Raw genomic sequence first — 72,089 nt, 5'->3', positions numbered from 1 at the left:
TTTAACCAAAGGACTCAGGCAATGAGTCAAATTTCCGGTTCACCGTAACTGTTCTAGGGTAACCAGGGCGTTACAGTTTTCTCTTTATCAAAGACCAACCCCTTTACAATGAGACTCTTAACCCTATTTGTAGAGGCTGGGGTCATTAATGTTAATCATCAGTAATTAATACACGTCAATGCATTGGGCTGCATTGAATAAAGACCACGACCCAAGCGGGATTTGTGGGGCCCATTGCAGAAAGGTAACCATTTTACGTGGAACATGCCCCTGGGACTGTCAGGGCATGCTGTATGTACTTCCGTGTCAGGCGGCGTAGTGGGAGTGCGAGTTGTCGAGTCGTACCATTGACAACACTGTAGGTAGATCGCCCAAAAAAAGTTGTTAGGTCTTCCTCTGTGGTAGCTAATCCGCATTGGCTGATACCTGGCCTATCCTTGAGATTCCGATAACTAGGTCCTCGGTCTGGAATATAATTGAATGCCAGTAAAAAATGTGTACTACCAAGCATCCCTGGGATGTAACCTTATGAAGACATTCATAGCTCTCGGGACATGGCCCAGGAGAGATGTCGACGCCCTCTCATTATCTGAGGAGGATGACCTCCAACTGCTGGACTTACCTCCCGATGACATACCCTTTTGGCATTGTCTCATAAAAAAGAGACATGTGTCTTACTCGGGAGATCACGTGTTCTTGGGTGAAAACACAGACAACATAAATAAATTCATAAAAATTTCATTTTGATTTTGATTAAAATCTAAATACAATTTAATTTCATGTTAATTAAAAATGAAAATTTTATGATTTTTATTAAGATTTTTCATTAAATAATGTTATTTTTTTAGTTTTAAAAATACATGTTTTAATTTTTTATGAATTTAAAATATGTTATTTTTTTTAGAAATAAGTTATTTATTATTTTTTCCTAAATTTTTTATCAATTTTGAAATATTTAAAAATTAAAAAAAATGAACAAACTAGACGTTGCCACGTATCCCATAGGGTTAGTTTTAATAATTGACTTAACGACAGGGAGTTAAGTGAAAGAAAGTCCACTACTTAAGTAGTTTTTCCTTGAATTGTTTTACATGAGTATTTAACTGCGAGAATTATAAATATTTACTTGAGTAGTTTTGTCGTCAATTTTTTTACATAAGTATTTAACTAGAAGAATCGTCACTACTTGAATAGTTTTGCAGCCATTATCTAAAATATTTAATTAAAATTTCAAATAAACAAAAAAACATAATGCCTCTATCACTGCTAGGAGGTCTATTTTAAATTATTAATATATATCTTATATATTAAGAGAAATTAGTGAAAATAGACCCCTTTTATAGTACATTTTGCACAATAAACCTACTTTCAAAACATTTTAGCTAAATGACTTCTTTTATTAATGAATTTTTTGTATTACCCATCTTACCCTTAAAATAAAATAATAATAAATTAAAATTAAAAACTCTAATAACTATCATCTTCCTCCTCTCACCCATCCACAACCACCTACTATCATCCCCCGCCGCCGCCACCACCGGCGACCACAGCCCCCTACCGCCGGCGAACACTGCTCATCACTGGCTGCCACCATTTCTCCACAAATCCGGCCACCACTCATTCAAAAGGTTGGTTTATAAAGCTTTTTTTTAATTTTTATAAAATATGAGATTTTTGATATTGTTTTTGTAGATTTAAAATGCAAAATGATTGTTTTAGTATGTTGAAAGTATAAGTAAGAATTTAGGTTTATTTCTGGAGTTTTATGGAGGTTAAAGCTTAAAAATCTGAAAAAATTAGTGGTGGTTTCGGTTATTTTCGTGATAGAGAAATCCGGAATTTTTTGATAGCTTGTCTAATTTTTCGACAAAGAGTCTAAATTTTAGACTAGTTGTCTAAATTTTAGACCAGTAGTCGTATTTTTTCAACCACCTGTCTAAATTTTAGAGCACATGTCTAAAATTTAGACAGGTAGTCTAATTTTTAGACGGGTTGTCGAATTATCAGACATGATATTTCATTTTCAGACAGGTCGTCGAATTTCTAGAATTTTCAACTTGATTTTAATTTTTTTATATAACTTTTTAATCAAAGTAATACCAATAATTTATATTTGTTTATTGTATTATTTTTTTCAGATGTCTTTCAAAAATATTGTATTATTATGTGATGAAATGTGGAAAAAGAATGAGGACTCGTGGAAATGGATTTCAAATGGCTCACGATCAAGATCACGTTTGGTACAAACTAACCTAACTTATGAGGAGTTAGTTGAACATATTTATGAAGTTATAGAAATCGATCGCAACCTCTTCGATATAGAATTAACTTACAAGATAACGACAATGGTGGAGATTGAACCAATTGCAATACAAAATATTAGAGACATTGTTAGTTTCTTTACATGGCAAGAGCATGATTTGGTTCCATTATGTGTGGGTTTGATCAAGATGATGGATAATATGCTCATTAAGGATAAACTTGTTACTAATATTGATTCTACTACAAATGTTAATTTAAGATCCAATAACCTACATGAGAAAGTGTTGTTCTTATACTATAAACATAATCATCATAATAGTACCTCAATAGATTATCTACCACTCAATCCTTGGTCATCATAGTAGTTTGATTGAAATATGTATCACTCAATCTGTAATCATCATAATCTCATAAAGATTAAGTTTTGTTATTTAACTTTATAAATTTTTAGACAAGTTGTCGAAACTCACGACTAATTGTCAAAAAGGTATAATTAATTAAGATTCAAATTCTACATGATAAAGTGTTGTTCTTATACTATAAACATAATCATCATAATAGTACCTCAATAGATTATCTACCACTCAATCTTTGATCATCATATTAGTTTGATTGAAATATGTACCACTCAATTTGTAATCATCATAATCTCATAAAGATTAAGTTTTATTTAACTTTATAAAATGTTAATTGAGATATATGTTCTTTTATTGTGTTATTGGAGCATTTTTAGACATTTCAAACATTTTAGACAACCTGTCGAAATTTGAGACTAGCTGTCGAAAGTTTTAGACAGTCAGTCAAAATTTTAGACTAGCTGTCAAAATTTTTAGACAAGCAGTCGAAATTTCAGACTAGCTGTCGAAATTTTTAGACAGGCAGACGAAATTTTAGACTAGCTGTCGAAAGTTTTAGACAGGCCGTCAAAATTTGAGACTAGCTGTCGAAATATTTAGACAAGCAGTCGAAATTTGAGACTAGCTGTCGAAAGTTTTAGACAGGCAGTCGAAATTTTAGACTAGCTGTCAAAAGTTTTAGACAGGCCGTCAAAATTTGAGACTAGCTGTCGAAAGTTTTAGACAGGCTGTCGAAATATAACACAAAGAGGTCTGAAACGGAAACATCCAACACAAGTAGTCTATAACAGTTTGTGGTATACCAGAACATTTTTATACATAAACAAAATACCATTCCATTGCCTTTGCTAATAAATATCAAATACAAGTCATACTATAAGAGTTTGATACATAAATAAAATACCATTCCATTGCCTTTGCTAATAAATATCCAATACAAGTCATACTATAAGAGTTTGATACATAAACATTGTCATATTACAAGGAGAAGATGGCTGTCGGGTAGAACAATTTTGAAAGTAGGTTATTGGATCTTAATTAACATTTGTAGTAGAATCAATATTAGTAACAAGTTTATCCTTAATGAGCACATTTTCCATCTTCTTGATCAAACTCTTACATAATGGAACCAAATCACGCTCTTGCCATGTAAAGAAACTAACAATGTCTCTACTATTTTTTTTTTATTGCAATTGGTTCAATCTCCACCATTGTCGTTATCTTGTAAGTTAATTCTATATCGAAGAGGTTGCGATCGATTTCTGTAACTTCATAAATATGTTCAACTAACTCCTCATAAGTTAGGTTAGTTTGTACTAAACTTGATCTTGATCGTGAGCCATTTGAAATCCATTTCCACGAGTCCTCATTCTTTTTCCACATTCCATCACATAATATTACAATATTTTTGAAAGACATCTGAAAAAAAATGAAAATCAAGTTGAAAAATCTAAAAATTCGACAACCTATCTGAAAATTAAATATCATGTTTGATAATTCGACAACCCGTCTAAAAATTAGACTACCTGTCTAAATTTTAGACAGGTGGTCGAAAAAATACGACTACTGGTCTAAAATTTAGACTCCTTGTCGAAAAATTAGACAAGCTGTCAAAAAATTCTGGATTTTTCGATCTCGAAAATAACTGAAACCACCATTAATTTTTTCAGATTTTCAAGCTTTAACCTCCATAAAATCCAGAAATAAACCTAAATTCTTACTTATACTTTCAACATACTAAAACAATCATTTTGCATTTTAAATCTACAAAAACAATATAAAAAATCTCATATTTTTTAAAAATAAAAAAAGCTTTATAAACCAACCTATTGAATGAGTGGTGGCCGGATTTGTGGAGAAATGGTGGTAGCCGGTGATGAGCAGTGTTCGCCGGCGGTAGGGGGCGGTGGTCGACGGTGGTGGCCGGTGGTGGTGGTGGTGCACTACAAAAAAAATGTTCTATACCGAGAACATGTTACCGAGTACAAGTTCTCGGTATAGATCATTTAGACAACCGCCTCCTTTACGCGGTTTTTTTATTTTAGTCTGTGTACCGAGGACCTTATACCGAGAACATATTCTCGGTATAGGGTCGTTACCGAGGTCTTTACCGAGAACGTGTACTCGGTATAGATAATTCAGACTCCCGCCTTTTTTACGCGGTTATTTCATTTTAGTTTGTGTACCGAGGACCCTATACCGAGAACATGTTCTCGGTATAGGGTCTTTATAATCTTCATCTTCCCCAAACAGAGAGCTCATTTCTCTGAAACGGAAAAAAACCCAAAACCGTTTTCTCCGCCTCCCATTTCTATTTTCCTGGATTTCGGCCCCCACAAACTTTGTTTTCGGTCAAAGTTTCCCTTCCAAAGGCTATTTAAGTGGCTATAAGGTTTATTGAGGTAATTATTTACAAATATTTCAGTTTTTTTTTTTGTATAAATGTTTAAATTTTTTTTCAGTTTTGGTTTTTTATAATGAGTTTTTTGTGGTATGATTTTCAGGTTTTGCATTGTATACCAGCGGTTTTAGAGGTATTTCACATTTTCTTTGTAATTTTTTGGTTTTATTTATATTTTTTGCATAAATATATTTAGGGTTTTATTTATAATTTGTTTAATATTGTTAATATATTGTTATTTGTTATATTATATATATAATTTCTGATTATGTAATTAAAATAGGTAAAAATAATAATTTGTGATGAAAATTTGTTAAAAATTTAGTGATATCCAATTTAGAGGAAATAATATATTGTGTAGTATTTTAGTAAAATACATATATAGTTTTAAGATTTAGTTAGTTTAATCATATGATAAATAATTAATTTATTAGTATGAAAATTTATTAATTTAATAATTTATTTTTTAGGTATATAATTTGACTTTTAGTTATAAATATATGTTTATATGAAAATTTAATATTTGATTGTTTGTTTTTTAGATTGGGTTAAATAATTTTAGTTTTAGATTATTAGATTTGGTTAATAAATTTTGATTATTAGAGTGAGTTTTGTTTATTTAATTTGAATTTTGTTGTTGTTGTTAATTTTTTTATTCTTAGTGTTGATGAATATTGATGCTTTGTTTTTGTTGTTAATTTTTAGTAGAATTATGATATTTTAAATAGAAAATTGAATAATTAATAAAATTTAGAGTAATAATTATAAATTATATAGTCATTTACAATGTATTTGTATTGCTTTGTGTATGTTCTGCGACTGGATATTTTTTTATGTGTTATTTGCAGGTTTTTAAATTTTGGGATATATGAAAATACAGTCGTTATGCTGCCCAATTTTTTTTAGAATTAAAAATACTCAATAAAATTTATAATTTAAGAAATAGTGAATTGATAAGTTGTATAATATATTTTTAATCATGATTAAATCAAATTAACAATAACATTATGCAACCAAATTGTATAATGATATTTTGTAATTTTTGTTTGAAGGTTGGGTATTCGGTTTTTGTTGGACTAAAGAGATTGCTAGTAAGATATTGAAGGCATTGGTAAGTTGTTTTTAATTTTTCTGTATTTTTTTAATTTTTTTTCAATTTTTGAATAATTTATGTTTTTTATATAAATAATATAATATTAATTTTAATAAAAATATGAAATTATTATATTAGATAGAATGTATTTATTTTTAGGTTTTCAAAATAAGTATTAGTAAAAATGATATTAGGAATTAGAAACTTGTTATATGATTAATTAGTATTTTTTTAAAAATAAATTCTACGTTGTTTTGGTGAATTTTATGTGTAGTAAACATATTAGTAAACATATTTAATATTTTTATAGAATTGTAAAATTTAGAGATATTGTCAATATTAGTAGAAGTACTTAATAAAATTTCTAATTTAATAAATAGTGAATTGATAAGTAAAATAATATATTTTAAAATTAACATTTAAAAAATTAACATTAACATTATGCAACTAAATTTTAATAAAAATAAACATTAATTAAATAATTTAAGTAATAATTAAATCCTAAAGTAAATAAATAAATTTTAAACAAATCTTAGAAATTTTGTTTAAATTAATCAAACTATTCAATAAAGCATAAGTAAAATATGTAATTTAATAAATACTAAATTAATATGTAAAAAAATAATATTTGTTAGTTGTTTTTAATTTTTCTGTATTTTTTTAATTTTTTTTCAATTTTTGAATAATTTATGTTTTTTTATATAAATAATATAATATTAATTTTAATAAAAATATGAAATTATTATATTAGATAGAATGTATTTATTTTTAGGTTTTCAAAATAAGTATTAGTAAAAATGATATATTTTAAAATTAAGATTAAAAAAAATTAACATTAACATTATGCAACTAAATTTTAATAACAGGCAACTGATACTGAGAGTTCCACACCAGTTTCGAGTGCGCCTGAAGATGAAGACATATCTTTGGTACAAAATGTCTTCGGAAAACGACGGGGCCACCAGAAAGGATATGGACGTATCCTTAACATAAGGGACCGAACTCCATTTGATTTTCGTCCTTCACAAACTAGAGATGAAGAGTTGTCTGAGATGAGAGAGCGTCTTCGACAATTAGAGGAGCATGTCCGGACTCATTGTATCACCCCGGGATCTCAATCTGCCCCACCACCACCCGATGATCCCGATGTTGGAGCACCGACTCAGTAGGACTTATGTATGAATTTTATTACAATTGACTATTACATTATCATGTTTAAGACAAGTCTTTATTTTGATTCAGCGAATATACTCTTATGTTTTTATTAATCTCTTTAATATAAGTGTTTTAATTTTATTCTATTTTTTATTATATTTAATTCAAAATAAATAAATAAATAAGGGAATAACAAATATAAATTTAATTTAATTTTTTTGTATATTTAATTCAAAATAAATAAATAAATAAGGGAATAACAAATATAAAAAAAAATTGGGGACAAGTCTATACTGAGGACATTGTCCTCGGTATATACCACCAAGATGTCGGTATACACCAGTACGATGACAAATTGGGGTTGGTTGTACCGAGGACATTAGTCACTTTCTACCGAGGACATTGTCCTCGGTAAAACTTATACCGAGAACATTTCTAATGTCGTCGGTAGAAGTTTTGTTTTACCGACACGGATGTACCGATAACTTTATACCGACGACATTGTCTCGGTATAAGTTGTACCGAAGACATTTGGGCTTATACCGAGGACATTTGTTCTCGGTATAGGCCCTGTTTTTTGTAGTGGTGGTGGTGGTGGTGGCAGCGGGGGATGATAGTGGGTAGTTGTGGATGGGTGTGGGTGGATGGGTGAGAGGAAGAAGATGATAGTTATTATTAGGATTTTTGTTTTAATTTATTATTATTTTATTTTAAGGGTAAAATGGGTAATATAAAAATTTCATTAATAAAAGAAGTCATTTAGTTAAAAACTATTAAAACTAGGCTATAGTGCAAATTGCACTATAAAAAAATACCATTTTGCCAAGGACCCCATATATTAACTATATACTATAGTTAAACAAAAATACCTTTTAAATAGTAGGATTTTAAATATATGAGTCTAAAGGATATAAAAATTACGATCTCTAGACCTCTTTTTCACTCGTTTGGTATTTACTAAACTTAGTAGTTAAATTATTTTATTTTAAAAGCTGCAATAAAAATAATATTTCGTTAAGATTGGAGGTTTAAAATATGATATTTTTAAACTTAATAGCGGGTGGAGTTATTTATTTATTTAGAACTCTAAATTTCTCACAATGGTAGATAGCTTGATTTTTAAATTAATTGTAGTAGTTTATTTATTTTTCAGTAATACTATTACTGAGACAAACATTTACTGATGTGTCTATAATATTACTCTTTTTTTTATTCCATTATTTTTTTTATATTTTATTAGGATTACAAAAATCAAAATAGTTACTCAAATATTCTATGTTGTCGGTTGATATTAAGATTTGAGAAGTACTATATTTGGGTTGTTATATTTTGGATATTGTTTTGGCTGTATATATTAAGACAAAAGTTATTTAGAGAATGTTATATTGGTTCAACAAATTCTCAATCTTATCCATGATTTAGTTTATTTTGAAGCTATCATTAAACCAAATACTTGCTATGCACGTTATTTTCTTATTGAATTTTTGCTGAAAAAGCACTTATATTGAATGAGCTAAAATGTGTTATTCTTTATAATATAGAGAAAAAATAGTTAAGTAGCCTTTCATTGGATGATGTAAAGTTATATTTTTTTACCTAAATGAATAGTATTTCTTTATATGTAATGAAATACTATTCATCAAGCTATAAATATTTTATTATTTTTTTATAAACTTTTGTATATATATATATGAGTGTGATACTATTATGTTTAATTATTTTATTTCTTAAAATGAATAAAATATTTTTTAAAATATAATATATAAATAATGTAAAGAAGCAGATGTATGGTATAATGTAAACGTTTTAAGATAAATTATAAAAATGTATGTTTTTGTGATATATTTTATAATACACTTTCTTTATAATATTTAGCTAAAACTCATAAAAACATCTTCCTTCAGTTCCTTTATACATATATTTATAATAGCTATGCACAAACTCCAATTAATCCATCTGTACATTTACATAACATTTACATATCCTTTATATAATATTTTAATATTATTATTTTTCTTTATAAGCTTTCTCTCTCCATTTAGTATATATTTATTATTTTTTTTTATTTTTCAATTATTTTATTTTACTTTAATTAATAAAATATGTTTAAAGATATAATATTTAAATGATGTAGAGAAATATATAGAGAAGCTGATGTATGATATAATGTAAAATTTACAGGTAAAATAGAAAAATGTGTGTTTTGATGAGGTATTTTAAAGGATAGAGTAGAACACCCAATGTGAGTGCTCTTAGTCTCTTCAAAGTTGGCTATGAGTCCATTCTTTCAAAAATCAAGATACAAGCAACAAAAATGAGAAAGATAAATGCTCCCCAATCACCAATATATAATTATAATTATAATTATTTTAAATCACTGATATATTTAATTATGTCAAATTATGTTGTAATTAATTTTCCTTAGACAAAATTAGCCTAATATATATAAATAATTTTAATTTTTCATTACAGTATCAACTTTTAAGAGTAGTTAATTAAAATTAGAAACTAAATATATTTAGTTAAATTTTACTTATTATTATAATGAGACTTTTCAAATTACCCTTATTTGAAGACATAGTTCTAAATGTTGTTGTATTGTGAATTATATGTATATCATATATATATATAATAGTTACAAAATAGTATATCATATATATTTATATTAGTTTTATATAAGTGTTGAAGAAACTTAGTGGGTTCTGATTTAGAAGGTATAATAGGTATATCATATGAAATACTGGGCATTTTAATAAAAGTTTAAAATTGTGGGTATAAAGGAAATCACTTAATTAAAAACGAGTACTGTATATAATTTTTCCGTAGTATTCTCATGTTGCTGTGGAGTAGTGAGTCATATTGGGCTTTGATTTTAGCAAGTTTTTAAGATGGGCCTAACGTGGCCTTATAAATGGACTAAGAAGCCACTCTTCGGGTCTGGACTTTAAGATTTATAAAAGCCCATATTATATGGGCCATATACACTTCAAGAGATCGGCATGGCAATTTCTTTTTTTGAAGAGAACTTTCATGTTCATAAACTTAAGATAAAGATGGGACCATAAGAGGGGTGCCCTCCAAATTGCAATAGTTGCTAGATCTCATAGCTTCCTTTGCTAGCCCATCTATTAGAGTATTGTCTATCATGTTACTGAATCTAACGTTATAGTAATTAAAAGTCTTTGAGATACTATAGATGAAATCTAGGATGCTACTACACTGCAAGTCTAGGCCATTTCCAGACCCATTTACTTGCTTAACAATGTTGAGGGCAATCAGTGAAGATTTCTCACCTCCCCCAATTCATGTCCTTTGCCCACCCTAGTGTTGATCTAACTACTACCATTTCCCCGTGCAGAACATTGATTACGACCTTGACTCTTCCCATTCTTGCATTCCATCTGTCCCTACCCTAAGTGATTGCCATAGTTGCTAGGCCTGCTTCCCCATCTTTGACTGCCGCATCAACTAAAATGACTCCATCTAATCTAGTCACAATTGATATGTCATTGCACACTTTGTTAAACCCCTATGTTTGTTTTCCTTTGCCATTTGAGTCCCCGATGAAGTCTTGGAACCGTCCCTGGATTTGTCTGAATACCACCTCCAGGCTAGGCTTTTATCCTCGTCTGCGAGCATCGTTCCTAGCTTTCCATATGGCCTCAAATATGCACGCAATCTGCACCAACGTTTTCCTTCTCGTTTCCTCTACTCCACCAATCCCTTTGAGTAACTCTCCAATTTTTCTCTTTGAGGGAGCTTCCTTCAATTTGGACAATGCGAATGTTATGAGAACATCCAAACCAAATTGCTTGTGCCATTGGACAATGACAGAACAAGTGTAGAATATTTTTCTCCCCTGTTTCGCATAATAGGCAATCATTTTTTTTTTTTTTAATGAAATGCATCTTATCCCTTATCCTATCCCAACCATGGTTGGTTTTGACTAGGATGAGTTAAGTTTGTAGTTTGGTTAAGTTTGTTTGCTGAAGGATGTGACTATATAAGGCCATCATCCCTCTTTGTGTAAATCAGAGAATTTCGAAGCAATAAAATACAAGAGTGTTTATTATAAAAAATGTTCTTCTAAATCCTTCCTTAAGAGATTTCCGAAGTAGAGATAGCATGCAATATGGATCATAAGCCAAAGTTCTCCACAAAATCATACTCAATCTTGGGTGGCTACCCAGTTTCCATATCTGTTTCCATGTCATCTCATTTTCTTGAAATCTTCCTTTTTGATCTTCAAAATAGGTCCATTTTACATTAAACCTTCCATCTCTGTTTTGGTAGAGACGATTAGATATATATATATATATATATATATATATATGAAATGTTTAGTTGAGACATTTGATACAAAATTGCCATGAGTTGACCTGATTGTTATTTAGATATGTTTATTAAAATAATATCATCGAATATTGAATGGCTATGATCATGATGTATATTTTAATCACTTTCATGCATGTACGTACATTGAAAAACATAACTTTGAACCAACTTGACATAATCCATACAGTTCCTAGGTTATTAACTGGACTTGTAAATATTACATTCATCCACTTTTTAAGTATTTGAAATTCTAATTCTTTTGACTTATTCTCTCACAAAAATACATGTAAAATAGAATAATAATTATTTTGATTGTTTACTATTATATTTATTCTTGTTGTGCTACGAATTAGTAATTACATTAAATTCCAAAACACACATTTTCCCTCATATTTATTTATTTTTGAGGAGATTTTACTTATATTTTCACTTGGCCAAAATCTTAAATAAAACAAATATTACTCATTTTCATTACGAATCTTTAATAATACAATTGGTTTTATAATAGAACCTAACACCTTATGATATCAGTGATAATGGAGAAGAGAAAGAGAGTAATTAAAGATATAAGAAAGAAATAAATTTTATTGATTTAATGGATTTACAAAATAACAGAGCCGCGGCACTGGTGTAACAAATTAATTAACGACCAGTGCTCAATATCATAATTAATTAACGAGCTGAGCTTAATTAATATTTGATTATTATCACAATCATTATACTAAACCACACAATAGTAAGATTAGTTTTCAATGTTAATCAACAAACAATATTAATCCCTATTATCGACCAATTTTCCTTTTTAATAACCATTCGATTCTTCGATATGAAACTTGAAAAATGTTCCACGTATCAGTTTTCACAACTGATTTGATAATATTAAAATGAGACTATCGATAAGGCTTTCCAACTGCTTGTTTTGAAATGTGAACCACCCATGAATAACTCCAATAATCCAATCCATATGAATAGAAACATATACAAAGCCAGCATAATAAGAAGTAACAAAAACCAAAAAATGCATTAAATTACAAGAATAATTCATTATCATCTGGGATTGGTAGACCCACATATAATATATATATATATATATATATATATAAATCTCGATAGAAGAGGAAGAGGAATAAGTTAAAGTCTCACACGCAAAACTCTCTCTCGTGAACCTTAGAATTATTATATATGTTCTGAGACAATATCCAGAAACTTGTCTTTTACCATTAGTTTTCGGCCTTTTAGATTTCACGGGCTGTGTAACTTATTTGGAACCAAGATCCAAAACCTTTTCACATCAAATATAAAAAAAAAAAAAAAAAAAACCATTCGAATAACAAATATATATATATATATATGTGTGTGTTTTTATCAATCGCTCTCTTAGTCCCTTTTTTGATTTTGCAACTTAATTAATTAATAATAATGCCAATGTGGATTGGTTTCATGGGTAAGTGGTTGAGAGTGGTTATGGGTAGTTCCCCACTTGGCCTTACATTGGTCAAAAAATTGGGCCATCGTTTTCTAATCTCCACGTGATCATCAATCACCACATGCATTTTCTCTATTTATAACTACATGTATTCATTGTATTACATTAAGGTATATAGTACTCTCATGCCAACATTGTATGGTTAGTTATGTTACGTTGAAATGAACAATTCACATTATTATTCTAGTATGCCTATAACTTAATTTTTTGTTTGTCTCTATAAGTATATGGCTAAACTTTTTAAGGTGAACTGATGTTATATTATTATCTATTACTTTGCTAAGTTTAAAACATCTTGCAATGAAAATTATGTATAGGACATCTAATTGTATGTACGATGTGTATTGTTTTGAATATCTAATCACTACTTGATGTGGTGTATCAGATCTTACATATTCTAATTTAAATTAAAATATGTAAAACTCGATATTAAATTGTATCGATAAATTACACTCAATTTTTAAGTAGGACTCATCACTTATTTAAAGTAATGAATTTAGTGATATGTACTTAAACAATACAAATAGAGATGTGATATTACTTTTTAGAATAGTGGTCTTACTTTAAAAAAATGTGATTTGGTTGAAAAAATTATAATGTTACTGTGTGTAATATTTTAGTACATACTTAAAGATAAATAATCTTTTAAATTATATCATAAAACATCACTGTTAAATTTTGTGTGTAATCATTACTCTTTATTTTTATTGACTTTTAATTTAATTATCTCATTATTTTTTTCCTAATCGTGTCTCCTCCTATATGTATGGAACTGATCAAAATTGATAGCACCTCCCTCCATTTATTAATTTCATTTTAATCCCAATCAAGTGACAAATCTCGATCTTAGAAGGTTTAATATAAAGAGTGGAATAAAATATAGGTTGTATATATATAGGAAAAGATTACGGTGCAACTACTATATTAGCTGCACTACTGTAGTCATTTTTTTTTTTTGTTATTTTCTATATTTCAATAATTTTTTTATGTGACGGTGTACATTAGGGTAATTTAAGACATTCTGCAAATTTTTAAGAAATTTTAAATAATTTTCAGTATCGAAAACAATATTCAAACAACTTATTGCACTTGTGCTTATTTTTTTGTATATGTGTAAAATTAAACTGTTTGAAACTTTTTTTAGACACTGTAAATTATTCAAAAAAATTTAAAAATTTGTAAGATATCTTTAATGTCTACAATGTCCACTCATACAAAACAAATTTGAAAAAAAAAATTGTCAAGGCATAGAAAGAACAAACAGGCTGCATCGGTGCATTAAAAAAAGTGGCATCACCGTAATCTTACCCTATATATATATATTTATATATTTATATATTCCAAGACAAATAAGTAAGCACCTAAACCTAATTAATATCGTCGTACAGAAAATATAACGAAAGAAAAGCTCCAAAACACCTTGCTGATACGTTTACAAAATATATATATTCAACACGTTGAGCTATATTTGTTATAATATAAGAATTTAGTAACATATTTAACATAGTACAGTATTAAAAAACATATAAATTAAACTAATGATCGGGACCAGCTTGCAATTGATTAGGTTTGAATATGTAGCTGAATTCTGGCATATTTTTCAGGATATATAGTTCCTTTTATTTATTTAATTAATTTTTGTCTATTTATCTATATAATATATCGTGACAAAAGAATACATATTTCAAAAAATAATGGATGGTAGTAGGTAGGTATGTATGGCGGCAAAAGTCCCTGCTGATCGTACTATACTATATGCATTTATCATTATTTTATTTATTATTTGTCGGAGATTTTTATTATATATATATTTTTTTGCATCGTAAATTTTGTTTATGTGCTTGAAAAAAAATAGCATTGTTTGATAATACTTAAGAAATAATTTTTTTATTTAATTAATTAAAAATTTGATAATTAAATATAAAATAGTATTTTGATAATTATATTTTTATTTATTATTTTTAAAAAATTTAATTAAAATTCATTAAATTTTGAAAATAGATTTTTTTTATTTTCAAAATTTTTTTAAACAATTTTTCGATTTTTTATTTCTTTTTTTTCTTCTATTCTTCAAATCAACACCTCATTTTATATTATTAAATAAAAAATAAAAGTTATCAAACATATTTATTATTTTTTATTTTTAAAAATAAAAAATAAATATAGTTACCAAATATATTTTTATTTTTAAAAAATAAAGAAACAAAAGAAAAATAATATTTTCATTCTTATGTTTAAAAAATTCAAAAACAATAATTTTACCAAACACAACCTATATATTTGAATTTAGTTTTTAGTATTGTAAATTATTTGAAATTTTTTTAAAATTTACAAAATGCTCTAAATAACCATAAAATACACACTTACAAAAAAATCGCGTCAAAAACTGTTTACAAGTCGCGATTACACAAGAGCTACCACCAATGAGACTTTTTTTGAAGCCCCTACAATAGAATTTTCCTATATAATTTAATGTTAGAAAGAATTATCTAAAAAAAATTATCTTATTGTTCGAAAAATATGTATACAAATTAAAAACAAATATTGTATTGGGACTGGTTGGTGATACAATTATTTAAATTATATTCTTTTTTGTCAAATAAACAGTTATTAATTATTGGGATATAAAAGCTTTTTCAAACCCAAAAAAAAAAACTCCCTCTATGTCCATATATATCCTGTTTTCTTTTCTAATTTTGTTTTTCCCCTCAGTAACGATTGATTTATCAAGAGAAAAAGGTTCAAGGGTACTAATATAATAATTAAAGAAAATGGGAAATCATCACATCATATAATTAAAGCCATAAATTAATTAATAAAAAAAATAATGGAGCGTCGATTGATTATATCTTATTATCAACTTCGTTGTTAGCGATGATGACAAACAATTGCATGAGTTTATTACCTATAAATCAATAAAGATTATAATTTTATAAAAAAAAAATAAAGAAATAAAGAAAGGCATATGACAGCAATAATTGTCCCTTTTTAATTATTTATTTAAAATTATTGTAAAAACATATGCATCTCAACAGCAATATATTATGCTTTTTGTCACATGGCATTATTATTATTATATAGCTAAAGGCTTGGGAGACAAATATAAGTGGAGAATTAAGATTACGTAGTTAAAATAATTTTAATTGATGACATTAATTTTACCATTATAGATTTCTTTATTCTAAACAAAACACACACTTTTGGAATTTTGGTTGTTAAAAATATTAAGCTAATATTGTCTACAATATCACTTTAGGCGATCAATTAATTTTTTTATATATAGTATGATCCTTTATGATATATTTATATACAAATTAATTTTCAAATTGGGGAATGGGCAGTTTTGTTTTATGTGGTCAGTTAGCATTATCAAATTAATGGTTTCTTTATTTATTTCTGAAGGAGTAGACTAGTTCTATACATACCCATGCTTACAAGTATTTTTTTTTAAATTGTTATTTTTTAATGTAATAATAAATAATAATAAGACAAAATCCAGTTCAACGAATATTTATATTTTAATTTGGACAACTCTTACTTCATTTTATAATGAAACTTGCCAAACTTGGTAGAGCATATGTGTAATGTATGTATGTTTTTATTACTACTTATTTTATTTTATGATTTTCTTGCTAGTATATCACTTTTTGTAATTTATTTAAACATAAATTATTTTTTATTGTTTTTGAGTATATATATATATATGTGTGTGGATTACTGGATTTACGAGTAAACTAATAAATAATACAAAAGTGGCATTTTTATTTTAACATTGTATTAAATTTCAATATATTAACAAACTAAATGGTAGTCACGAAATCATTTTGCTTTTCACTCATAGTTTCACCTTTTTATAAAACAAACAATATCATTTCTATGATAAAAATAAATAAAACAAAAATGCAATAAATTAATAAAATAGTACTACGCTAACAATAACTTTAGAACATGTATTACAAAAAGAATTAAAAGAAAAAAGTACCAGAAATACAATTATAACAGACATGATATATATATATATATGTATATAAATGTACTCTTTCATTGGAAACATCTTATATTGTATGCAAATACATGTTTATTTCACTCAAAACAAAACAAATAGCACAAACTTTTCCGTTATATTTCAATTTTCTGATTGAGAAATACGTTTATTATTTTAATAAAGGGATAGATATTAGCGGAAAAGGTTTGAGCTGTATAAATGAATAATACCAAGAATTGAAAAGAACTAATTTTTTATTTTATTGAAAGACTTTATGATTTTTGCTAACGTTATGATTGGACACCTTTGCCGGATTCATATTCATATAATTTTATATATATATATAGAGAATTTTTGTTAGTACTCCACTCTATCCGGGGGATTTTTTGTGTTTTCCATTCCTAAATAGTTTTCGGGGCGATTTTTGTTATGACCGTGTATATTATAGTTATTTAGAGCGTTTTGTAAATTTTTAGAAAATTCAGAATTGTTTACGATACTGAAAACTAAATTCAACATGTTGCTGCATGCGTGATTTTTTTTTTTTTTTCGTGGGTAAATCAACATGTTTGAACCTAATTTTTGATATTGTAAACTATTCAGAATTTTCTGAAAATTTTCAAGATGCTCTAAATAGCTACAACATATACGATCATAAAAATAATTACGCCAAAAACTGTTTATAAGAAGAGAAACACTGAAAATCATACCAATAATAATTATCATCTCTATCTATACACACACAACAATTTCACGGGCAAAAATTACATATAGAGACAGAAAAGAGAGAGACTAGGCCCACTTTCAACTCGGAACCAGTAATTCAGTATGGAATTGAGTCCACTCGGATTCATTACCGAAAAAGATAACTTCAACTTATTCAAACAAAGAAAAGCAAATTCAAAAGTAAAGGCCATTCAAAGCTTTTAATAATTTACAAAAAGAAACCTCTCACTCATAATTTTTGTTTTTTTAATCCAACATAGACAAATTACTCTGTCTGTCTTGTATAATAACACAACCACAAAAACTCGATAGATATCTTTCGCTATTTTCTCTTACATACATATTCATAAAAACGACAAGTTTATCTTACAAAACGACAGTTTTCTCTAAACCTCTACATATTATACCTGTCCAGTTAAGTTCGATCGATACTATCAAAGTTCGACGACGACGTCGTACGGCAGCAGTAAACTATCAGGGGACTGAATTCTCGGCGTAGCGGTTGACGAGAGCGAGGGCATTGCTGGTATGCTTCTTCACCTCCGTTACCCGGTCGATGACCTGGGACTTCACCGGGGAGTCGCTGACGTCTTCGAATCCGTCCGTACAAGTCTCTTGGTCCGTAAGCGCGGCACTCATCCACGTCTGAACGTTGCTCATCTGGAACCTGAACAACTCGCCGCCGCCGCCTCCGGCGTTGATGTGGCGCATCTGCTTGAGCGAGCCGCGGATCTCGTCGACGGCGTCGCCGAAGTTGGAGAAGCAGTCGTGAAGAGCGGCGGTGGCGCGGGGGTCGGCTGTGGCGCCGTAGTCAGCTAGGCGGGAGACGTTGGAAACGTAGGCGGCCATGTGCTTGGTCTTGGAAAGGCTGAGGGAGACGGCGGCGCGTGCGAGGTGAGCCGGGTCCTTTCCGACTGTGGATGCGTAGCGGGAGAGAGAGGAGAAGCAGAGGTCGGGATAGAGCGTAGTGCTGCAACTTTTACGGATGAAATCTGAGCCGTTAGTTCCGTTGGCGTAGTTGTATTCACCGACGGCTAAGATTAGTCGGAGACTGAAGAAGAAGAAGAGGAAGGCAAGAAGACTGTTAGAGCGCTGAGTTTCCATTTTTTGCTTAAGCGTTTTGTTGGTAGTTAGAGCTGATTTCGTTGAGGGACTTTTGAGTGTGGGGAGTTTAAGTAGGCGAGACTCGTGAGACTGAAATTACAGTTTTGACCTCGATTGTTTCTGAAAATTACAAGATCGGGTAGGCTGGTTCATATTTTTAATCGGGTTTTTATGGTGGGGACTCAAAGATACCTGAATGAAAGGAGTGTGAAATTGTACAGAGAAAAGATATGCGGTGGGACTTGGAAGGTAATTTGGATACTTTTTGTGCTCTTAGGGTAAATGTGAGCATGTTAATCAAGATCTGGTTAAATTAGTGTGCTCATTTTGTATCTAACCAACATAATTGTAATATTTTATATTTAATATTTTATTTATAAAAAAATTGTTACTGTTTTTTTATAATAAATTAAATTTTAATATGAGATTTCACAATTATATTAGTTTGACACGATATGATATAGAAAATCTTGATTCGAAGAATGTAAAGTTATAACTTGTTGTAGTAGGAAACTATGGCCCCCTACGTACCAAGTTGTACGTAAATTTAATATATCAAGGTAAGTATTGATTTAAGAAAACATAACCATTAAATATGTAAAATAAAAAAAATTAAAAAAAAACTACTATGCAATTTGAAGGATTAAAGCTTAGGAGAAGAAAAAAGGAATTTGTTCTCTTCACTTTGGGATGGGTACGGAAAGTTACATATTAAATATAACTACAGGGAATTATCAAATTAAAAGGTAATTTTAATTCTCGAGATACCGACAATTGATGTAATTATATTGTACTTATTTTGATAAGCATTTATAAAAGATTCACTTTATTTCAAATATCTTAAATATGTGAAGTTTTTATTTAAATATTTTTTTATTAAATACTATTAATTATAATATGATATTGTTTTATTATGTAATTACTAATTATTTTGCTAATCATAATAATAAAAATTATAATTTAATTACTACAGTACTTAAAACTAACTTAAACACTACATTTTAAAATGTCGATTGTGTAATTACTCATTGATATTCTAATACACACAATGTTATATTTTTTTTTTCAAAAATCAAGTATGTGTTCCTCTCAAAGACTCATTAATATGAGATTATTAAAGGGTATTTGTCACATATATTTTGATTTAATAAGTAATAACATAAAAAATCTTCGCTAATTATTTATAAAGTGCATCTTAAAATGTAATTATTACAGTACTTTAATCTCTTCTATATAATAAATGTGTAGATAACAGAAATTTTTTGTTTTAACGGTTTTTTATATTTTTAATGCTAACTTTAACAAAATATTCTTATATTTAATGGTAGTTTGTAAACACTCAAACTTAAATAAAATAAAATAAATAATTAAAAAATTAAAATAAGATATTTTTGAGATATTTTACAATAATAATTATTTTAAAATAATAAATAATTAAACAAATTAAAATATGATATTTTTGAGATATTTTACAATAATAATTATTTAAAAATAATAAAATCATACGTTTTATAACTTAAATAAAATTTAATTAAATTTAAACTCGCTTATTAGAATAATATTATATTAAACATATAATATAATGTACTGTAAATTAGCAACAATTGTTTTTTTTTAAATCTAGCAAGAAACTTAAATTTAAAATCCACTTATAATATTTAATATTACATTAAATATATAATATATAATATTTTGTTGTCACTCCCAAATTCAAAAATTAGAACAAATATAAACTTAAACAAAAATAAGTAAATTATTTAATTAAAATATGTTATTTATTTGAAAATTTATATGACATTAATATAAATTTAATAAAAATAATTAATAAATTAAATTAAAAAAACTAAACAAATATATTGCAGATTGCATATTACTTATATCTATTGCATAAATAAGTCTCACTCAGAGGAGATATTGGCCCCAAAATAAGTATCACGAGGACTGAAGTTTAGAGCATGAAGTTTTTGAAGCTTATTTAAAACATATATATTTTAATTAATATATATGTAAAATAATAATTTTTTAAATTTAAAAAAAAAAACTGTATTAAAAATATTAGTTTGTTTTTTATATTAAATTTGAGAAATTTTTATTGAGACATACGTCATATTAATTACCTGACACCACCGATCAGTGATGGTGTATATTCATGCAAGGATTCTTATATATATTGTGGATAACGTGAAAACATCTACTTTCTTATTTATAAAATATCTAATATGAATATAATATCTCATATGAAATAAAATCTTGAAGAATCCTATTATTATTACTTAGAATCTCCAAGATAATCAGAAACAACTATAGTGAATCAAAAGTCAACAATAGACATATAGAAAAGAATCGATCTATCTCGTAAACTAATGCTAGAAGATAAAAAAAAATGTCTTCCAATCAACTGAAAATAAGGAGAATAATAGTAAGCCTACAAGACCCTTCACATTAAGCAAGAAGTAAAAGAAAACTAGCCCAAATACATAAAGATCAAGATTTCTAAAAAGGGTTTATATTTTTTTAGACTTTATGTTTTGACAAATTATTTTTTGGACCTATGTGTTTGTAAAATGGTTAAAATAGAACCCTAAACTCAATTTTAATGAAGAAAAATTGAATATAACAATACAGTTTTTAAGCAGAATGATTTTATTTTTGTCCTGGATTGTTAGTTTGATAAATTATTTGTGATTTCAGTTGAGAAAACATTAATTAAAATCGGGTTTAAGGTTCTATTTTAACCATTTTATAAAACATAGGGTACAAAAAGTAATTTATCAAAATTCATGGTCCAAACAGATAATAAGATAAAATACATAATCTAAATATATATAAACACTTCTAGAAATAGGTTGTATAAGTTAAGTTAATAAGATTGGTATAAGTTGCAACTCAAAATAATGAATATTGCTACGAATCACTATATATGGCGCCTATAAAAACTCCAAAATAAAAACTCCAAAAGCTATCTGGTATGGTGTAATCATTTAATGGAAATGACAATCTTCAATACTCCCATGTTTGATAGGAGAGTTTTTTTTTTTTTTAAGTCGCTAAAAATTATTATTGATTCTTTCCAAAATGTACATTTTAAATATTCTCATCCATTATAATACAGTGTTTAAATTAATTTTTCAAAGTAATGTATAAAATTTCTATGTTTAACCAAATAATGTGGAATCTAACTTAATATAATTTCCGAACACAATTTACAAATTTACCAACAATATATCATATTCTCCTAATTAATATTATAGTTAATCAGATTATTTTGAACTCCTTGCACCACCAGATCCTTCCCAAAAGAATTCATGAACTACATCTGAAACTCTTATACGTGGCATGGGACAATTGAGAATGCATAAAAAGAATATTTTTTTTATCGTTTAGAAGAAAGAAAAACTATAAAGATCACATACATATATTTCAAATTCATTGGATTTGGCTTATAGACTTGTCACTCTCATAAACATGTGTTACCCTTATTCATATTGTTTTTTTGGTCCACACATGATCTTCCTATTTTGTCATTAGTTTAGAATTATGTTCTATATATCTATCTAAATATATATATATATATATATCAACATGTTAAAGAAATAACAACCAATGAATACAATTTGTTATATTACATTTCTGGTCATATGGGAAAGATAACGAAGTTGAACTAAATTCATAATAAAGAGTAAGAAGGTAGAATAGGAGCATCGACGTTAAAGGAAATTAGTTAAAGGAAACAGAAGCATGGCTTTCCTTATCATCAATCTCCTTTGAAATATTTCAATTGCGGCTAATGAGGATGCGTGAATGGAGAAATTTATAAACTAACAATTCAGATTTTGGCCACTCAGGCTTGGAGTGCTGTGCACGAATTGATTAGCTTAATTATACAAAGAAATATGGTATACATATATACAGTGCATCCACCTTTATAACACTGGTGGAGACAAACAACACTTTGTGTTTTCTATACTTCGATAATTTTTTTTCAATTTTTTTATATAATAGTGTATATTGTAATAATTTAAGACGCTTTATAAATTTTTAAGAAATTCTAACTAATTTACTGTGCCGAAAACAAGCTCAAACAGTTAACTTTTACATGTGTATATAAAAAAAATAAGCACGAATGCAATAAGCTGTTTAAACCTTATTTTCGGTACTTTAATTTATTTGGGATTTCTTGAAAATTTATTGTATGTTCTAGATAACTAAAATTTACACCGTCATATAATTTTTTTTAAAATTATATCTATCTAGGTGTCAAAAAGAGAAGAGAAATTCACCAATATTGTTCAAAAAATAGACGCATTGTAATCGCTCCTCATTTATATATTTAATTATCACATGCATAACCACTATACTTCGCACTCTAAATCACTATGAAGTTATTTGTCACCGGCCCACGTTGATGCAATTCACCTACTTTAACCAAAAAATGTTTTGCTTTAAATTTAAATTTGAAATTATAATTTATTTTTAGTTATAATTAATTTTATTATTATATATAAAGTTATTAGAAATTAGTGATGATTTGAAACTAATGTATACACTAATAATGGTTTTTAATAATCCAATATTTTCAAGAGAGATTTGGGGAAAACTAGTATTTGAAAAATTATCATAAAATTTTTATTTTGTAAAGGTCACGTTTGGAGAGTGTGATTTGATATATTTTTAGTAATGTAATTTTGTTAACACCTTAAAGAGATATGAAATACAATAATCCAACAATAACTTAAATAATCCCCTAGACAACTTAATCATATTGAAAAATTTGGGATGATTTTATCCTATTTAATCTACATTTTTATGCATTTATATGGTGTTATATACTTTGCATCCAATCTATTTTATTTTTTTTTACTTTATTGTTGACAAATGATCAATTCATTTATTTTTTCTAAATATATTTTTAATCAAATAATCCCATGCATATCCAATAAGAAAATAATTGTAAGGCAATAGTCATCTAATTAATTTGTTAGGCTAGAAGTCATCACGAACAACTAGTCGTGTGTTTGTTTAATTAAGCATGTTATTTAGACAAAATTAGTGCATTATAATTAGTGTTGGACAACAAAAACGACCGATGGTGGAGTGTTTCTTTTTTTAGCATTTTACTTTGAGTAATGGAAAAATGGCCGTAATGGGCCACCAATTGTTGCACTAGCTAGCGCCATAGTGTAGTCCCTCCCACACAAAGCTCAGCCGACCATGTCCTTTTCACTTAAGGCGGTTTGCTTTGGTTCGTTGGGGATTTTGGGAGGTTTGAATAATGAGCATATATATGACTTTTGTTATATATATATATATATATATGTATACTTGCCCACTATGGCCTAAGCGTGCACCTTTTGATGTAAACTTTAGTGCATGCATACCCGTTTTTCCTCCACAAAATTGATCATTACTTCATAAGCCTAATAAGTATAATTCCTCAGCCTTTGCAAAATTAATTGCTAATACTATTAGGACCTTACTTATATGTCAAGATAATTTATTGATGAAGTAATAATAGTTAGTGTGTTTAAATATCGATAGCAAAAATACTACATCGATTACTAATTATACTAGTTTTCAATGTTAAAGGTATAATTATATATACCTACCTACAGCAATATTAATTCTATTAATCTTAACACAAATTATGATTGAAAAATATCATCATCATAATTTTGTATGCTTTTTTTTGGGGGGGGGGGGGGCATTGCAACCAAATATAAAGATTGAGCCTAATGAATTAAGCAGAAGTGAGGGTAATGTGCTTGATGTAATAAATTTTCTAAATATAAAAAAAAAATCTCTTTTATATAAAAAATGTGTAAATAACGAATTTTTTTTGTTTTAATGGTTTGTTTTGATGTAATATAATTAATATAAATTGTTCTTGTACATAATTAGAATTGTTGTAACACACTTCTAACCCTCAAGCCTCAAAATTCTCAAGCTTTAATCTCCTAATTTTGCCTCAAACACCAGACTGAGAGAGGGAATGTGAGTAGTCGGGAGAGAAGGAGATAAAGTACCCTGTTTTTTTCTGCCTTAATTCCTTCTACAGCTTACCTTGGTTAAGTATATCTATAAGCCTAAATGACAAAAAAGCCCCTAGGGCCAACCTAATCCCTCAAAGCCACTCAATATTAATTTTATTAGTCTTCACACTTGAAAAATATTGGGGTATTAATGAACCAAATTTCAAGATTGCTGCTTATAGTGACGAAGACAGAAATTTTGCTTGGTCAGTGCTCCAACAAAAGAACAATACAATTTAATACTAAATTTATTTTCACAAATATTCATATGTGCTCAATTAAAAAAAATATATTATCATAAGAATAAACTAAAATTTAAATGTCCCAATATTCATGTTTTGTAATCATTGCATAATTACTTTATTGTGAAGATATAAAGAAATGTATATTTCATGTACACAAGCAAACAATCTATTGATCTTCCATTTGATTTTACAATTGATTATTCAAAATATTCATAAAAATATATTTATATATTATTAAGAGTAAAAAGGCAGTTAGTTAGTTGGTGTGTTAGTTTAGTAAGCTGTTAAGTTAGTCAGGAAGTTAATGAGCTGTTTATGAGCTGTCATAACTGATTGTTACTAATTTCAGTTACTGAACTATTATGAGCATAAGCTATATAAGGCTCACTCATTGTATTCTCTCTGATGATCAATACAATACATTCTTTTGATTCATTTTTCCTCTGTTTCTTGTTTTAGTTTTCTGTCTTGTGATATGGTATCAGAGCCCCGATTTCTATGTGCTCAATTGCGTTTTCTCTGATTGATGATCACGGTTGCTAATGCTCATGGCTCGTGGTGGAGCTCACACTCGAAGCACAACAAATCAAGGAGTTGGATCAGAAACTGCAAACATGTTCTCTGTTCTTGAACCTCATGATCGACCACCTGGTGATGATCCTAGAAGTCCTTACTACATTTCTAATGGAGATCAATCTGTTGTTAGCCTTGTTATAAAGATCTTGACTAGATGTGAAAACTACAGCTCCTGGCGGCGATCGATGGTAGTTGCTCTTGCTACAAGAAACAAGATTAAGTTCGTTGATGGTCGATTACCTGCACCTGAAGGTGATGATGAAGCTTATGATGTCTAGTTTAGATGCAACAGTTTGGTGATCTCATGGATTCTGCATGCCATTTCTAGTGAAATTGCAGACAGTGTGATGTATCTTGACAATGCAGCTAGGATTTGGTCTGAGCTTCAGGAAAGATATCATCAAAAGAATGAACCTAGGGTGTTCGAGGCTAAACGATCCATGCAAGCCTTGGTTCAGGGATCCAATTCTCTCACCACATACTTCACTCGACTGAAGTCTCTTTGGGATTTGATTCAAGAATTCAGACCACAACCTGTTTGTACTTGTGGTGCAATGAAGATTATTCAGGAATATCAGGATGAGGATCGGGTTCTTGAGTTTTTAATTGGTCCCAATGAGTCTTACAGTAATGCACGATCTCAGATCTTGATGCAAGATCTCTTTCCCAACATTAACAAGGCTTTTGCTTCAGTGGTTCAAGAGGAAAGACAGAGAGGAATTACCTCTAATCACATTGAAAATGACAAGCCTACTGCTCCACCATCATCTTTTAGCTCAGGTTAATTTGTAGGGAGTGTTCAGCCACACAAGCCAAAAACAGTGTGTAATCATTGTGGAATCACAGGTCATATCATGGCTAAGTGCTATAGGCTTCATGGTTATCCACCAGGACACAAGTTGCACGGAAAATTTCCCAATAGAAATGCTCCAGGACCTGCTAAACCTGCTGCAAACTTCTCTGGTGCACAAGAGGATGGGGGAACAAATGGAGATGGTCAGAATGTTGAGCAAGATCTCATAGCTACTTTTGCTCAGTGCCAAAGGCTCATGAATATGTTGTCTCAGAAAGGTGGTGACAAACTTAATTCTGTTCATATCAATCAGCCATCAGTATCACAATTCTCTGGTAAAACTCTTTCTAAAGCCTCATCTTCTTGGATTCTTGACACTGGTGCTACTCACCATGTGCGTCATAACTTGTCTTTATTTCAAAACAGTTATTCAGATTCCATAATTTCTTGTGTTAATTTACCTAATGGCAATTCAGTTAAAGTCTCTTGTCTTGGAACAGTTGTGCTCTCTTCAACTCTTATTCTCAAAAATGTATTATATGTTCCAGATTTTCATCTTAACCTCCTTTCTGTTACATCTTTACTTGAATCAAAAAATTGTGTATTCACTTTTCATTATGATCACTGTGTGATTCAGGACACTTTGAAGACCCAGCTGATTGGGATGGCTGAAAGGCCTAGAAAATTGTTTTACTTGAAATTGCCTGTTGAGAAAAATAGTCCTCATGTTTTCTCTTTGTTTTCTGATTCCAAAATAAATAGTGATATTGTATGGCATTATAGATTGGGGCATCCCTCTTGTATCAAACTTCATTCCTTGAATAAAGAATTGCAATTTCAAAATCAATCTTGTCCAAATTTCCATTGTTCTGTTTGTCATTATGCAAAACAAAGAAAATTGCCTTTTTTTTCAAATCATAGCATTGCTAAAGAATGTTTTGATCTTATTCACATTGATATATGGGGACCATTTAATACTCTTACCATTGGGGGTCATAAGTATTTTCTTACCATTGTTGATGATCACTCTAGATACACTTGGGTGCATTTTATCAAAAGCAAAGATGAAGCACAAACTGCCATTCCAAATTTTATTCAACTCATCAAAACACAGTACCAAAAGACCATTAAAGCTGTTAGGTCAGATAATGCCAAAGAATTGCAGCTTGTAGAGTTGTTTAGCTCTCTTGGGATTATTCATTATCACTCTTGCATCCATAGACCCCAACAAAATTATGTTGTTGAAAGGAAACATCAACATCTGTTAAATGTAGCTGGAGGCCTCTTATTCCAGTCTTACATTCCTTTAGTTTACTGGGCTGAATGTGTTGCTACTGCTGCCTACTTAATCAACAAAACACCAACACCAAATTTACAAAATGTTTCTCCCTTTCAGGTTCTCAAATTTAAGCCACCAAATTATACTCATCTAAGGGCTTTTGGATGTCTTGCATATGCCTCTACTTTGTCTACCAATAGATCAAAATTTTCTCCTAGAGCTGCACCATGCATCTTTCTAGGATACCCTCATGGCATGAAAGCATATAAGCTTCTAGATCTCAATTCCAACAGAATTTTTTGTTCCAGAGATGTCCATTTCCATGAAACTATTTTTCCATTTCATTCTAATGATTCTCTCTCAGATGAGTACCAAAATTTCTTTTCCAAATCTGTTCCTGATTTTTCAACATCTGAGTTTCAGCATAATGAACACTCTACACCTGTTTCTTCTTCACAAACCAGACCTGTTAGAGCATCTCATAAGCCTTCATATTTACAAGATTATCATTGTTATCTTGCCAAAACTAATTCCTCTGATGTGTCTCAGGTTCCCTCATCTGTTACGCCTTACTCTATTTCTCAAGTTCTTGATTACAGCAGGTTGTCACCTCATTTTCGAGCAGCTATTCTGGCCATCTCCAGTCACTATGAACCAGAGTTTTTCAGTCAAGCACACGGCATACCAGAGTGGGATAATGCCATGGATACTGAGATTGATGCTCTTGAGAAGAATCACACATGGAGAGTTGTTTCTTTGCCTGCTGACCAACATGCTATTGGCTGCCGATGGGTCTATAAGATCAAGTACAATGCAGATGGATCTGTAGAAAGGTTTAAAGCCAGACTTGTGGCTAAAGGCTATAATCAACAAGAAGGTATAGATTACACAGATAACTTTGCTCCGGTTACAAAACTAGTCACAGTAAAGCTTATTTTTGCACTTGCAGCTATTAATGGATGGCATCTTCATCAACTTGATGTTTGTGACAACACCAATCTAACTTGCTCTCAATGAAAGCACCAAACTGTTGACGCGGTTCTTCGCCAACAGGAAATTAAGAAAATAAGAGAAAGGGATTAGTGCTTATGTTGAACCGAAATAGATGAATGATCTTTTTGGAAATGGGCTGGTGACACAATTACGTTTTTAGGTGGTTCAAAGGTTAAAATCATTATACTCCACCAGTCAATATTATTGCTATATGCTTGATATTCTTTACAGGGCATTTCTTACACAATAGAATCCAACCCTTTGTAACTCCCAGGGTCTCCATATTTATAGGAGAAGGTACCTGGGAGTTGGTAAGAAGGTACCTTTCATGTCAACTCTGTGACATTCATGATTAATTCCTAAAACCTGACACATAAGTGTGGTCTAATCAATAGGTAAGGGGATAATGGGTCGCACGGCCGAACCCAGTCGTGGGTGTCTGAATACGCACGTTCATGCTGCGTGTCCGGGAAGTCAGGGATATATCAGACACGTGATGTCTGATATATGCACGTTTACCTTGCGTGGTTGACTTTATAAAGGGTCGCAACCTCCACCTCTAGTCCGTACCACGAGCTGAATGCCTTCCTCGCCCTGTGGCCTTCAAAGTCCACACTCAGTCTAATCTTGGCGAACCCTTAGGTTATCTCGAGCTGAGGAGGTAGGATCTTTCAATGGCAGTTCCGGTCTTGGGAATGTCCACGTGGTAGACATGATTAGGCCGTATATCAGCTCACTAACAGCTTGTGAGAAAACCAGGTCGTACAATATATATTTTTAAAAATTATAAATAATGTTTTGGTTTAATTTATTATTTAATATATTTATGTTATTTTTTTTATATATGTTACACCCAGGTTTCGAGCTATGTTAAATATGACCTCGAAATTTGGATTCGCAAACAAGTGGACTCATAAAGTTGGAAGTATGCTCCAGGATTAAATATCGAGCCTGCAGGACATAGACGACCTCGAATATGGTGACCTCGGAGTGTTCATGATCTCGAAAGGTAGCTCTGGGGAAGCATTCATCTTCAGGCATGACCTCGGATCAGGGTCCCGAGCTAGACGCACATACGATCTCGAAAGCCATGTGACCTCGGAAGATGCCTTTAGCTCGACAGATGACGGGAAACCTGGGAAGTTAAAGCCTTGGAGATACATGATAACCACCTTGAATATATATAAGTGATGTCTATACGAAATGTAATCCTCATTTATTATTGTAAATCCCCTAGAATCGTGGGATATTATTTGGTCAGTTATACGTCCCCTGGTCTTCAGGGGACGTTTCCTTTTATATCTGATTATAGCTATTTAAAGTCATTTATTTGATTTGCACAAAAAGAGTAACTACCCAAAATATGTGGGATAGTATTCTTCGATCTTCTCTATAAATAGAGAGGCCATGCACCATTGTAAAGGACCGAAAATTCTGAACCTTGAGAGAAAACTCTGGAGAATTCATTCCTGAAGAATTCCCAGAGATAATCTTGAGTTTAATAACAGAGACTCGTGGACTAGGCAGATTTAATTGCTGAACCACGTAAAAATCGTGTGTTTTTATTGTCTTACTTCAATTGGCTATTATCAGTTATTGTTTATGTGCTCTTCTTTCACTGTTTGACGAAAAACGGCGTCAACAATATATAATATTGCTTATTTATTTTAAATTTATATGATAATTATATAAATTAAATAACAAAAATTAATAAATTCTATTAATAAAACTATGTAAATGTGTATGGTAAGTTATTTATACATAGTAAATATAAAGATATAAAAATAATTGTTTTTATATACATTGGATATAGAAAATGATGATGTATATATTATCATATTAAAATAAATAAATAGTATCACATGGTGTGGTGTGGTGTACGTATACCCTTCATTGTTGATGGGATTTATATTTTGTTGACCCATAGAATTGAGTAGTGAGAGACACAATGGTTTCGTATTTCATTTTCTATTTCTTTTTTGGGAGACATATTCATATATATCTTCAATTTGTCAACCCTGATTTTCTGAAAATGACATGACCCATGTGTTCTTTGCTAGCTTTCTAGTTTCTAGGTTGTTTATACCATAATAACAAAAGAAATTTAATCATATTGCTTATATTAATTAAGTAATAATTATGACCTTTCGTAACGGGGTATGGTATTTGCTAATAAAATGTATATATATCACCATTATATATAGTATATATACATATATGATCATCTTATAAATAGCTAGGTTGGAACACACTTCCACGCCAAATTGGCAAATATAGTGATAACTTGCTCTAATCTTGCATAATTTGTATTGTCTTTTTTGGATGTGATGACTTTTTATGATCTATTTATCGGGGTTTATCTTTTTTTGGACCTTGTGTTTTTTTTTATTACCTGTTTTGACCCTGTGTTTTGACAAATTACTTTTTGGACCCTGTGTTTTGTAAAATAGCTAAAATAGAACCCTAAACTCAATTTTGATGAAGAAAAAATTAAATATAACAACACAGTTTTTAAGCAGAATGATTTTATTTTTGTTCTGAATTGTTAATTTGGTAAATTATTTGTGATATTAGTTGAAAAACATTGACCAAATTGGATTTAGGGTTCTATTTTAACCATTTTACAAAATATGGGGTTCAAAAAATAATTTATCAAAATACATGGTTGTAGAGGTGATTTCCTACAATTGATTAGATGGGCACCAGCAACCTATCAATAACAAAAAGAAGAGAGACGAGAGTTCAATTGGGAGCACCGGTGGGGTGTCAGCCAAAGGGACTCCGACGCTCAAGTCAGTCGGGTTGTAACGAGAGCTAATAGAAAGTAATAAAATTAAGATATAAATAGTCGAAATGATGATGGATGAAGGAGTCGTAAAATGGTCAGAGTGACGGTGGCGATGACGGAGGAGTCAAGCGACTAGGTCAGGTCCAATCAGACTGACTAATTAGTCTTGCTTGACTGGATTGCTCAGAAATAGAGTAGCCTTCGTTTCAATTAGAGAGTAAAGAAAGTTCAGTGATTATTTGATGCCTTTTCTCAACCTCTGATGGTCTTATTTATTGTCCTCCTTCTCGTTCCGTCCTCCTCCGTCTTTCTCCTTCGCTTGACTCGCTCCAAGTGGTTTTATTCCGAGATTCTTGGCGAACGTGATGGGAGCCTTGACTGTTTCAAGGTCCCTGGCTGACTGAGTGTATCCGAATTCGGGTCCGGGAATGGTTTTGGGTAATTGGATGGTACTTTGTATATGCGAGCCTATTTTACATGGGCTTTGGGCCTTCTTGGCTAGTTAGATAGCTTATTGGGCTGACTGACTGCTTGTTGGACTATTATTTTTCAAGTATACGAATTTTGTCCACTACAGTTTGTCCCTCACTCTTTGGTATAGAATTCATTCTTTTATCAAAGAGTAAAAAAGAAATTAATTCCATCAGAATTTATCCATTTTCCCAATAGTTACAGAATATGCATTGACTCAATTTACCTTTTTCAGAAATTATTCACGGGGGTCTATGCATCCGGCCGAGTGATTGGCACCTACGCATCCGGCTGTCCGAGTGACCTGCGGATGCGCGCGGCCTGGTTGGCCGATCGGCTGTTTGGGCCGACTGGCTGCTTACTTGCGGCCGAGTGATGCGCACCTACGCCTCCGGCCGAGTAATGAGCACATATGCATCCGGCTGTCCGAGTGGATTGCGGATGCGTGCGGGCCTGGTTGGCCGACCGGCTGCTTGGGCCGACTGGATGCTTGGGCCGAACGGCCTTCTGGCCTAGTGGTCCACGGGGTGGCCCTGAGGCATGGCCGAATGGGTCACATGTTGGCCGACTGAATGGGCTGCACGAGCCGAGTGTTCCTCCGGGAAGGCCGAGTGTTTCGTTGGCATGGCTGATTGCTCCTCCGAGTGCTTTACCGGGGTGGCCGAGTGCTTTGTCGGGGTGGCCGAGTGCTCCTCCGGGTGGGCCGAGTGCTTCGTCGGGGTGGCCGAGTGACTCGTGTGTTTGGGCCGAGTGGTCTGCCGAGGAGGTAGTGTGTCCGGGGGAGATGGCCAAGTGGGCCTAGTGCGCTCAATGTGAATTTTCATTTGTCTATGAGACTTTAAGTGTCCTTAGGAAGTTAAATCCTTTTTGGTAGGGCCACCTGATGGTTGACACTTGGCACTAATCGGGTGGATTTGTGTGCCTATATAATGGTGGTTTGTTTTTACCATTGCATTCATTTGAGGAAGGCTTGGAGAGGAGGTGCAAGGTGTGGAGTAAAAGAGCTTCTCAAGAGGTAAGTTTTCTCTCATTTGTTTTCCTTTCAATGTCCTTATGCATGTTCTTTGTGTTCTTCGTGTTCTTCATGTTCTTCGTGCTAGGTTAGTTTATTCAACTGTTATTTTTGTTTGATCCTGTAGATTTTCTGTTTGCGTTTGATCTGATTGCAATGGTGGCATATGAATTTCTGTTGTTTAGGCGTATGTCTAATTCATGTGTTTCTGCTCCTTGAGCTGAGTGGTATGTCTGACTGATTAGTAGAGACTTATAGGCTGACTGCTGTTTAACTGAATACTTTGTAATCTAATTTGATATAGTAGTCTGTTTTGCCTCGTTTAATCATATGTTTTTTATGTTTGGTCCGTCTGACTGATTGATTGATGAGTCGTCCAGCGCTTCTTGATTGTGTATCGAGCTAAATATTCTTCATGTCTTTTTTGTGTTCCTTAAGGCTTAGCTGTTGTTTTGCTCTAGGTGATCAGCTCATTATGTCTACAAGTAGGTGTGATAGTCACGCTGATTCAGTCTGTCGACTGTCTTGTTCGTTTAGTGAAGAAGATTTTAGTTCTCTCTTTCAAAGTTCTGCTGAGATGGTTGATTGCAACCGAATTACAGTAGTAGAATTGGGGGGTCGTCCTTTAGGTGATGTTACTGGAAGGGGAATAGATTCTAACGAACCTATTGATGGTGGTATGCCGGGTTCTGGTAGTATGCTTAGTTCTAATCCTAGGTCTTCCATAAGTTTAGGTGAGTTGACCTATCTTCGTCGTCATTATGAGATCCCTGATACCATCAGTCTGCATGCTCCTGCTAAGGCGGAGCGGCCTGACTGGCACTTACCTGGTTGGGTGTGTCTGTATGAACTTCCCTTCAAAGAAGGGCTTCGGTTTCCCATCCCCCGATTAGTCGTTGAGTTGTGTGAGTACCACGAGATTTCGCCCGGACAACTAATGCCAAATTCATGGCGGATTTTGATGTCTCTCGAAGTCCTTTGTGAAAGGCACAAGATAACACTTGGGGTGGCTGACTTGTTGAGAGCTTACTACTTGAAGGCACACCTTAATGACAAAGGTAGGTACCAGTTAACAACTAGGGGGAAGGACCCTCCTTTAATTATTAGTTTGAAGAGTGGAGATAAGAGGTGGAAGGACCGTTACTTCTTCGTCCCTTTCGTCTCGTTGGGGTTACCTGCTGATAGTAGGATACCTTGTTCATGGTCTCCTGCATGTGAGTCTTTTATGCTTGCCTACTAATCCGTTTCCTTGCATATACATGTTGTTGTTGTTTTTATTTTATTTTGTGTGCTGATACTTCTATCATTTTGCAGGTAGGCTTCGAGTTGAGTACCTTTGGGATTCGAGGGAGTCTTCTGGTCGACTTAAGAGTATTCTTGCTATTCCTGAGGTGGAGCGTGAGTGGAGTGATTTGTTGTCTGAATCGAGTCTTCGTCAGAGTTCTTTGTGGCGCTCTGTTGAAAAACTCCCTGAAGGTATTCCTCTTCTACAGAGTCCTGATAATCCTCGTGTTGTGTTTATCAAGAGAAGTTTAGAAGTCTTGGGATATACTCCCAATTTTTTGACTGAATTGACGACAAGTGAGCGGTTGTTTGCAGACGTAGCTATGTCCCGACCCTTTACACTTCCTCTAACCGGTTCCAATGCCTTGGAACGTTTGCGTCAAGCAAAGAAATCGTCCGTTGGGAGCTCAGAAGCTGACAGAGAGGTTGTCGTGCCTCCGGCTGATCCCCCTGTTTTGACGCGGAGTCAGACGAAAAAAAAGAAGAAGGCTGTGCAGGATGATTCTTCCGACCCATTTAGCGACACCGTTGCCCTTTCGTTCCCTTCCAATGCTGCGGCCTATAGTGAGATTGGGCCTCACTTAGGAGAGATTGATAAGTTGTTGTGGCCCGAAGATGATCACAGAATGGAGCAGGTTGGTACGGATGGGTCAATTGATACCACTGTTTCTCATTTGTTCCAGGTACGAATATTTCATTTAGTTTTGTTTGTGCCGACTAGCTGATTTCTCTTGTTGTCTTACATTTTCTTTTTTATGTGTCAGGGTTTGCAAGGGGTCATTTGGCTGAAGAAGAAAATCAAGTCCTTAATGGCAACTCTAAAGGAAGTAAGGAGTCAGAGAAATGATCTTCGGGGTGAAGTTAGTCGGCTGAAAGATTCCAAGAAGGAGTCTGATCAACTCATAGCTGATTTGAAGGCTCAACTAGAATCCAAGGAAGCTGATGTCGAGAAGCTGAGAGTGACTCTTGGTCAAGTTGATGATTTGAAAGCCGAGGTTGCTTCGTTGGAGAATCGGATGTTGGTCATTGGGCTGGAGGCTGAGATCCAATGCCGTGGCGTAATGGCTAGTGAGTTTCGGGATGGTAAGGCTGATAGCTGGGATGTTCCCAAATACATTGCTGATCTTGAGGAATTGGAGAAGATGAGGGCTGAAGAGATAACCCGGGCCGAAGAGTTAGCCACTTCTTTTGGCATCATGACTACTAATGATCTGGTTGTGGATGACTGATTCCTCTTCTACTCGTGTTCATTGTCATGGGATAACAGAGTTTGTCGGGCCTTTTCTAGTTGTTGTATGAACTTTTTCTTATGTAGTATTGTATCCTGATCTAACTGACCTAGTTTTGTTGTATTATGGCTTGTTGTAGCTTCTTATGTAGTATTGTGCCGACTAGCTGATTTCTCTTGTTGTCTTACATTTTCTTTTTTATGTGTCAGGGTTTGCAAGGGGTCATTTGGCTGAAGAAGAAAATCAAGTCCTTAATGGCAACTCTAAAGGAAGTAAGGAGTCAGAGAAATGATCTTCGGGGTGAAGTTAGTCGGCTGAAAGATTCCAAGAAGGAGTCTGATCAACTCATAGCTGATTTGAAGGCTCAACTAGAATCCAAGGAAGCTGATGTCGAGAAGCTGAGAGTGACTCTTGGTCAAGTTGATGATTTGAAAGCCGAGGTTGCTTCGTTGGAGAATCGGATGTTGGTCATTGGGCTGGAGGCTGAGATCCAATGCCGTGGCGTAATGGCTAGTGAGTTTCGGGATGGTAAGGCTGATAGCTGGGATGTTCCCAAATACATTGCTGATCTTGAGGAATTGGAGAAGATGAGGGCTGAAGAGATAACCCGGGCCGAAGAGTTAGCCACTTCTTTTGGCATCATGACTACTAATGATCTGGTTGTGGATGACTGATTCCTCTTCTACTCGTGTTCATTGTCATGGGATAACAGAGTTTGTCGGGCCTTTTCTAGTTGTTGTATGAACTTTTTCTTATGTAGTATTGTATCATGATCTAACTGACCTAGTTTTGTTGTATTATGGCTTGTTGTAGCTTCTGTTAGTGTTGTTTAAGTTATTGTATCGGATGCTGATTGGCTGAATGACTTATGGAGTATTAGTGTCTTATTCCCCCAATCTAAGTATAAAGTGACTTAGTCAATTTATATTTAGATTTGTTATTGAACTGTTCGTAGTATATATATAAAGAAAAAATGGTTGTGATAGGGGGCTGCGCTCTGTGGAGCTGCCTACATACCCTTTGCAGGGATCAAGCCCAAATGTAGTTCTGACACTTCCTGCATTATAAGTGTCAGTATGTTGCTCGAATGAAGATCTTGTGAGAATACTGATGAAAGAAAATGAAAGTAGACTGGGTTAAGTTAAGAGTGATACAGTCTCAAGTGGATAGCATTCCAGCTGTTGTTGATATCGCGTCCCTCCTTTGTTTGTAGCTTGTATGCTCCATGTCCGACTACCTTTGTGATGAGGTAGGGACCTTCCCATGTCGGGGCGAGCTTACCTGCTCCAGCTTCCTTAGTGTTCTGGAAGACTCTTCGTAGAACCCAATCTCCTACTTTGAATGTCCGAGTGCGGATGTTCTTGTTGTAATGTCTGGCTATGCTCTGTTGATAGGCTGAGACTCTTAAGAGTGCTTTGTCCCTTCTTTCGTCGATGGTGTCGAGTTCATGGCACATGTTTTCCCAATTTTCTTCGTCTGTAGTTAGCTCATATCTGGCTGTCGGAACTTCGCTCTCAGTAGGGATGACTGCCTCCATCCCGTAAGCTAATGAGAATGGTGTCTCCCCTGTCGCAGTCCTGGTTGTGGTTCGATAGGACCACAGGACACCTGGCAACTCGTCAGCCCATCTTCCCTTAGCTTTTTCGAGGCGCTTCTTGATGTTGTTCATGATGGTCTTGTTGGATGACTCTGCCTGTCCATTTGCTTGGGGATACCTTGGTGTCGAGAAGCTGAGCTTGATGTTCCAGAACTTGCAGAAGTCTTGGAAGTCGAAACTGATGAATTGAGAACCATTGTCTGTCACAATTTCTTTTGGTACTCCGTACCTACAGATCACATTCTTCCAAATGAAACCCTTTACTTCTTTGTCTCGGACTTGGTGGAATGAGTCTGCTTCGATCCACTTGCTGAAGTAGTCGGTCACTGCAAGCATGTACATTTTCTGTCCTGGTGCGGTTGGAAGCTTGCCTACTATATCCATCCCCCATTTCATGAATGGCCAAGGGGACGTGATTGAGATGAGACGCTCCGGAGGTTGGTGGGATATCTGAGCGAACCGTTGGCATTTGTCGCATCGTCTGGCATAGTCAGAGGCATCAGCTCGCATGGTTGGCCAGTAGTAGCCTTGTGTTAGGGCACGGTGCGCCAAGCTTCGTCCTCCAGAGTGGTTGCCGCACTCTCCTTCATGCAACTCAGCCAGTACGTATTTGGCCTCTGCAGGGTTAATGCATTTCAAATATGGACCAGAAAATGAACGTTTATATAGTTTACCTTGTATAATAGTGAAGCGGGCTGACTGAGCCTTGACCCGACGTGCTTCGTTCTTATCTTCGGGAAGTATGTCATGTTCTAAGTACTCGACTATTGAAGTCATCCATGTTCGGTTGTTGGAGATGTCATTAACTTGCTCTTCTTCATCTTTCCAGACAGCTGGCCATTGGAGATATACTACAGGTATTGTCTTGGGGTCGGTTGTCTGGATGGAGGATCCAAGGTTTGCTAATGCATCTGCATGGCTGTTCTCCCCTCTTGGTACTTGGTTGATAGTGAACTCGTCGAAGACTGACTGCAACTCTTTAGTCTTGTTGAGGTAGGCAGTCATTTTGTTATCCCGGGCCTGGTAGCTACCTTGCATTTGGTTGACTACCAATTGAGAATCACTGAAGACCACGATCTTTTTTATTCCCATGTCTTTGGCTAGTCCGAGTCCTGCTATCATTGCTTCGTATTCAGCTTCATTGTTGGTAGCTTTGAACCCGCATCGGACTGCTTGTTCGATTATGTCACCTTGGGGTGAAGTCAGGACGAGTCCGAGTCCACTTCCTCTGGTGTTACTTGAGCCGTCTACTTGCAACTTCCAGATTCCGACTGATTGTCCCTCGGTCAGACAACAAAGTTCTTTTTCTGCCTGCACATGCATGTTAGGTGTAAAATCTGCAATGAAATCAGCTAATACCTGAGATTTGAGGGAAGTTCGTGGCTTGTATGTTACTTCGTACTCGCTGAGCTCTACCGCCCACTTGGTAAGTCTGCCTGACAATTCTGGTTTATGGAGGATTGTTTTGAGTGGGAAGGTGGTCAAGACCGTTATTGGATGGCACTGGAAGTATGGGCGTAGCTTCCTTGCTGCGTGGATGAGTGCTAGTGCAAGCTTCTCCAGCTGGCTGTATCGGGTTTCTGCATTAAGCAAAGCTTTGCTTACATAGTAGACTGGAGACTGCTTGCCTTCCTCTTCCCGGACTAGGATTGCGCTAACTGCCGTCTCGGATACTGCTAGATAGATGAATAATGTCTCATTGTCTTTTGGCTTTGAGAGGAGAGGCGAGCTGGTCAGGTACTGTTTTAGCTGGCCCAGTGCCTCTTCACATTCAGCTGTCCACTCGAAGGTTTTTGATTTCCTTAGCGTGTTGAAGAAGAGGTGACATCGTTCTGAAGACTTTGAGATGAATCGGCTGAGTGCTGCAATGCGTCCAGTTAGTTTCTGTACGTCTTTTATGCACGTTGGGGAAGGAATCCTTTGGATTGACTCTATCTGTGCTGGGTTTGCCTCGATTCCCCTTTGGGTTACAAGGTACCCAAGGAACTTTCCTGCAGTCATACCAAAAGAACATTTAGTTGGATTCAGTTTCATATTATATTTCCTGAGAATGTCAAAAGATTGTTTTAAATGGTTGATATGGTCCTCTGCAATGAGGGATTTGACGAGCATGTCGTCAATGTAGACTTCCATCGTCTTCCCCAGTAATCCGGCAAACATCTTGTTGACTAGTCTCTGATATGTTGCTCCAGCGTTCTTCAATCCGAATGGCATGACCTTGTAGCAGAATATGCCTAAGTTGGTCATGAAGGCTGTCTTTTCCTGGTCGTCTGGATGCATCAGGATCTGGTTGTATCCTGAGTATGCGTCCATGAAGCTTAGGAGTTCATGACCGGCTGTGGCGTCTACTAGCATGTCTATGTGCGGTAATGGGAACGAGTCTTTTGGACACGCCTTGTTGAGGTCTGTGAAGTCAATGCAAACTCGCCATTTGCCATTCTTTTTTTTCACAATGACTACGTTAGCCAACCAGTCGGGATAATGCACCTCCCTCACGAACCCATTATCAATAAGCTTTTGAACTTCTTCGTTAATGGCTTTGTTCCTTTCAGGGGCAAATTTTCTTCTTTTTTGCTTCCTTGGTGGGTAGTCTGGATCAACCTGCAATTTATGGACAATTATTTCGGGGTCAATTCCAGTCATGTCCGCATGGGACCAAGCAAAACAATCATAATGGGCAGATAAAAAGTCAATGAGCTTAGTTCTGATGTCAGGATCCAATCGTGATCCGATTTGGACTTTGTGATCTGGAAAGTCCGGATGTATCTGGACTTCGTCCAACTCCTCCATGTCTGGTTGGTTCAACTGGGAGTCAGTCAGTCTGTCTTCCTGTAATTGCTATAACTGAGCGGGTTTGGGTTTCATGGTAGTCTGGTAACACGCTCTCGAATCTTTCTGTTGGCCTTTAATTTCTTTTACTCCCCACTTAGTTGGGAACCTTAGAACTTGGTGGTATGTTGAAGGGACTGCCTCCATTTCATGTATCCATGGTCGTCCCAGTATCACGTTGTAAGCAGACGGAGAGTCTACTACCAGGAATCTTGTGCATAGATTGACTCCTTCGGCATAGACAGGTAGCTCGATCTCTCCTACTGTGTTCTTTTGTTCTCCACTGAAACCGATGAGGATTGTAGTCTTCTTTATAATCTTTGATTCATCTATCCCCATTTCCCTGAGAGCACTTAAAAATAAAATGTTAGCTGAACTACCATTATCAATAAGTATACGTTTAGTAAGACAATTAGCAATGTAAAGTGCAATGACAAGAGCATCATGATGTGGGTTGAGGAGTCTGGTTGACTCTGTTGTTGAGAAACTGATGGTTTGAGCTGGTAGGTTGATGGTATTCTTCTCTGTTTCGCCGGACTCTCCTTTGACCCAGTTGGTCTGCCTGGCATGTCTTTTGGCTGCTGAATGGGTGACTCCGCTTACCTCAGAGCCACCAGTTATTACGTTCACCGTCCGTTCATGAGTAGGTGGTTTCGGCGGGGTTACTTCTCTTCGGACGACTGACCTGTCTGCCTCCTGCTGGAATGTTCTTTTGCCTTTGTCTGTAAGTAAGTCAGTCAGGTGACCACGCTTTAACAGGTTGGATACTTCGAGTTTTAAGGCAATGCACTCATCCGTTCGGTGACCGTGGTCATTGTGGAATTCACACCATTTTGCTTTGTCTCGCTGGTCAGACGGAGTCCTCATCCTTTCCGGCCATTTCACTTTGTCTCCGAGTCCTTTCAGTACGCCAACGACTTCAGCTGGTGAAATTGAAAGATTGTATTCTGGTATCTTTGGTCCATCTCGCAGACGTGTCTCGGACGACCGGTTGTACTCCCTCCTTCTGTTCTCTGATCTGTTGGGATACGGGTATGGCTCGGATCGTCTATCACTCTGCCGTCTGCCTGCCCTCGAGTCTCTTCGAGTGTCTTTCCTCGGAGAAGAGTGATAATAGTTAACTTCATCCTCCTCCCACTTGATCTGTGCCCAGGCTTTGGTGAGAACGTCTTCCATCGTCTTGCAAGGATACTTGGTAAGTTCTTTGTATAGGTCTGAGTCGTACCGGAGTCCCTTGCGGAAGGCTGAGATGGCTGTGTCCTGATTACAATGGGTTATAGAAACCTTTTCTTTGTTGAAGCGGCCTACGTACTCTCGTAAAGGCTCACCCCGTCGTTGAACTATGATGTAGAGGTCTTCTGCAGACTTTTCAAGTTTCCTGCTACTAGCAAACTGCTCAACAAAAGTGTCAGTCAATTGTGCAAAAGTAGAAATAGAATTATTAGGTAAATTAGTATACCACTGGAGGGCTGGTCCAATCAGACTAGAACCAAACCCCTTACACATGCATGCTTCCCTCATATCACGTGGGATGGCAACGGTGAACATCCTCTGCCTATACTGTGCGATGTGATCATCCGGGTCAGACGTCCCGTCAAACATCTTCATATTTGGGAAGTTGAACTTCTTTGGCATTTCCACTAGTGCAATGTCATCTACGAATGGAGAGTCCGCATAACAGCTTGCTGCACTCTTCTTAATCGGAGCCGGCATCCCAGGAATCCGTTGAATGAGCGCCTCCATCTCAGCTAACTTTCGAGCCAACTCAGGATCTTGGATTGGAAATGAGCTTGTGGTTGCTCGGCGGATTGGCTCGCTCAAGACTAGGTGATTAAATCCGATTGCCTGTTGCTCAGGTATATTCTGACCAGCTCCAATGATGATCTGGCTGGCTCCAATGGTAGGCTGACTAGCACTTGGAACCTGCTGCTGTCCGGGTCCAGTGGCTGGCTGACTGGCTCCTGGAATCTGTTGCTGTCCGGGTCCAGTGGCTGGCTGACTGGCTCCTGGAATCTGTTGCTGTCCAGCTGCACCGGCTGGCTGGCTGATTCCCGGAATCTGCTGTGATCCGGGCGCAGATGAATGTCCATGTTCAGTCATGGTTACCTGTTCGCCTATATTGACAACATAATTTTGAATGTTAGACATGGTGGGTGGAGTTTGATAATTCCTTACCGAGGGTGATGGAACTGTCTGATTCAGTCCATCACTGTTAGAGATAGGAGTGAGGTCTCCCAGAGGTTGCATAGGGCTGACTGGGCCTCGGAAGCGGGATGGCTGAGCCTCGGTGGCTTGAGAGGACATGGCCTCCATTCGTACGAGCAGGTCAGCATTTTCAGTTTCGAGCCTCCTCATTTTCTCGCGTTCTTCATTCATCTGGGCAGTAAGAGCAGCGAGTTGAGCAGACAGATCGGGTGTCTCAGTCACGTCTGACATGGCTCTCAAGTGAACTTTTTGATCTCTTTGTTGATCGTTTGATTGCTAGGGCCCCACGGTGGGCGCCAAATTGTAGAGGTGATTTCCTACAATTGATTAGATGGGCACCAGCAACCTGTCAATAACAAAAAGAAGAGAGACGAGAGTTCAATTGGGAGCACCGGTGGGGTGTCAGCCAAAGGGACTCCGACGCTCAAGTCAGTCGGGTTGTAACGAGAGCTAATAGAAAGTAATAAAATTAAGATATAAATAGTCGAAATGATGATGGATGAAGGAGTCGTAAAATGGTCAGAGTGACGGTGGCGATGACGGAGGAGTCAAGCGACTAGGTCAGGTCCAATCAGACTGACTAATTAGTCTTGCTTGACTGGATTGCTCAGAAATAGAGTAGCCTTCGTTTCAATTAGAGAGTAAAGAAAGTTCAGTGATTATTTGATGCCTTTTCTCAACCTCTGATGGTCTTATTTATTGTCCTCCTTCTCGTTCCGTCCTCCTCCGTCTTTCTCCTTCGCTTGACTCGCTCCAAGTGGTTTTATTCCGAGATTCTTGGCGAACGTGATGGGAGCCTTGACTGTTTCAAGGTCCCTGGCTGACTGAGTGTATCCGAATTCGGGTCCGGGTATGGTTTTGGGTAATTGGATGGTACTTTGTATATGCGAGCCTATTTTACATGGGCTTTGGGCCTTCTTGGCTAGTTAGATAGCTTATTGGGCTGACTGACTGCTTGTTGGACTATTATTTTTCAAGTATACGAATTTTGTCCACTACAATGGTCCAAACAAATAATGAGAAAAAACATAGAGTCCAAAAATGTATAAACACTTATTAGTATTATCTTTTTCATTGATTAGAGTGTATTTCTTTTTTTTTTTAAAAAATATACAGGGTTATTTGCGACATACTCTTATTTTTTTTTACAAAAGTTGTGACAAACTCAGATAAAATTTTTTGTAACATTCGAAAAAAAAAAGAGATTTAGTGTTACTTCCTCAACTAAAAAAATAATAAAAGTTCACTACTTTCCTCTTAGATAATTAATGTTTTTAATCATATTCTTGTTTCATGAGGTGGATAAGTTAGAAACAGATTAGCTTCAATCAATAACTAATTTAAACGACATCGTTTGGACCAAAATGACATTGAATAAAGGTGCAAGAAATTAAACAACAATAATTATAATTTATAATTATGCTGTGATATTTCTTTCAATTTAAAAATAAATAAATAAGGAGCATGGTTTATTAACGACCATGGGCGGATAGAATTACTAACGAGTGGGCTCAACTGACCCAATGAATTTTTAGAAATTACATGTATATATGTTAATATTTTTGTAATATTTTAAGTATTTTAATAATTAAATGTATTGACCTCACTAAAATATTTACATTTTCTTTTTTCTTTTTTAAGATTTTATAATTCTGTTTGTTTATTTCAAACTTTACCACATGTACTTTGCTTTTAATTCATGAGAATATTATTCATATGTATTTTTGTTAATGGATGTTTTTTTTTTTGAATTTTTTTTTGACCCCAGTAAAAATATATTCTAAGTCCGGCCCTGTTAACAACCCGGATATTTTTTTTCCTTAGTTCCTTGGTTTTTACTATTTTCATCACTTGCCTCTAGATTTGGTATTAGCTTGGCTTATTAGTAATGAGAAAGTGTATCACGGTAGCTTTTTTTATTTATTTATTTTTATTTCTAATCAATTTTTTTCAGCAATCAATAATAATGTTTAAATGAATAGCTAAACGAGGTTTTTAATCGTGTTCAACATCCAATCCTAATTGACCAAACTCATTCCAATCCAATCCTATATTAAAAAAGTAAGTTGGATTGTACATAGATTGAATTAGAAGGTGGATGATATTATAAAAAATATAATAAAAAACCCAATCAAATATATAATATATAATAAATTTAATATAAAATAATTTTAAAATAAAAATATATGTAATTTTTCATTGGTTATTGATATTTATGATGATACTTGTTAAAACATTCATATATAACAATCACTTATCAATAATATGTAATATATTATTATTTCCTTAACAAATATCTTAATTTTTTAAATAAAATATTTAAATTCTACTATGCAAACTATCCTTAGGAAAGGTGGTTGATTCTCAATTGTACAATATATATATATAATCATAGGAGAATTCTCCTGTAGGGCTACACTTTTAGCCCTATTAGTGGGGCTCTCAGTATTCTCGATCCGTGAACAGTTTTCGGTACGATTTTTTTTATGACCGTGTATATTGTAGCTATTTAGAGTATCTTGCAAATTTTTAGAAAATTCTGAATAGTTTACTGTATCGAAAACTAAGTTTAAACATGTTGTTGCACGTGTGACTAATTTTTTTTATGCACGTGGAAAACAACATATTTGAATATAGTTTTCGTACTATAAATTATTCGGAATTTTCTGAAAATTTGCAGGATACTCTGAATAGCTACAGTATACACGGTTATAAAAAAAATCGAATCGAAAACTATTCACGAATTGAGAAACACTGAGAGTCTCACTAGTCATATTGATATAACTTAAAATAAAGCTCTTATAAAAAAAATTGTCATATAATTATATTATTTCTTAAAGTTTGAGGATGTACACTATACATGGAAAATGCCGATTTTATTCGAAAAATTGAGAATTTTGAAACCAAAAAAACTTGATTGTATGCAATAGATATTGCAAAAAAAAAAAATTTAAGAAGTATTTGCTTTTCAATTTACATCCTATGTTCTCACATAAATCCATAAAAAGTATCGTATTTGTTTTTTAAAATGATAAAAAGAGTCTCTTTTTGGTCAAAAAAAGAAAAGAAAAGAAAAATCCCTTGAATTAATAGCCAGGGAATTAGTTGATCGAAGTTGTTTTCATTATACTATTTGATATGAGTGTGGACTTATACAAGACATTTCAAACTATTAAACTAGCTACTTTTACCAGAAAGTGAGAAACGATACTATTTTCCTCTCTTAAAAAATGTGCACTTTTTGGATTATTAATCACCATATTCACTACAAACAAATGCAAATATATAAGAATGTAATATTTGACAGTAATAGCAGAGATGAGACATTGGTATATTATCGCAACAATCAAACAATTCATAATGGAGTAAACACATAATAATAACATGTCATTTCATTCAAGGGAGTAATAAATAGAACATCAGCCACGTGGCACTTATGCAGAGGTTACTTTAGCCAAACCCAAAATTATTACACTGATATGATCCACATTTCAATTAATTCTGATTGATTTGTCAGGTGCTCTTTTCGTATATGTAAATTTTCTTACTGTTTTATATGATGTTTATATACATTTTCAACTTTTGCATCTGATTATTGCTCCTAATTATGTATAAATGAACAATTTATATTAATTATTATATGTACTGGTATATTTTCTTTTATTACTATTTAAATTATAATGGAAAAATAAAACAAATTAGAGGGAATTTTCTCCCTCCAGTAAAATTTAACTTTTAGGGCACGTTTCGCTAATTCATATGAATTATATTATTAAATTTACGACTAATATAAAACAGAAATGTCTTTGTAAAAGTTGACAATAAAATTTTAATATAAAAATTAATAATTACCCATTCATTTTAAATAATAAGGTACTTGTGTATTAGTATGTACACTCAAAATTTGAATGCGAAAACATCTTAATAATTAGCTCTTGAACTAAGAGTACTAAATCTAAGATTGACATTCGAATAGAACGGCGTAATTCACTCAAATTGGATCAAATCCCTATTATGTTTGAAAAGGTGATTATAGTAAGTGGACAGGAATTATCTTCATGCAAAAGCTTTGTAACGAAGCTGTTTGTGGGGGCCACACCCAATATTTCGTGGGCTAAATTAAAGCATATATGACTTTCAAAAGGGGAACAGCTTCAAAATGAACATGATGATCATCATAAAAAAGAAAAGATAAAAATGACCCCAAAAAAGAAAATTTAAAAAAAAAAGTAAAAAAATTGAACTTATTATTAATTATATGTTTTGTGTGTCCCTCCACCACTCCAATATCGTTATCGGGTAATAAATAAAGACTGTTATAACCGGATTCAACTCCGTTGAATGAGGAGGTTCGATTGTCTATGTGGTAAAACGTTGTTTCAAAGATTTCACCTACTAATACTCTTTATATGATCACTTCTATACTTGTAACACTTTATTTGGACTAGTACATTTCTTGTTACTTTGATGGCTTTTTGTCTTTTGACCAAGTTACTCTCTTTTGAATTAACAGTGTTTTTACGTAGTTATGTTTATCGATATATATGGGAATTTTTTTTATAGAATTTCACTTTAAGTTTTATTGGTGGGACTCTCAGTGTTCTCGACCCGTGAATAGTTTTCGGCGCGATTTTTTTTTATGGCGGTGTATATTGTAGCTATTTAGGGCAACCTGCAAATTTTCAGAAAATTCTGAATAGTTTACAGTGCCGAAAACTAGGTTCAAACATGTTGTTGCACGCATGACTAATTTTTTTTATGCGCGTGGAAAGTAATATGTTTGAACTTAGTTTTCGATACTGTAAACTATTCGGAATTTTCTGAAAATTTACGGATGCTCTAAATACCTACAATATAAATGGTCATAAAAAAAAATCGCGCCAAAAATTATTCAGGGGTCGAAAAACAATGAGAGTCCTACCGGTAGGGCTTAAAGTGAAACCCTATAGAAGAATTATCCTATATATATATATATATAAAATCATCAAGAAAAGAAAGAAAAAGAGTGTTTTATATCTATATAGGCATGTGTATATGCATGTGGGTGTGGTTTGTATGAGGAAATTATAGAGCTAGAACATGTATTTTATTATCAAGTTTTTCATGCTACGAAGGTCTTTGTGTTCCCAATTAAAATGTTAATCGATATTCAAAGTTGACTTTTATGCATTGAAAAGGGTTATGTGTTGATTCAAATATGAATACACAACGAAGAAGAAGAAGAAGAAATGCATGCATGTTGCTTGGGTGATATCACAATCGGATGATTTAGAGTTTGGTTGGATTTATTTTTACCTTTGGTTTTATTAAAACAAAAATAGAAGTTTACTTTTTAAACTAAATTGGTAAACTTATTTTTGCTTCTAAAAATTATGACTAAATAAAATATCAAATTATTTTAATACCCTTTATTTTTCAAACGAATGTGCAAAACGAGATATGTGTTAGTGTTACAATAAATATATGTAAATCTTAGAAAAACAAAACATAGTCAAATCATATATTTTTTTCAATTTATTCAAATAAAAAAAAATATGTGGATTTGATTTTGATGGTTTTAATCAAATTATTATCTACCTATCTTAATAAAATCATGTCACTACATCAATGTGTGGAAAGTTGAATAATTTCATCAGCACTAGAAAATGGTGACAATGAGATGTCTTAATTAATTAATTAAGTTTCGATTAGTTTTGTTACAGCAAACTCTGGAATCTTTATTGGTCAGTACACAATTGCTTTGGATTACTATCATTGAGGATCTTTGTTAAGGAAATTTAATAATATAGATAAAGCCCTTTTAATTAAACTTGGTCTCAAAGTGGTTGGTCTCTAGTTTTTCTGTCACTTTCAGTGTCCTCTGAATAATTTTGAAATTTACCAATGATTAATCTTAATAATAAATTATGTATATGTCACTCTCTGCCAGTTCTTTTCCTAACCAGTTCAACATTATTAGGCTTGATTTCCGAGCTCAATGTTTCTGGATGTAGTGGCCAACAAAGCAATAATAAGCCACAAATATAGCTACATGTACTTGAAGAACCTAATTATAAATAAAAATAAAAATAATAATAATAGAAAATGGTGTGTTTTTTGGACATAATTTAACAAGCACCTTGTTTAAGGATAAGGCGTGATTTCAGCTTAGTTATTCAAAAATGAGTTTATTTCTAATTGCAAGTAAGGTTGTATTATATCTCATTTTATTAGCAAAATTCCTTAAATTAAGAAAGGTTTTGAAAAGTACGCTTCGTAACAAAAGAACAGGTTAGATAGGCCCAGTTGGCCCAATCTATTTTGTGTAACCATTTGCCAGTTGGCCCAACCCAATTTGAAAAGTAATTAGACGAGCCAATTTGTTGTTCTAATCACTACGTACGTTACTGGGTTTAATGAAGCTTAATATTTTAAGGGATTTTTTCATAAATATGACTTTTTAGCTATTAATATGTAAAAATATGGTAATTAAACATTTCTTAATTTGTAATTTTCACATATTTTAATATGATCACAACTTGTTTCAATGAAGAATTGAATATTAATTAAGGATATGTTGGGCTCTTAGTTGTGACACTAATTGGATTCTTACTTATTTGAAGAGAAAGAACAAGATGGTATTGGTACCTGAGCATTGGTGGAAGTTTTCTCTTTTGGGAAAATGATTCAAATGGTATTATGAAAGTTGCTCAATTGAACTATTTTGTTCATATGAAAATAAGATGACAACTAATGAACACAAATGATATATATTTACTAAATTGTAAAAAAATAAGAAAGAGTCGAATTTCTCTAATTAGAAAGTTAAATGGCATTTAAGTGTAAAAATATTTTAATAAAACTATAAGTCCATATGAAAAAAAAAAAAGAAAAAAGAGTATAAAAACAGTAAGGTGTCATGTGATGTTATATCATTACATTAAAAAAAAACGTTTTTTTTATTTTTGTTCTTTTAAGATAAAATTTCTGATGAAAAAGCAGTTTTTGTGCTCTTTGAATGAGGCAAACCCGTTAATCTCGTAATTTTTTTTTTAATTGAATGTAACAAGAATTATTGTCACAAGTAATAAACGACAACTCTATTATGATGTTTATCAAATAATTGATCTATTGTACTAACAATCATCCCAATCTCATATATATATATATAAATATATTTAAACTTAGGTTAAATTCAGAGCACTTTACTATTATGTGAGAGTCACATGAGAAATAATTGATTTGAAGTTATCTATATTAAAATCTTACAATATGATTTGCAAGTTTTGTCAACTCATAATTTGGTAATCCAATGAGTGCATATTTTGGCCCTCTCTCCACAGGACCTTATCAACACATGTTTAAGATCACAAAAAGAAGATATATTATTGCCTTCTTAAATTGCTTTTCCGAGAGGTAGTCATATCACTCATGTCAAAATATTCTCTACCTAATAATTGTGCTTAACTTTCACTGCTTTTATAATGATTTGCTCAATCTTAGGCTTTTCTTCTCTCCAATTTTCAAAGTATACTCATAATATTAGGCTTTTTACAATTCAAGACACTATAGTACAACTTATGTAGACAAAGAAAAAATGTTTAACCATAACATTACTCTTTACCATAACTTGCCACAATTAAAAAATGGTAATAATGTTGCCCTTAATAACTCATATAAGCCCTGTGAATTTCTCTTTTCATAAGGAAAATTTGGGTATCTATACATAATGTAGGTTTTTATATCCAAAAAAATATCATCATTTATCAATATTCCAAAATAATGTTATTATTTGCTTGGTTTTCAAAAATATCATGTTTATTTTTTTAGCATACATCTATCTTCTCTCACTCTCTCTCTCTCTCGGGTCACCCTTTGATTCTTTGGAGAATTATGACAGCCATTACAAAACCATCATTACCACCAAATTTCTTTGAAAAAAAATCCCTAACTTTGGCACCCTCTTCCTTTTTTTTCTTCTCTCTTAAAGTATCTATGGAGACTAAAATAAAATGTCTCATGATAGATTTTGATGATATAAAACTTAAACCCACTAAAAGTTCAATTAAGACACAAATTTATACAATTTGAATAGATTTGTGCATGTTTTTTGGTTTTTTTTTGTTTGTTGCAATTTTTATCACAATTTTTTAGATTTGAAACGTAAAATTTGTAGAAAACTTGATATACCTCAATACACCTCGATGGGCTCTTTAAAATCATGATTTTCATAAAAAAAAAACCATCTGCCTCGACACACCTCGATGTAATTCATAGAAAATGCATAACTTTTCACTCGGGTGTCCGTTTGATGTCATTTTTTTTAATTAGGGTATTTTTTTTGTGATCTACGCGTATGAGATGTATAAATACACATTTGAGAAGTTTAAAGCTTGAGAATATACCCAACTTTGAAAATATAGGGGTATTGTTTTGAGCTTTGGGGTGTTTTCAAGCTTTCAACTTCCCTAATGTGTGTGTACACATCTTAGATGTGTAGATCTAAAAAAAATACCCAAATTCAAAACAAAAAAATCACATAAAACGGACACCCAAGTGAAAAGTTATGCAATTTTTATGAATTTCATCGAGTTGCATCAAAATGTGTCGAGACATGTCTAGGTGGCATCGAGGCAGATGGTTTTTTCATGATTTTTAAGGGCCCGTCATTCTGGGCATCGAGGCACATCGAGGTATATCATAAAAATCATGATTTCATGAGAAAAAAATCATCTGCCTCAACATGCCTCGACACACCTTGATGCAATTCATAGAATGTGCATAACATTTCACTCGGGTGCTCGTTTTAGGTGATATTTTTTATTTGGGTATTTTTTGATATATACACATCTAAGATGTGTATACACACATTCGGTAAGTTGAAAGCTTGAACACACCCCAAACTTCAAAACAATACCCCTATATTTTCAAAGTTGGGTATGTTTTTAAGCTTTAAACTTCTCAAATGTGTATGTCCACATCTCAGATGTGTAGATCACATAAAAAATACCCAAATTCAAAAAAAAAAAAAAAGACCTCAAACAGACCCTCAAGTGAAAAGTTATGCACTTTCTATGAATTGCATTGAGTTGCACCGAGGTGTGTCGAGACATGTCGAGGAGGCATCGAGGTGTGTCGAGGCAGATGATTTCTGTAACGCCCTAATTTCTTCTAAATTATTGGGAACACAACGTTGAATCATAATCATACACATTGCTATTTTATTGAATGAAAACTAAAAAATATGTATATGGATCCATGGTTTTACAAATATAAAATGATTGTCTTTAACATATTAAAATAAGCAACATTAAATAAAACTTTAAAAGAAAACATTCTTTAATAAAAATAAATAGGCTCGCTTGATCTTCCTCGACTATATGGTCCCCACGAATACATCACGAAGCTCATAGGTCTCACTCACCACTGGTTTTTCTATCTTTAATTGTCTGAAACAACAACATCATAAGGGGTGAGCTTCTAAGCCCAGTAAGGAAAATACAAACAAAAGTCAGTCATATAATCAAGCATATCATAAATTTCACAAGAGTCACTACAAAACTTCTTTATACTAATCATACAACATCATAAAGCCCTAGGTAACATCATAGCCTAAGTCATAATCATAATCTAAATCATAGTTCATAGTCATAAATCTTAGGTCATAAGTCATAATTATAACTATAGGTCATAATAACAAAGGTGTACGCCCTAAATATCCAGGGGTTATTAGCGAACTGGAAAATGGCATAATTCTATCAGCCGCATGGAAGCCACCTACCTGGAGCTGCTGTTACATGTCTCTACCTCTCTAGCTCGAGATAGCCAAAGGTTTAGTGAGATTACTAAGGCATCAGATCAGCAACATGGACACCACGAGCTGGGACTACATCAAGCTCAGGGTACGAGCTTGAGTTGACACCTCTGACCCCTTATAAAGTCAACCACGCAATGTAAACGTGCATATATCAGACATCACGTGTCTACTCCATTCTTGAATTCTCGGACATGCAGCATAAACGTGCGTGTTCAGACACCCCACGACTGGTTTCGGCCATGCGGCCCATTATCCCCCTTACCTATTGATTAGACCACACTTCATTGTCAGGTTTTAAGAATTAATCATGAATGTCGCAGAAGTGACATGATGGGTAAGAAGGTCACGGGATGACCTCCTTTGCCAACACCCAGGTGTCCTCTCCCTATAAATATGGAGACCATGGGAGTTGCAAAGGGTTGGTTCCGAAATTGTAAAGAAATACCTTGTAAGGAATATCAGAGATATATCAATAATATTGGCTAGTGGACTAGAAGGATTTTAACCTTTGAACCGCCTAAAGAAAGTATTCGAGTTATAATCTTCCCTTGAGATCATTCATCTATTACGGTTTATCGCTTAGCACTAATCGCTCTCCTTATTTATATAATTATCTGTTGCCGAAGAACCGCGTCAACAAAAGGGAAATTTCCATTTATATGCTTGATAAAGGCTATAATTACAAAAAAATGCTAGGCATATTAAAAATTTCAAAATAATGCTACTTTTTTGCACATTACCCAAAATGCCTTTACCATTTCCTCCTCACTTTTCACTTCTCATTTCTCTCTTCTCTCTTCCCCCCCCCCCCCTCCCCTCGCCCCTCTCTCTCTCTCTCTTATTTCACTCTCTCTCACCTCACAAACACCACCACCACACTAAATATTATATTTCGAACAGATTTGGACATGAATTTTAGGATTTTTTTGCGATTTTTTTTCAGATCTGAAACTCTGAAATCTGCAGAAAATCAGCCTTGCTCGATGGTGGCTCGATGGTGCTCGATGCCAGCTCGATGGGACCTTCAAAATCATGATTTTTCATGAAAAAATGACTTTGCTCGATGGTAGCTCGATAGTGGCTCGATGGTGTTCGATGCAATTCTTGTAAGGGACATAATTTTTCACTCGAGTGTCTGTTTGGGATTTTTTTTTTTTATTTTGGGTATTTTTTTCAAGATCTACATGTTTGACATGTTCATATTCACATTTGTGAAGTGTAACACTTGTAAAAAAATACAAAAGTGCAAACATACCTCATGTTTAAGACATATTTTGGTATATTTTTAAGTTTAAACTTCCCAAATGTGCATATGAGCATGTTAAACGTGTAGTTCTTGAAAACATACTCAAAATAAAAAAAAATCACCACAAACGGACACCCGAGTGAAAAATTATGTCTATTGCAAGATTCACATCGAGCACCATCGAGCCATAATCAAACCACTATCGAGCAAAATCATTTTTTCATGAAAATCTCGATCTTGAAGGCCCTAGCGAATGGTTGCTCGATAGTGCTCGATGCTAGCTTGATGAGGCCATCAAAATCGAGATTGTTCATAAAAAATGACTTTGCTCGATGGTTGTTCGATTATGGCTCGATGATGCTTAATGTGATTCTTGCAAGATACATAATTTTTCACTCGGGTGTCCGTTTGGGGTGATTTTTTTTTTGGTATTTTTTCAAGATCTACACGTTTAACATTCTCATATGCACATTTGGGAAGTTTAAAACTGAAAAATATACCAAAAAATGTCTTAAACATGAGGTATGCTTGCACTTTTGTATTTTTTACAAGTGTTACACTTCACAAATGTGCATATTAACATGTCAAACGTGTAGAACTTGAAAAAATACCCAAAATAAAAAAGAAAATCACCCCAAACAGACACCCGAGTGAAAAATTATGTCTTTTGCAAGAATTGCATCAAGCACCATCGAGCCACTATCGAGCTACCATCAAACCACCATTGAGCAAAGTCATTTTTTTCATGAAAAATCATGATTTTGAAGGTCCCATCGATCTGGCATCGAGCACAATCGAACCACTATCGAGCAAGGTCGATTTTCTGCAGATTTTAGAATTTCAGATCTGAAAAAAAATCGCAAAAAAAACTCAAAAATCATGCCCAGATCCGTTCGAAATACAATATTTAGTGTGGTGGTGGTGTTGGTGGTGTTGTGAGGTGAGAGAGAATGAAATAAGAGAGATAGAGAGAGAGAGAGAGAGAGTGATGGAAGAGAGAAGAGAGAAATGAGACGTGAAAAGTGAGGAGGAAATAGTAAGGACATTTTGCGTAAAGTGCCAAAAAGTAGTATTATTTTGAAATTTTTAATATACCTAGCATTTTTTTTGTAATTATAGCATTTATCAAGCATACAAACTGAAATTTCCCATAACAAATGAGATATAATAAAAAGATAAGTGCTTATACATGGGTGGTAATTAAGCCCCGGACATAAGTTCGTCATACACCGGACATCAACTTAGGTCCGCCATAAATTTTGGCAACTGAGCCTACCGGACATAAGTTTGTTATACATCATTGGACACCTTAGGTGACTCACTTACCCCTTTATTGTACCAGACATGTTAGGTCATACAAAACATAAACTAGGTCATAAACTAAATTGTAATGCCCAAAATTTCCTAATAAGGTTTAGGACCTTGATTAGGAGGTCGAGGTGGCCATAATCGATTTATCATGTTATTAAATGATTATATGTATGTTTATGTGAATTATATTATTATATGATGATAAATACATGCATATGGGTCCACATTTAATTATAAGGGCATTTTGGTAATTTGGCCCATTGAGGGCGTGGTTGTGTATTTTCATGCATGTGGGTGAATTATAAGTAATACTGCATTATTTGTGGATTTTTTCGAGCCATTCGGCATGAGACGATCATGGAGTGCAAGTTTTCGGTCTAGTCATAACGGGATTAAGTTCGGGGCTCGAAGTGAGTCTCGGGGTAATTTGGTGATTAGAACGTTGCTGGGAATTAGAGGGTAACGGGATATGAATTATTGACGTTTGAGAATATTGAGAATAACAGTAATTGGAGGTGTTAATTATAATTAACAAAATAGGCGGGAAATGACGATTTTACCTTTGAGAGTCTTTAGAAGCCTTTATTTGACCTAGGGGCAAAATAGTCTTTACACCCCTAAGATATACATCAACTCATGGACTGTAGAATGTTAGAGAAAAACAGAGCATAATCATCCTCATCTCTTTCTCTCCCGTACCTATTCTTCTCTCCTTCTTCCTTTAAATTTTTAAGAGCCAATTTGAGGATCCAAGCTAGGAGAGCAAGGCTTGAGGGCTTAGGGCATGCCATGATTATTGAATATGGGATTGTTTAGAGCTTGAGTCTCTGTGTTTATGCATGATCCTAGTTATGCTAGCAATTGTTAAGTATGCATGTTGAATGCCCTATATTCGGATATTTGACATATGATATATGTTTGGTAGCATTGCTTACTTGTGTATGGCACTGACTAGTCAGGATCAGCACTAGTTGCGTATTACGGACCTAAGAGCCGGAAACAGCATAAGCGTCTTGAACGCAGGGCCGATAAAAGATTAGATCTAATCGATATCAGCATTGAATGACTCTGGGAGCATTAATGCTGGACCGATCCGAAGGTCGATGAAAATTCTAAGCGCTTGACTAGTCTAGGACTAGTTACTCAGAGCCAGGGCCGAAGGCCTAGGTGACTGTTGTCACATGGCTAGGGAGCGGAATCCCATGGTTGTGACTCTATGGTCATCCGACAGGTTATATTGGTGACTAGTTCATCGAACACCTATCTTGATTGAGCTAGTGAAAGGATCACTTATTTATAAAGGGAACGAAACCCACCTTAGTGACTTTTACAACTGTCACTCTTCTATTTAGGGCTATAAGCCCAGCATGGTTACCGGAACTACCAGTGTTAAATCACTTATCTGATTAGGATTGACTTGATAGTCATCCACTTAGGAGGGTATGATTCCTTATCCTGGATACCCATCATTACGTGAACTTATTTGCCTGCTTGAATAGGGCTATATTTGCTAGGCATGTACCTTATGATTTAATGACATGTTATTACTATTCATGAGCATATTGAGTTTTCTTGCTGGGCTTCGGCTCACGTGTGCTATGTGGTGCAAGTAAAGGCAAAAGAAAGCTGGACCATCCTTGAGTTGGAGAGCTTAGGTGACGATGTGTACATATGCAGCTGCTCGACCACCACTGCCGAGGGTTGAAAGAGGAACTAGGGTTAAACCCTATTTTGCCGCTTAAATCGGCTGGTTGTAAATATTTTATTGTAATTGACCATTAAATTATATTTTTGGGATCCCAATGTATATAATAAATGTTCTAATGAAACGTTATATCTTAACCAAAAAATTTAATCCCTAAACCGCTAATCATACTTAGTTACACGATTTTGGCCAAATGACTTAATTAGCGAGTTTAGCACTGTTTATAAAGCACACCGTAACGGTCCCTGGAGTTTAGGGCGTTACATAAACTACCTAATTTTCCTTACCAAAACTGGGATATTGAAGACTAGTGTGGGATCGGAAACTCCTAAAACCAAACATAAATAAACCATAAGTCCTCTGGAGAAAAGAAGACGAAGAAAAGATCTAAACTATCGGAATAAAGACTTACCAAAAACTTTATGTTTCAAAGAAATTGAACACCTTAGATAGCTCTGAGCTTTAATCTATAACTCAAACACCGAAATCACACAAAAGCTTACTTCCCAAGTGTTTAGAAAAGCTTTAGATTTGAAAGATTTAACCTAAAAACCCTAGTGTTTCTCTCTAGACCGAAAATAGCAGCTTGAAGGCTTTGAAAAGTGTTTGAAAGATGATGAAAATGGCTGAGTGCAAGGTCCCATTTATAGAGTTCAAGGAGTGAAACTAACTCTCATTTCAATGAATAAATAAATGATTAAAAATAACATTTTTCGCTCAACAAATGCCCAGAACTCAGTCAAAAGTCCAAGTTGTTGAGGACAACTTCTAGCTTCGGATTCCACGGAATTTAAAAAATGGTCCCTAGAGCCGATATATCTCCCTCTATAGGCGATATATCGCCTGCACCATAATCTCGAGGGACCGTGGTTTCATTCATACAAAGTCGACGTGTTTTACTGTAACAGCGTAGGTGATATATCAGCCCATATAGCTGCCATATTTCAGCTTACACTAATATACTAAACCACGTTTTTGCACATTTTAATCACACTTAAAGTTGTTTAAACTACTTTGACTGAGTAGTACGAGATCCTAGCATCTGGGAGAAGGTTCTAGACTTCCTAAACTTATCCATGATTATTTTTATTCATCTAAAACCTTAAATATTTAATAAACATACATGTGACAAATGTCACTTTCTTAATTATTCTATCTAAACCTTATGTTATAATAAATAGTATTCCTAAAACTATCTTCATTAATCAAACCTTAAGATAAAATTAATATTTCTAAACTATAGGCTAAGTTTATAAAATCCATAACTAGCTCTACGAGTTTCTAACTAAATCCCGGCTTTGAACCAATGGTGTATGTGTTATCACCGGTTTGTTATCAAGGAATGATGGTTCAATGCTTCGGCAACCAAAATTTCCACAAACGTTGTGATAATTACACTAAGGTAAAATTCAAGTCGAAAGACATTTTACTTTATGCACAATTGCAAAGGTTTCTATAGATAGTAATTATTTAATCAAGTGGGGGAATATTATATTTTAATATAATTTTTGATTGATTAAATAAGTGTGACAAAAAGTTATTATTTAATCTAAGTGTGAGAATGTTATATTATTTCAAATAATACAATGTTAGATTAAATAATGTGACATAATGTGATTTGTCACACAAATGTGATTTTTCACACCATGTAACATTATTGAGAGTCACAAAATTGGACACATGTGTGTGCCAAAATGCGACATATTTTGGAGTTATAAAATCAGTTACAAATTTGTAACTCCAAAATATTACCCAATAATGTGTAGAATGTGTATTACACATTTGAGTTTGGATTTCACAAAGTCATTATGAAATATGGCTATTGGAGACATATTTTTAACTCTCATTACGTGTATAGAGGTTACGAAATCATGCGGGAAAGGGTTTGAGACGTTTTGGAAAAATTGAAATTTTGTTGCTGAAATTGGTGCTGTGGCTGAGGCCACTGATAATCCCTGCCGCAGCCTAGGGGACAGAGGTCAGTGGTTGCGACCACTGATACTCTTGGCCACGGCCTGGGGGACAGAGGTCAGTGGGTCGCGGCCACTGATACTCCTGGCCATGGCCAAGGGTGCTGACAACCAATTTCTTTTTTTAGTTTTTTCCAATTTGAGCGGTTCTAACATCTCAAGTAACTCCCAAAATCTTCATTTTAATTCCATAAATATCTAATTAAACATTGGTAACAACCATGGGGTTGATGGAATTTGAAATTCAAAGAGTATGTGAAACTCTGTAAATAGGAGTCTAATGCTCATTTGTTAGACAACTCTATTTCTATCCACTAGAGCAATTGGCTAGAAATACACCAAAATGCTTGATTATTCCATATAGTTATTTCCAATAATTAGAGAAATCCTTAGTGCTTGAGATAGAGAGAAATAAGTTTTTGGATAAAAATTGTAAACCTTGTTCAAGTTGGTGATCCCCAATGTTCTCTACTTTCTTTGTGTGAGTCCCAATGTTCTCTACTTTCTTTGTGTGAGTGAGATAGTTTTGCTTATTGTTCTTGTTATTTATTTCCTCTACTATTACTTTTGTCTTCTCTTCTTCCATTTTCTATTTACATATTTATTTGTATATTTTGTTTTAGAGTTATAGTTCTTATAATTCTATTCTTTATCCTTTTTCTACATTTACTTGTATTTTGGTTATTGAGTAGTAAACTTATTTATCTATTGAGTGGTAAGTTTATTTATCTATTATCTTGTCTATTATAACCTTTTGTATATAGTTATATCTTTAGTTCTACCATCTCTATTGAGTATAATATATATCTCTCACACATTAATAGGCAATATATCACACAATCTAACCTTCAATTTTGTTGATATGGAGAATGTAATAAACTTCTCTAACCACATTCTGGATAATATCACTCAACCATTGAAGAGCCAGAAACAGAGATGTAGCTTCCATTACTCCATTACTAAATATAATATAGCCAAAATGCGAACACATTCACAAAACATTCATATTGGTGGCTTTAGTCAAAGTTTTGATGAATCACATCACATGAAACTTTTAGTACATATAGATAAGTTAGTGCACTAGTACGGCTTTCCCCGAGAAATGGGCAATTTCTAAATCAAAGCTTAGAAGTTAAAAAGCAAATAATAAAAACAAAATGCATACAAGTTAGTAACAACTTAGTGGGTGAAAAAAGCCATAAAGATTTTCTCATAGTTTTTTTTTTGTACAAAAAGTCCTTTAGATTGATTCCCACCAATGAAAAAAGCCAGATCAATTTTACCTATTCACGAGCTACATACCCCAAACCAAAGGATATCTTTATTCTTTTATCACTATCCCTTAAATTTTAGGTACATTGGACCACACAATCTAACTCCAACGCCCCATTTTATCCATAAATTCTTACGTACTGCCCTAACAACCTTTATCTCCATTATTATTATTATTATTATTATTATTATTATTACTGCAAAACCCAAATCACATGCCTCGGTAGTCAGTCCCTTAAACTCGAAAACGAACGCAAATATTTTGGAAATAATAGTCAAACTTGTTGTGAATCATTGCCACCGCTCCCAATATAAATACAACATTTAAATTTATTATGTATCCATGAAAAAATAAATCTCTACCTCCTTTGGGTGTATATGTTTTTTTCTCCACTTTTTCCTGTTACTTCATTTTGTGGGGCCCAATACACCACATGCCCTCCATGTGTCCGTCTCAATCCGACGGTGACCCATTCCATTCCTTCATAATTCTTTTTATTTATTTATTTTTTCCTATATCTAATAAATCAAACCTCATCTACCTTCACTATCCACCGTCAATCATAAAAACGAGAGCGAATAAAAACGGTGCGGCCCAGCCCGGCCCAATTTGATGTTCGTCTCGGCCCAATAGACCCGGTCAAGCATGTTTCCGCTTTGGATTACCAACTTCTCTCCAGTAAAATTTATCCACGTGGCGTGATACTATTCGTTTAAAGTCTGGAATCCAATGACCCTTTTTCAGTATAAAGATCGTCCCAAACCCCGACTACTTTCTTCGGCCACCACAACACACCTCACCCCCTCCTGACTCACTCGTTTCCTCTCTCGCTAACGGCAAAAATGGCGCGAAACTTTCTACATTCCCCGGGAAATGTTCCTGTGTTTCGCGTCATTCTTCTCCTACTGCTACTCCTTCCACATTCTTCAACCAGCTCCCGCCACGACTACCACGACGCTCTCCGCAAATGCATCCTCTTCTTCGAAGGCCAACGCTCCGGCCGACTCCCGCCCGACCAACGCGTCCGATGGCGCCACGACTCCGGTTTGCACGACGGCGCCACTGCTGGAGTAAGCTCAAAAATAATTGATAGTTTTTTATTTTTCCTTCGCATTTTCTTGCTTTCCAAACACTGATGCGGTTGATTTTTTTTATTTTTTTGGAACAGTTGGACTTAACGGGAGGTTACTACGACGCTGGAGACAATGTGAAGTTTGGTTTCCCAATGGCGTTTACGACGACGTTACTCGCGTGGAGTATAATAGATTTCGGGAGGACTATGGGACCGGAGCTTAGAAACGCCGTTAAGGCCGTTAAGTGGGGGACTGACTATCTGTTAAAGGCGACGGCGATTCCTGACGTCGTTTACGTGCAGGTTGGCGACGCTTTTTCGGACCACAACTGCTGGGAGAGGCCCGAGGACATGGACACTCTCCGAACGGCCTATAAAATCGATAGGGCCCACCCTGGGTCTGACGTGGCGGGGGAGACTGCAGCTGCATTGGCCGCTGCTTCCATTGTCTTCAGATCACGTGACCCGGCCTACTCAAGATTGCTTCTCAATAGGGCCGTTAGGGTACGTACTTTTTTATTTTCTGTCACAGTGCTGTATCGCTGTCACCCTCTTCTTTTTTATTTATCGATAAATAATAGTCTGTTATATTAGTTCCCATATAGGGCAATGTCGTATGAAAAGGGAAAAAAAGAAATTGATTATCTCGGTAATGTTGCTAAAAATATCGCGATAAATTGACCGTTGTGTGAAAACGGTCTAACATACATGTAGGTGTTCGAGTTCGCTGACAGACACCGTGGTGCGTACAGTGGTAGCCTGCACTCTGCTGTGTGCCCTTTTTATTGCGATGTGAATGGTTACCAGGTAACTATATAGCTTTTTTCAGTTATTCATTCTAGCCGTTGGATCATGAATAATACTTACACTTTGACATATCCTGACCGTTGATTGTACTTACTTTGACTTTTTATTTTATTTTCATAAAGGATGAGTTGCTGTGGGGAGCTGCATGGCTACACAAGGCATCAAGGAGGCGCCAATATAGAGAATACATAGTGAAGAACGAGGTGGTGTTGAGAGCTGGAGATACAATAAACGAGTTTGGTTGGGACAACAAGCATGCTGGGATTAACGTCCTCATTTCCAAGGTAATTTTGACCCTTATTCCTGAATTAAATAATCCCCGGATAATGATTATTGTTTGTGTACATTTTAGCATATGGGTCGTCTAAGCTAAAAACATTGTCATATGTGTTTGGTTTTGTCTTCTCTAGATTTTCTTGGCTATTTCTTGTTTGTTTAGAATGTGGGGAAGTGTTATTTTATTCATTTTCTGTTTTTATTTTTTTGGATTTATGTCGTTTCTTATTTAGATACTAGATAGTGAGCTATCTGCCAATCACGTGGTCCTGGTTAATCAATGGCTTGTGGTGATTGGTTGGTATTGTTCCTTTTATGTAGTGGGGTCATCGTGGTGGGACCTTGCCTGTATGGGACCCCAGTCCACATGATTTGTATTATGTATATATGAAGCGAAACAGTTCTGAAAAAGGGTCTTAAAGAACGATTAAATAATGTTAGATATCCGTACATTGTAGGATTGGACTAAAAAATGTTTTCAGGGTGAAGGGTAAAGGAATAGTATAAAGTTTTTAATGAATAAACTTAGATAATTGTGGATAAAATAGTCAAAAAAGACAACTATGAATGAAAGAATGGTCCGAATATGGCTCATTATTATGCCTCCGAATTAGGCTTTCATGTGAGTATTAATTCGGTCCCAATGGTACAATCTGGAAGGAAAATGCATGCTGATTTGAGTCATTGTTTTAGTCAAAAAGGTCATTATTACACTAAGACAATAAAAATAAATCATTGGTAAAACTAAACCACTTGACATTGTACACACGTACAACGACTATAGTTCTACTACTATTCATAAGGCTCATAATTATTTGTATTTAAATCCAATACATTCTAATTGTTTGGGAACTTATTGATTATATTTCATAGTTAACATTATTCTTCTAGCATAATAATGATTTTGGTTTCTCTGTTGTCTTTAAATTAAAAAAAGAAAAAAGCTAGTGAGATAGGTGAGGGTGAGGGTGGCCTCTAAGTCTATGCCTTGTGGGCCCAGGAATCAGAGGCTCACTGATGCATGGCATGTGCCGAAAGGCTGAGGATTTCGGTTCGTCCCATACTCGGCCATTATTTTTTCAGAACTACTATTCACAGTGATTGTGACCCCTAAGATAATGAGCTTTTCTTTTTCGTTTATCAGAAACAGGAAATCTCAACTTCTTTTTTCTCTTATCATGTATTTATTACTAACTTTCTCTAGTGTAAGGCTATTCAAGACTTTTCATTGCGTAGACTTACTGTATTCTATTTATATGTTAGCTGAAAATTGGTAAAAGGAAAACGTTATCTTTTTTTCTTTTTTTTTGGTTCACGAATAATGAATTTATTATTGGATTTGGCATTTGAAAATGATGCAACCTGTCAGACCAAAAATAGTAATGTCTTTTTTCTTATTTGGGTTTTGGTTCTCTTAAAAATCTTGCCAGGAAGTGTTGAGTGGGAGGGCCGGCTACTTCGAATCTTTCAAACAAAACGCAGACGAGTTTATCTGTTCTTTATTGCCTGGAATTTCTCATCCCCAAGTCCAATATTCGCCAGGTAATAATATATCCATCCACATACATTATTTATTTTCTAATTATTAACATCATTAATAATAATTGGTGTGATACTAATTATTATTTTTAAAAAAGACAGACAAATCACAGTACAAGCTTTGGATTAGTATTTCAAAACAATAATATTTCCCATAAAGTTTGTCACTAGGCTATAAAATACACTACAATAAGTCCAACAGAATAACATTGCTCATTTCCCGTTACCAAAATCCTTGGGCTTAATGGGAAAAACGACAAACTTTGTCTCTCAAAAAGTGTATACCAAGCATGTGTTTTTGTGTAATTTTCAAGTTGTAATAGTGTTTTGCTGAAAATGGACTAATTAGATCCACTCATTCGGTTAGCAATGCTATTTCGAGTAATTATTTATTTTAATTTTTTTTAATTCCCCGTAAAGGTGGCTTGATCTTCAAGGCTGGAGGGAGCAACATGCAGCATGTGACCTCACTGTCGTTCTTACTTCTGGCTTACTCCAATTATCTGAGCCATTCCAATAAGATTGTGCCATGTGGCGAGACCTCAGCTTCCCCTGCTCTACTCAAACAGTTGGCCAAACGTCAGGTGAGTAACGCTCTTCCAATCCAATCTCCACCCAGATATTAAGGAGAACAATTTTCTATGATATAAATGAACTGGGCCCATTGTGGTCACGAGGTTAACATTCCATTTAATCACAAAACTAGTTCTAGATTAAGACAAATCCAACGGCTAGATTTTGTCCAATCGAAAGTTTGTCTTTGCTTAATGATGGCCCACGGATTTAATGGCTTTGATTGGGTATATAACTTTTTTTTTTTATTGGCCCCAGGTGGACTACATCCTAGGAGATAATCCTTTGAGGATGTCTTACATGGTTGGATATGGGCCACGTTACCCACAAAGAATCCACCACAGGGGAAGCTCGTTGCCTTCCGTACAGGCCCATCCGGCCCATATAGGCTGTAAAGCAGGGTCTCGTTATTTTCTGAGTCCAAATCCTAATCCCAACCTGTTAGTTGGAGCTGTCGTGGGTGGGCCCAATAGCTCAGATGCTTTTCCAGACTCGAGGCCTTACTTTCAAGAGTCGGAGCCCACAACCTACATTAATGCGCCGTTGGTGGGCCTACTTGCGTTTTTTTCAGCCCATCCTTGATTCCCACAGTGTAAAGCAGAGAATGTAGTAGTAGTAGTGTAGTGGTGCGCAAATGGTCACCCTGCCCAATTATTGTGAAAGATTCCCAGTGTTCCCAATTAATGAAAGCAAAAAGTTATATCTACTCACAGTCACATGGCATTTATTTCCCACACCTTTTGAAAAAAAATTAAAAAAAATAGAGTTATAGCTATAAGTATTTTGTGAAATGAGGACAAAATAAATGAAGGATAAGGAATCAAAAGTCAAAATGGTTGCATTATTTTTAGAAGTGAAAGTTATTATTGACAACCTCCATCACTGACTGACATAAAAGCACTTCTATTCTATCATATGGGAATAACTAAAGATGAGAATTTAAGAAGAGGATAAAGTTGTGTGGTTCGTTACCCTTATTTAGTATTTGCCACATTTGTTCGTCTTTCGCTTTTCTATAAGTAAGCAATAATAATCACTCTAAAGATTTATTTAAATTTTTAGAATTCATTATGCAAGTAAGATTTTAAATTTTTGGTTGCATGAGTGATTTACTTGAGAAGCTTAAAGTTTTTCTTGTTGGAATCAGTATTAAACTTTTGAAGTATATATGATCAAGGTGGTTAGTGTATGAAAGCTAAAAAATAGTGACTTAAATGTATACATTTTGATGAATAAAAGAAAGTAATAATTCATTTACTAATACTAGATAAGCAGTTAATAGCTTTTAGGATATTTTATTATTTAAATTTGGATAAATGACCCTAGCACTATAAATTTAAAAAAAAAATTGAAAAATACGAAATTTTACAAAAATTACAAAAATACGGATAATAGTTTGTAACTTTCTGTTATAATTTTGTATTTAGTAACTAAATATTATTTACAAAATTGTAATACATAGTTACAAACTTGTAAACTTCAGTTATAAAATTCTAAATTTTGATTACAAAAAAATTGTATTGTAGCAAATTCGTAAACTTTGTTTAAAAAAATCATATTTGCGATTATGTCTCTCCGTATTTTTGTAATATTTTTTTTCAAATTCTATATTTTTTAGTATTTTTTTTAAATCTTAAGTATTTTTATGAATTTATTAATTATATTTAGTTATGAATCTCGATTTTGATATTATTATATATTATTTTTTTGAAACTAACGTTAAGTGTATCGCCACAAATAGAGTCATAGGTGATCACAATTTTAATTTGCAATTAGAGCAATGCACAATCTCATGCCTACTCCTCATTCACCTAAAAGATAATTTGAAATGTGGTCACGTGAATTAGAAAAAAATATAGGATTATATTATATTTTTCAAAATATGCAAGACACTTTGGCATCTTTGCAAACATTTTATAAAATTTGCTAACTATCAAAATTATTGCAACACTAAAAATATGGAATCAGAGTGTTCCAATATATTATTTGAATGTGATGAAACATTTTGAAAATATATAACAAAAGTACAATGATAGTGACCTAGCATATCTATATCATATTAGTTCATATTTTCTAAGTATTACCTAAATAACTAAATTGGTAAATCCGATAATCTTTCCCAAAACAAATAGATAACCATTGCCCACTCACCTAAATCAAATATTGGGCTTGGTTGTCCAAGCTTCCCACTTTGAGCTTTTACTTTCCCAAAAGCTCTTATTCTAAAAGCTACATAAGCTACATTACGTGGCTTCTAGTAAATGAATCAAGATCCCTGTCAAATTACCGTGTTTCATAATGTGTCAAACTAATATAATACTGACACATCATTTAATTTTTACACCTCATATTACTAGAGGAGTCAACAAATTTTTAATAAAAGAAAAATTAAATGATGTGTCAGTATTATAATGGTTAGACACATTATGAGACATGGTAATTTGACAGGTGATATTGATTCCTAGAAGCAATGACAACCGGCACTAAGTAAGTTATTTTGGTTGTAAAATCAGATATTAAGTTTATTAAAGCAAATTTCTGGGTTATAAATAATATATTTTTAAGTTTTTGTTTACTATAATTTTATAACAAAGGTAACTCTGTACTTGTATATCATAGGTCTATCCTCGTTAGGTATAGCTGGGTATGAGTTTGTTGTAATTGTTTGTTTTTTTTTTTGCTACGCATTGAGTTAATATAAAAGATTTTTTCTCAAAGTTTTTTGTTTTTTTTTTCTCTTTTCCAGTTCTTATTTTTTTTTCTTTTCAAAAATACGATTTTTAAAGTTTCATAATTACAAAAATACGTTTTTTAGAAAAAATAACTCACTGACCCAATTAAACATTAACAAAAAAAAAAAAAAAACTAAAAGCAACTTAAAAATAACACGAAAAAAGACAAAACTGTAAAATATAAAAAATTTCTTAAAACTGTAAAATTAAAAAAAAATATTTGATCATAAAAATGTAATTTTTTAACAAAAATTAGTATTGTACTTAAAAATCTCTTAATATAACTCACTTGGCCCATTGTGCCTTTTTTGGAATTAAATGGCTCATGAGGCAAATGAATGCCTCCACTCAAAATGAAAATTGGGTTATATATTCATTTAATATATATATTTCTAGATTTTACAATATTGCTACATATAATATGAGATATTAATTAGTTTATACTTAATCTTACACTTCCAATTAATGGATATTTTCAAATGCTCTAATATTCTATCAGCATGATCATGATAATATAATTAGAATAATCTAAAGAATAACATTCTAAATGTGCCTTCTTTTTTCTTTGGTTGATGATACCTTCCATGATCTACAAGAGACCAACCTGTTTTTCCTTTTGTTTTTTTTTCTCTTTCGAAAGTAGTACACACTATGCTCTGGGAATTAAAACAAAAGAGGAGCCATCTTGGATCAACCAAAGCTATTTTATTACCACTTCACCTCTTCTAAGATCAGTATAATCCTCTTAATAATTACAAGTGAAGTCACCAGTCCAACTTGATGTTCCTTGAAAGGTAGAGCTTATCAATGTATTCAATTACTGGAATTGAGGCTGTAATATACCTTCTCATCTTCTTCTCTGCTGATTGATCTGCAAAACAAATATATAATTTCTTTTTTAGAAAAAAGAAAGGTTGAATTTACATTCAAATTAAGGTGCATGCATTAAAAAACAAATTCTGAATAAAAAGCTAACGAAAGAATTATGATGATTTGGGTCCTGTTTGGTATTGTTTTCTGTTTTTTGTTTTTAAAGTTGTGTTCTTAGAAACGAGAACAGAAAAACAATTTTCATAGTTTTAAAAAAATAATAGGTGTTTGGCTAATTTTTTCTTAAAATAGTTTTTTAGATTTTCTTTCTTTTAAAAAAAAATCTTAAATAAAAATTAATAAATATATTTACAAATAGAAAAATATTTTAAAAATTTGTAATAAATAATGTGATAAAGTAATATGAAAGTAAGTGATGTAAGATAATAATTAAAAAAATAATGTGAGGAAGAAAGAAAAGATGGACAATAAAAACTAATTTTTTGTTGTTATCAAAATATCTTATTTTTCGTAACTTTGTTTTTAAAAAGTGTTTTATGAAAACAATGTCAAACAGGATCCCTACTTGTTTTCAAAAAGCAGTAAAAAAAAATTAATTTTAAATTAAGGGGCGAAACACGATCTCGAAATCTTACTTGTCTCATTGAGCTTCAACAAAAGTTGTTCTCTGGTTGGGAGAGCATACATTCCAGCAGCAACTGCTGCCCTAATAGCCCATGAGTGGTATGGTGCACAAACCTCAGCATAAGCTGTTGAAGCTGCACCCTTTAAATAGTAATCACTGCATTTATACACAACTAAATAATTATTATAATGTTAAACAACACAAAAATATAAGTTCAAAAAAAAAAAAAAAACAATTGGCCACAATTTGATATGTAACACATCCTTAATTTGCTTTTAATGTGTACTAACATCTTAGCCTTAGATATAACAACTAATTATTTTTAGAATTGGAAATAAAAAATATGATAATATTTATTGAAAAACATGGAAATTTAAAAATGTCTTTAATATTAAGACAAAAAAAATTGAAGAAAGAGAGTTTATGATGAAGACAAAATATAAACATATGCATAATATTAAATGAGATATATATGAGAGAAATAAAGAAGGAGAGAAAATTGAGGGAAATAGAAAGATAAAGTTTAAGGGGGTAAATTAGGAAAAGAGAAGTGATTATATAGAAAGTAAAGTATTTTGTCAAATATTATCTTTTTGAACAAAAAAAAAAGAACTGTTTAAGCATCTTAATTATTAATTTATTACGATCATGATGATAAGTTTTTCTCCACTATAAAAAATCAGAACACTAAAAGTTATTTCTTTTCATTATGACGTGTTCATCAAACTACTCTGTGGATAATTTTTAGATAAATACATTATATATATATATCAGAAGAACTGTATTATAAATAATTGCCACTAATTAATTAATGTTGTCCCAATAATATAAGCTAATTAAGGTTTTAGATAAGTTGTAGCAAAATTGGATGGGAAGACAGAGAAGAGATCATACTCATTTGACAAAAATTGGTCAAACAAAGCTCTGATGAGATCAAGACCTTGCCTAACACGTCGTAAGTTACGTGAATTGCTTCCTGATGTTTTCACTGTCCCATTTGCCACATCAGAGTCTATCATGTTTTGTAAACTGCCATATCTCTTCGATGCTTCAACAAGATTATGTACCTGAAATAAATAATTAATCATTAACACAATCTTTAATTACCCATCTTCAAATAAGATCTATCAATTAATGTATGTATATTATTGCCATGAAAAAAAACTATAATAACTACCAGGAATATAGTAAAGCCTTAATCACCCTCTAGTGCTACTTATCACTTTAATTAAACACGCATTATCTATATAAACAACCTTTCGATACAAATTCCCCTGTGGATAACGTTATAAGAATATGTGATATTTAGCTGAACAAAATGTTTCTTTTGTCTTACTTTTTATCAACAATTAATGTCTAGTGTGGCTGACCTATTCAATGGCTCCCCCACCAAGCTTTGTAAAAGAAATTAATAATAACATAAGCCATTTTTATAATAAAGTTAGTGTTGCCCCCCTTTTTAAAATGAGAATTAGACTGGAATACCATTAGTATCAAATACTATAAGAATGCGACATGTTTTTATTAATGCAATCTAATATTAAGTCTCACATATTTGAATTTAATATATATTATGAGATATCGTTAATTATATATTATTAGGCTTTAAAGCGTTAAATATCAACACTAACAATGTACCAATTAATACATGAATAATATATGATCATGAAACTTGTTTGATATCTCAAACAAATCACATTTATTTAACTTATTTTACAAAAGAAAGAAGAGGAAATTTAATACCTTGGAGACGTATTCACACTCGGCAAACTTGAAAGCGAGGCCAAGGCAACCAAAGAGAAACGAGATAAGAGAGCAAGCTTCACAAAAGGTATCCAAGCGGAGCTGGTACGGTTGCGACTCGTTGAGTTTGCCCGAGTTAATAAGCTTCGATAATTCCTCAAACGCATCAGCTATGGCCGACAAAGGGTAGGAGGAGGCAGCGGTGGAGGCGTTTATGAACCTCTCCGGCACACCACCGTCCATGGCTGCGCAGCTTTCTCTGGCGTTTAGAATCATTACCGAAGCAATCTTTAATATATAAAAATATATATAGAAAGGGATCAGCTTCAGTTGGGCCTATATATACAGTTTGATTATTATTATTATTATTATTATTATTCCCTTAAATTGGAAGAATATATATACCAAAAAAGAAAATTGAAGATTCGATATGTTATATTGAAAATTTGTGGTTTGTGAAAGGGAAAGAGTATTAGATTCAGAGGAAAGTTCTTATGAAAAATGAGAGAAGGGAAGGAAAGGTAATGGTGGGAGTTTGAAGGTTCCCTACGAGTGCGCTCAGCCTAAAATGTTTGAACTTTCTTAAGAGACTCTATAACGTAACGTGTGGAGTTCATTTGTTTGTATTGGGGTCAATTATTTTTCGTTCTTCCCGGGACACGTACGTATGTAAATATGACCATTTGGATTTAGTCCACGTTTTATCATAAATGATTCCCGACCGCGTTTCTAACCGGCATTTGGTGTAGACTTTTCTACCAAAATCATTTTCTTAACTTTTCTTCCTGTGAGAAAATGGCAAAATTGAAAAAAGTAAAATAATAATATATATATTTATATATGGAGCTTCTTTGTTGGCCCATTACTTTTGCTCTTAATGTAAGAAGGGTAAATTATTTTCGGCCTTATGTTATTTTTCGAGAAATTTCAAATAATTTACAGTGCTGAAATTAAAGTTCAAATAGTCTGTTTTTCAAGTATATAAAAAAATCAGATACACATGCAAATAACTATTTGAACTCTGATTTCAGCACTGTAAATTATTCAGAATTTCCAAAAAATTGGCAAGATGTGTGTTATAACTATCATGTATGTCATCAAATAAAAAAATTAAGTTATAATTTCTCTAAGTGGCGAAAATGGAGAATGTCCCTATGAGAGCGACAAGTAGGCATGTAAATGGGGCGTGGAGAATGTCCCTATGAGAGCGACAAGTAGGCATGTAAATGGGGCGTGTGTGCCTCGCCTCGCTTCCGCACCGCCCCGCCTCGGCTTAATTTGGGCGGGTCTACCCTGCCCCATTTAACTTTTTTTTTAAAAGAAACATCAAATTACAATTTTAGAATTTTCCCTAAGCTTAATTTGTTTTTATTGTAATCTTTAGTTTTTACACTTCCTATTAACTACACCCTCAAATATTATATTTTATTTTCTTTATTTTATAATTTATAAAAATAAATACAAGAATAAATATGAATTATATAACACATATTTTTCAATATTTACAATTCTTTCTAGTCTATTTTGAATTAAGAATATTCTAAATTACATATAAAATGTCAATTTTACGTATTATGCAGGTATATAAGTAGCATTAGAGAATTAGGTTAGAGTATAGAAAAAAAAAAATCAGAGCGGGGGAGCGGACCCCGTCCCGAATTCCGCCCCATTTTTACCGGGGCAAAGACGCCCCGTCGGGTCGGGGCCCCGCCCCATTTTGCCATGACTAGCGGCAAGAGTGATGCTCCTACCTAAGAAAATTAATATATATATATATATACACACGGGTACTAACATGGTATTTGACTCCTTAACTAAAAAACTGTATTTTGAAAACAAATTTGAGAAAAAAAAAATTAAAACAAAGTTATAGAAAACAAAATATTTTGAGAACAAAAAAAAAAAAAAAATTTATGTTGTTCTCAAAAAAATTTGTGCATTTTTTTTCTCACATTAATTCATCTCTCATTAGTTTTCCTCACATGACTTTCTCTCTCATCACTTTCTAACTTCTTATTTTATCTCTCATCACTTTCTATTTCGCAATTTTCTATCTTATCTTTTTCTATCTTTTCATTTTCTTTCTCATCACTTATTTTCTCATCATTTTATTTTTAATTACTTACTATATCTTCATTTTCTATCTCGCAACTTTCTTTCTCATCACTTTTTGTTTTTCTAGCATAAATATTCGGGAAATGGTTTGAGTATTTTAGTTGTATTTTATTTTATTTTATAATTTGTTACTATATAGTTTGTTTGGTCTTCGGATAGATTATCTTATATTTATAGTTAAAACTAGTAGCTATAATTTTAGACAACTGGGTTTTAAACATCATTTATAATTGTACATCGAG

General features: G+C 33.3%; 4 protein-coding genes across 5 annotated transcripts; 2 read left to right on the top strand and 2 right to left on the bottom strand.

The window, feature by feature from the left end:
* Positions 1-17,972: 17,972 nt before the first annotated feature.
* On the bottom strand, positions 17,973-18,970 carry LOC133821970 (pectinesterase inhibitor 7-like). The gene has a single exon (XM_062254157.1). It carries the CDS (start codon positions 18,901-18,903, stop codon positions 18,274-18,276), a length of 630 nt encoding a protein of 209 aa, XP_062110141.1. The 5' UTR covers positions 18,904-18,970; the 3' UTR covers positions 17,973-18,273.
* A 13,519-nt stretch (positions 18,971-32,489) lies between these two features.
* On the top strand, positions 32,490-35,735 carry LOC133821770 (uncharacterized). The gene is made up of 6 exons (XM_062253914.1): positions 32,490-32,843; positions 33,042-33,177; positions 33,551-34,303; positions 34,404-34,565; positions 34,689-35,056; positions 35,138-35,735. The coding sequence occupies exons 1-6, from the start codon at positions 32,490-32,492 to the stop codon at positions 35,600-35,602; spliced, it is 2,238 nt and encodes a 745-aa protein (XP_062109898.1). The 3' UTR covers positions 35,603-35,735.
* Positions 35,736-60,295: 24,560 nt separating this feature from the next.
* Positions 60,296-64,507, top strand: LOC133821968 (endoglucanase 8-like). The gene is made up of 7 exons (XM_062254154.1): positions 60,296-60,604; positions 60,703-61,110; positions 61,321-61,413; positions 61,536-61,697; positions 63,120-63,231; positions 63,649-63,812; positions 64,060-64,507. Exons 1-7 carry the CDS (start codon positions 60,377-60,379, stop codon positions 64,381-64,383), a joined length of 1,491 nt encoding a protein of 496 aa, XP_062110138.1. The 5' UTR covers positions 60,296-60,376; the 3' UTR covers positions 64,384-64,507.
* A 2,374-nt stretch (positions 64,508-66,881) lies between these two features.
* LOC133821966 (ACD11 homolog protein) lies at positions 66,882-70,302 on the bottom strand. 2 transcript variants are annotated; one of them, XM_062254153.1, is made up of 4 exons: positions 69,733-70,302; positions 68,935-69,056; positions 68,000-68,145; positions 66,882-67,404 (listed from the first exon to the last, which is right to left on the bottom strand). In XM_062254153.1, exons 1-4 carry the CDS (start codon positions 70,006-70,008, stop codon positions 67,298-67,300), a joined length of 651 nt encoding a protein of 216 aa, XP_062110137.1. In that variant the 5' UTR covers positions 70,009-70,302; the 3' UTR covers positions 66,882-67,297. The 2 variants fall into 2 exon arrangements, with proteins under 2 accessions (XP_062110137.1, XP_062110136.1); XM_062254152.1 differs by having other exon boundaries at positions 68,884-69,056; positions 69,733-70,298.
* Positions 70,303-72,089: the final 1,787 nt, after the last annotated feature.

The sequence above is a fragment of the Humulus lupulus genome, chromosome 3, assembly GCF_963169125.1.
Source record: "Humulus lupulus chromosome 3, drHumLupu1.1, whole genome shotgun sequence".
Lineage (NCBI taxonomy): Eukaryota > Viridiplantae > Streptophyta > Magnoliopsida > Rosales > Cannabaceae > Humulus > Humulus lupulus.
This window is presented reverse-complemented; position numbering and strand designations above follow the sequence as displayed.

What these genes read in the sequence shown, in the direction of transcription:
- LOC133821970 (XM_062254157.1), bottom strand. Translation starts at nt 18,903, where the DNA reads ATGGAAACTCAGCGCTCTAACAGTCTTCTTGCCTTCCTCTTCTTCTTC.
- LOC133821770 (XM_062253914.1), top strand. Translation starts at nt 32,490, where the DNA reads ATGCATCCGGCTGTCCGAGTGGATTGCGGATGCGTGCGGGCCTGGTTG. An exon ending in CCGAGTGGTCTGCCGAGGAG is followed by an intron (nt 32,844 to 33,041) that starts GTAGTGTGTCCG and finishes CATTCATTTGAG; the next exon opens with GAAGGCTTGGAGAGGAGGTG. An exon ending in CTTCATGTTCTTCGTGCTAG is followed by an intron (nt 33,178 to 33,550) that starts GTTAGTTTATTC and finishes GTTTTGCTCTAG; the next exon opens with GTGATCAGCTCATTATGTCT.
- LOC133821968 (XM_062254154.1), top strand. Translation starts at nt 60,377, where the DNA reads ATGGCGCGAAACTTTCTACATTCCCCGGGAAATGTTCCTGTGTTTCGC. An exon ending in TTCTCAATAGGGCCGTTAGG is followed by an intron (nt 61,111 to 61,320) that starts GTACGTACTTTT and finishes ACATACATGTAG; the next exon opens with GTGTTCGAGTTCGCTGACAG. An exon ending in GCGATGTGAATGGTTACCAG is followed by an intron (nt 61,414 to 61,535) that starts GTAACTATATAG and finishes ATTTTCATAAAG; the next exon opens with GATGAGTTGCTGTGGGGAGC.
- LOC133821966 (XM_062254152.1), bottom strand. Translation starts at nt 70,008, where the DNA reads ATGATTCTAAACGCCAGAGAAAGCTGCGCAGCCATGGACGGTGGTGTG. An exon ending in AGTGTGAATACGTCTCCAAG is followed by an intron (nt 69,057 to 69,732) that starts GTATTAAATTTC and finishes TATTTATTTCAG; the next exon opens with GTACATAATCTTGTTGAAGC. An exon ending in GACCAATTTTTGTCAAATGA is followed by an intron (nt 68,146 to 68,883) that starts GTATGATCTCTT and finishes GTATAAATGCAG; the next exon opens with TGATTACTATTTAAAGGGTG.